This window comes from Lontra canadensis, unplaced genomic scaffold, assembly GCF_010015895.1.
Source record: "Lontra canadensis isolate GAN:19392208 unplaced genomic scaffold, GSC_riverotter_1.0 scaffold8, whole genome shotgun sequence".
NCBI lineage: Eukaryota > Metazoa > Chordata > Mammalia > Carnivora > Mustelidae > Lontra > Lontra canadensis.
In genome coordinates this window covers 23,705,815-23,777,903 of record NW_022631002.1, presented here as the reverse complement: position 1 = coordinate 23,777,903, position 72,089 = coordinate 23,705,815, and the positions used below count along the sequence as shown (strand labels likewise).

At 37.1% G+C, this 72,089-nt stretch overlaps 1 pseudogene; it reads right to left on the bottom strand.

Moving 5' to 3' along the window:
* Window positions 1–21,014: 21,014 nt before the first annotated feature.
* LOC116865501 lies at window positions 21,015–24,619 on the bottom strand (annotated as a pseudogene).
* Window positions 24,620–72,089: the final 47,470 nt, after the last annotated feature.

Genomic DNA, 72,089 nt, shown 5'->3' with positions numbered 1-72,089 from the left:
TGACAATGATTTATAAAAAAAAATTTTCCCCGAAATTGACAGTTCACTGAATTGTCTTTGTAAAGCTGACTTTGACTTCAGTTCTGGAATGCCCAGAAAAGTAATAATGGGAAAACAAACACAGACAAATATATGTTTGCTAGATTGTACTACTCAGATATGTTTGCCTAAATGTGAGGTTAGAGATGGGTTGGTTTTTTGCTTTGAGATGCTAAAATAGGCTGTCTAGAATGACATCATCCCACCAGGAAACATCTTCAGAACTTTCGTGGTTCTAAACATATGTAGCATATCTGGGAACAGAGAACAAATAGATTTCTGGATTCCACAAATTGTATGCATACACACACATTCATACACACACATCTGCTTCTTGGCCTGGTTCAGGAATTTGTTTCCCGCATGCTCCATTCTCTGGCTTTCTAATGGTTCATTTTATGATATGATATTCTTTCACACATGAATGAATTGAAAAACATAAGTAGCAATCTGCCTGCTGTGAATTGACTTCTAACTCCCTTCTCCTTTCTTAATGTCCATGCATTCGAGCCTCCATAACCAAGTGCCAAGAAAGAGGTTTTCACTGCTTGGTATTTACACTCTATCTGCATTTCCACTCTACCCCACCCTCAAAGAAAACACTGGGACTTTGTTCAGAGTTCTGAAAGAATATTTGCATTGTAGATTCCCTTTTAACATTTGCAGTGAAAATAACGAGAGACAACTCATTCCCTAATGCTCCCATTACAGAGTATTGGTGTAAAATTAATTAGAAAAGAATTAATATTGTATATGCTCCATTTATAGACCCAAATATTTTCTTGGAATTGATTTGATGTCATGTTTGTTTGTTTTTTTTCCCCCAGAATATAGTCAGCATGATGCAAGTATTTATTGCATTTTCATTTGTTTGTATTAAGAAAATGGGATTTTTACTTTTGTGGTTGTAGATCTTGATGATTAACCCTATCAAAAAACCTGGACGTGGTATTTCTTTATAAAGAAATAAAACATGCATTTTTATCCATATAGGAAACCCTAGAGAGATAAATTAGACGTGGTCCCTGACCTCATAGAGGTTATAGTCTAATATAGAGGAAGGTCAATGAATATGTAATTGTAGGTAAGAATAATCAGAATATGCCACACAGCTGTGTAACTCACATTTGTACTCTAGTCTGTGGCGGCATTGAGGACTTCTAGGGAAAATGACCTTAAGACTTGACAGAGGAATAGGCTCTCCCTAACTTCCCTAAAAGAAAGGATAGGCTATGCAGATCAGGCAATTGTAATTGTTAGCCCTGTAGGCAAGCCTGTGACCTAGTAACACCTTGACTAAGTGTGTTAAGGAGTGGTTATTTGTAAAAGAATAGACCATGTGTTTTTTATGGTTTCCCTAATCCAGTGGAATGAGAAGGCTGAAACAGGCTAGGGTTGGGATGGAAAATCTACAGTGTGGCTTTTCTCTTTTCTTTATTTTTTTTTCCCATTAGACATAATGGTAAGAGTGAGTTACAATATTTCATTATTCATGAGAATGATGAAATAAATTTATTGTAAGAATGTAAGAGGGTAAGGTAAGTCAGGAAACGTATTGCTTCCCCGTTACATGTACTGGTCAGTGATTTCAGTTAAATACATGCCAAATTATGGAAACAGCCTAAGTGTTCATCATTTGATGAATGGATAGAGATGTGGGGGGGGGTGTGCGTGTGTGTATGAATATATCATACACACACACACACACACACACACACATATATTTAATGAATATTACTCAGCCATAACAAGAATGAAATAGGGCCATTTGAAACATGGATCGGCTAGTGAGTATTATGCTGAGTGAAATAAGCCAGTCAGAGAAAGACAAATACCATGTGATTTCACTCATATATGGAATTTAAGAAACAAAACAAATGAGCAAAGGGAAGGAGGGGAAGAGAGAGAGAGACAACCAAGAAACAGACTCATAATTATAGAGAATACACTGGTGGTTACTAGAAAGGAGGTGGATGAAGAATGAGAGAAACAGGTGCTGAGCACAGGATGATGTAAGGAAGTGTTGAATCACTATACTGAAACTTAATATACTATATGTTACCTGGAATTTAAACAAAAACTTAAAAAAATAAACACTTAGACATTTTTTTTTCCAAGTAAAAAAATGTGCAGTGAAATTCCGTATTCCAGAATTTGGGGCAGGTCAAAAGGATCATAGAAATGGATATGGCGGGAGTGAGGGAGAGGACTAGTCAGGAGGAGAGTACAGCAGGTATTGCCTTATAGGTATTAAAGAAATTTCATTGGCTCATTTGTTGACTGTTAACCTCCTTAACTGCTCTTCACCAAATTCCATGACTGCTCTCCTCAGGGTGGGAAAAGGTTTGTTCAGACATCTAGATGATGCTCTTACTAGTCTCTAAATAGCCTTGGAGAATGGACAAGATGATAAACTTGGAGATAAAGGATTATCTCAGTATTCAAAAAAGAAGGACAGGTCAATTTCATGAAGAATAAATCAGTGAGGTTAGGGGCGCCTGGGTGGCTCAGTGGGTTAAGCCGCTGCCTTCGGCTCAGGTCATGATCTCGGAGTCCTGGGATCGAGCCCCGCATCCATCGGGCTCTCTGCTCAGCAGGGAACCTGCTTCCTCCTCTCTCTCTGCCTGCCTCTCTGCCTGCTTGTGATCTCTCTGTCAAATAAATAAATAAAATCTTAAAAAAAAAAAATCAGTGAGGTTACTGAATACTGAATTTGTATAATTTGTATCAATATCCATTAACAGGGCATTTAAAGAACGGCTGACAAAAATTAGGACTCTTTCATTCCAGGTAACTAATTTCCAACATGTCCAGGTTTAAGCCAGAAGAAAATGAAAAGACTACTGTATCTGAGATGAAACTGGAAAAAACTCACAGAATCAAAACATGAGCTAAAGAAACTGGAGTCCTAGAAACAGATATTAAGTGAGTATCTCAAAGATTTTAGTCTTCTATTTCTCTTTATTGTTTCTCTCTTGCTCACTTCGTTCTGGAGACATTCTGCTCTCTCCTTATGCCATAAAAGATGGCTACTGTCAGCTCTAGAGTTCCACTCTCCTGGTTAAATAATCCCAGTAAAAGAGAAAACCTTTTTTCTTCAATCATGTAAATACCAGGGAAACGGTAGGAGTTGTAGGGAAATGGGATACAACAGGTGGGTCAGGTAGATTTCAAAAGTTCAGAGGTTGGACTCAAAAGCATTTAGGGAGAATGCTTTCCAGGAGGAAAAAAAAAAAAAAAAACCTACAAAAGTGCAGAGCATTATAATAGACAATATAAGCCACTTGGAAATCAATGATTTTTTTTTTTTCCTTTAAGGAGATAAGCATGTCTCAGCACTGTGTAAGGGTGAGTGTGCAATTCTTCCTGTAGAGGGAGCTCAAGTTATCCTCTGACTTCCCCTCTGCTATGTCAAGACACTTAGATGAGACTTGTGACATTGCAGAGAATCCAAATGTAAAGGTTAGGTTAGATGGAAATTATATCCAAGTAGGACAACAGACAGGAGGAAACTAGAGATTAACACACACACACACACACACACACACACACACACACAATTAAATTAAAATTTAAAAAGGAAATTTTAATAGATTATCTAAAACTAAAGAAAGTATCTAAAGAAAGTATCTAAAGAAAGTATCTAAAAAATACTTTATGTAAAACGAGCTTGAGGCTTGGAACATTTGTGTCTCAAACATTGAAATTATAGTCACCGTATTACATAAATTGAATATGTGATTCTGTCATCTATAATTTATTTTTTTTAAAGATTTTAGTTATTTATTTGACAGAGAGAAAGAGAGATCACAAGTAGGCAGAGAGGCAGACAGAAAGAGAGAGGAAGCAGGCTCCCTGCTGAGCAGAGGGACTCATGCAGGGTTCGATCCCAGGACCCTGAGATCATGACCTGAGCAGAAGGCAGAGGCTTAACCCACCGAGTCACCCAGGCACCCCTATCTATAATTTATTTTGTTATTAACATGAATAGTATGAAAATAAAACCAACGAAAACACTAAGAACAATTTTAATTATAGTGTTGTAAAAATACCGAATAAAACACCAGAAAATTTAATACAATTGTCAAAATATTAACCCTACATAGTTAAGGAAGATGAATGCAGAAATATAGGACTATTTTAGTATTAATTTATTATCTATTAGAGCAAATAAATATTTCATTAATAAATAAGATAATATGAATAATATAATGGGATCTATAAAGTCAATTTCCCTTCCTCACAAATAGTAATTTCTTCCCCTAGATTTCATTTATAAAAGTATAAAGAGGGTTAATCTTAACCCAATAGCCAAAATCACACTTGGGTTAATAAAATATTTCCTGGATTTTTTTTTTAATTAATTATTTTTTTTTTGGACAGAGATCACAAATAGGCAGAGAAGCAGGCAGAGAGAGAGAGGAAGGGAAGCAGGCTCCCCACCAAGCAGAGAGCCCGAAGTGGGGCTCAATTCCAGGACCCTGAGATCAGGACCTGAGTCAAAGGCAGAGGCTTTAACCCACTGAGCCACCCAGGTGCCCCTGGAATTTTAATGTTTGGGGACAAATAGGTTTCCTTTGATAAACGGACCTCTTTGTCTTGGGAAGGCTGTAGGCATATGCACACAATATATTGAAACTAGGATATTTCAGGGGGCTTGCAAACCCCAGAAATTAAATGTAATATTTGAGGTGCTCCTGCATTCAAGAAGCATTACTTTTAAAATAGAGAACAAAAGCCACAATGATTGGGTATCAGTCATCTTCAGTAGTATTTTAGAAATTCTGACTATTTCAACAAGATGTAAAATTCATTCATGCATTCAATCATTTGCCTGTTGAGTTGTCTATTTAATCATTTTGAATTTTGTTTTTGTATAGGAATTAGGTTACATACTAGAAAATACAGGTGATAATACTCAAAAAATAATTAGAGGTGACATTCTTCAAAGGAATCTTTAATCATTTTCATATAAATTTTGGATCAGTAAATTAATCAGGGATAAGTTCAATTTAAAAAAAAATTTCCTATTTTTCTGCCTAATTAGTTTACAATGCATGAAAAATATCCAGAATATCAATGACATGAATTATTTAAGAATAATCCTGACAAAAACTGACTAGCAGAATATGTATTAAAACAACGCATAAAGAAATAGAAAAAAAAAACTTGAATCTATCTGAAGGGAATAATGCAGCATCATCAACATACATACACACACAATACATATATTTATACATATAAATACAAACATACATATGTAATATGTGTATTTATGCATTAATTTGTGAAAACATCAAAATCTCAATCTTTGGAAAGCTTTGGAAACCAAAATATTGCAAAAAACATAGAGCCTTTCAAACAGAAATATTGAGTATAGTCTGACTAAGAAGACTAAAGATTATTTTCCTATCAGCTGTAAGAAGATACTACAAATCCAAATTCAGGGACGCCTGGGTGACTCAGTCAGTTAAGTGTTCACCTTCTGCTCGGGTCATGATTCCAGGGAATTAGGATTGAGCCCCCTGTCTGGCTCCTTGCTCAGCAGGGAGCCTGTTTCTCCCTCTACCTGTTGATCCCCCTGCTTATGCTCTATCTCTCTTTCTGACAAATAAATAAAATCTTTAAAAAAAAAAAAAGTGAAAATTACTTTAAAAAATGTGGACATCATACATGAAACCAAACTGATCAGTAGGACAAAACAAATAGAACTTCAGCCTACTTGGAGGAGACCTATCATAAACAGTGAGAATATTGATAGATAATCCAACAAATGTTCCTTAAAAATTCTACAACTTAGGGATGAGTTAGGCATCAAGATATATTACTCCTTAATATTATGTATCAATAATGCTTTAACTGATAAAAAAAAAGGTTTATATATGAAAAAGATGACATCTATGAAAACAAGTACTGATAAGCATACCCACATTTGGGGACAATAATAATAATTGATAATAGTTATGATGAAATTCTTAAATATATTTGGATAGAAAGTTAAATGTTAGAAAAATGTCACATTAACAGGAAACCACAGAAATGTAAAAATGCAAAAATAATGACAAAGAAATAATGCCCTAATTTGAAGCACTATAAAATTTAATAAAAATTTTGCCAGTAGTAAAATAAAAAAAGGATATTAATGGAATAATTTCTAAATGGGTAATGCAAATGATCCATAAACTTGTGAAATATGTAATAAACTTTATACTGATGCAAATGAAAACAACAATATGCCATTTCTTACTTAACTAGCACCTGAAAAATGACTGGAGATTTTATAGCAAAACAGCCTCACTAACATCGTGCTGGTAGAAATGTGAATTGATTTCATCCCTCTAGAAATCTCTTTGGTAATGTAAATCAGAAAAACTAAAATATTCTAAAATTTGACCCAGTACATTCTTGTTTAGTAATGTCAGAGAAATGATCATAGAGGTGAATAAATGTTTGATTTTAATAACAGATATAGAGTTTAAAAGTTGAAATAACATACATGTCTAAGAGAGAAATTGGCAAATAAATTATAAGAAGCCTTATAACAATATTTTGAAACAATTAAAAATCTCCCCCTGAAGCATTTAAAATAACAAGTCAATATGAGGCAGCTGGCTGGCTCAGGTGGTAGAGTATGCATCTCCTTATCTTGAGGTTGTGAGTTCAAGCCCCATGTTGGACATAGAGATTATGTTAAAAAAAAAATTAAGCCACAGGGAGTTTAAAAAATAAGAAAATGAAAAACAGGTCAATGCAAAAGTTACATATGCATACATATATATGGGTGTGTACATATATACACAAAGGATATGTATATGTACAGAAAATATATTATTGTTTATAGTACACATTTATCAGAATGTCATCAATGGCTATGTGTGGATTTTTTGAGTATAGATTTTTCTTCTCTACTTTTTACTTTTTTGTTGTGATTTTGTTACTTTTCGCATTGGTTTTAAATTTGAGACCTATTACTCTCTGAGTGTCTAGCATTTCCATAACAGAGTTTTACTGTCTCTATGGGTACTTGGAAACCAAAATCACATACAAATATTTGTTTAGCGTGTATTCTCTTCCTGACACAACAGCACACACATTCCACTAGAAGAGGAACTTTAAAAAAAAAATAACTTTTTTGTCCAGTCATCTTCCTCCTTCCTCTACCTATTTCAGTGAGTTTTATTGGTTTGCATGACTTTGTATGATAGGATATGGAATTTATAACACAGGTGAATGATGGGAAAGAGAAGGAGAGAGAAGGGTAGAGAAGCAGGAAGAGATAGAAGGATATAGAAAACATTAAGGTCTCCATAGGCTGGAAATTCAAGGAGAATGTTGTATGTTGAGTAATTGTTTAAGCAAGAGAGAAGCTTGAGCGCTGCTGGATAGAGAGATAATTTGAGTATAAACAGAAGTGTATGATAAAGTGCTGCTTTGGGATATGAACAGGATCACCTTTAATATTCCTTAGGAGATGGAGGGAATATTTGGAACCTTTCTATTATTACTTTTATTTGCTAGACTCTATTTTTAACACAAGATCATGTTGTTTAAATATTAAGACAAACGTGAAACTGAGATTTCTTAGGGTTACAAATATTTATCTGAGGGAAATTTCTATATAGATTTAATTAGATTTTCAAAAAAAAAGTCCATGCTTTTAGTTGAGAAGGACATGCATGCATATTGTATTTGCAAATATATTTATGACTAGAGGGAAAATACTATACAGAATAATTTTCAAGAGACGTTCCTTCAGTGGTGGTCACCTCATCTATCTTTTTTGTTTTAGGGTTTTGTTAGGAATGCAGTAGAATCTCTGTACTTTCCCTTCAACTGCATCCTAAGATCTTCTATAATAATTGAATCAGGATCCTAGCCAAAAGAAAAAATGATGATATATCCAAAAGCAATAGATTTTAATGTTAGGACTTTCACAAAAGTGTCACTAGGATTGTAAAAAATGAACAAAATACAGTAGATTGCCCTGGGTTTAGAAATAACAGGGAGTGGTACCATTCCTAGGTCTCAGGTATAAGGAGACCTGGAAGGTGCTATAACTTTAGCAGAGGGATCTCTCCAAAAGGATCACATACATACTTCCAAACCTAGATCCAGCAAGAAGGGAGCCAAGAATATAAAGACCATGATCTCTGTCTCTTCCTGCCCTCTCATCTCCAGCCAGCTTTTCCCAATGGATGTACCCAATGGGACTCCAGAAAGCAAGGAGGCCTCCTTGGAACAATCCATGTATGTCAGGCCTGGAGCACAAGCTGATCTCAAGAAACAATGAATATGCAGAACATTTGAAACTATTACCTACCAGATAATTCATAATCTCCATATATGAAGTTCACTTCACAACATGCACACAAAATATGCAAGTATAGCAATACCCTGACTGCTGGTGCGCCTGGGTGGCTCAGTGGGTTAAGCGTCTGCCTTCCACTCAAGTCATGATTTCAGGGTCCTGGAATTGGGCTCCCTGCTCAGTGGGGAGTCTCCTTCTTCCTCCCCCTTTACTCCTTCCCCTGCTTGTGCTCTCTGTCTCTCCAATAAATAGAATCTTAAAAAAAAGGAAGGAGAAGGAAAGACCTGACTACAAAGATAATGATGGGGCCTTGTGTCTGTATATGTGCTGTCTGAAGCGAGCACAAGGGCCTTGTGTCTGTAAATAATTATCAGTTTCTCCTTTTATAATCTGAAGTACTAGAGGCATTGGCACCTAATCTGAAAAGGAACACTTGAGCTCTGGGGAATTAAAGAACAATCTCTGTCTTTTTCACTCTTTTTATTTCAATTTAATTCATGTTTACCATCTTCCCAAAGTGCTACATTCAATCAAAAGTTGTGTTTTTGGAGTAACCTTCAAATTTATTCAAATTCCCTTGTCCACTATTACCCAAAATGTAGTGACTATTTAACTCCCTGAGCTTCTACCAAAAAAAAAAAAAAAAAAATCTCCTCTTTATAAAGAAGAATATTGGGGCACCTGGGTGGCTCAGTGGGTTAAGCCTCTGCCTTCGGCTCAGGTCACGATCTGAGGGTCCTGGGATGGAGCCCCACATCGGGCTTTCCACTCAGCGGGGAGCCTGCTTCCTCCTCTCTCTGCCTGCCTCTGTGCCTACATGTGATCTGTCTGTCAAATTAAAAAAAAAAAAAAGAATATTGATTCCAATTTCAAAAATTATTTTTGAAGATTATATAAAACAATGTCTTAAGGACCCTTGTTGCTATACCAAACCACATGATACTAATAAAACATTAGTTTGAGTCTCAACCCTAAGCTCTAGGAAACTTTCCTCCTTCCCTAAAGTAGTGGATTGATTCCTCCATTTGAGAGAGACTAAAAATATTCTCTGGTTGTCACAGCACTATTGATTTAATCAAAAAAAGCCTTTCATGAATGAACACTTTGAGTTTAAACGGAGAATGTTTGCAGACTAGTGCGTCTAGGTGTATGAGCATAAGCAAGTCTGTGCATGGTCAAGGGCCCGGTTGGTATTGAGGGAAAGAAACAAAGCAGCAGGGATATAAAGCTTTCACCATGCTTAATAAAGTTGAATGACTAGAACAAAGAAGATTGACGGCTAAGTGGATAAAACTCTGAACTTTGACCACTGGGACTGTAATTCAAGTTCAGCCTGATGCCTGATTGCCATGCCTGGGACTTCCGTTGAGGCAATATCTACGCCACCCATGAAGGAAGCTGGAGTGGGCTGCCTGTGGATAAAAAGGACACATTTATTTTCTTAGCCGAGGGCATAAAATTTGAAATTTTGTAAAACAAAACAACAAAAATTAAAAATAAATTCTCATGGATTGAGTCTGTGAATTTGGAGCATATTTCTGACAGAGGCCTTCATCGCCAACCAGTGCACGGTTGACTTTACATCTGCCTTGACAATTTTTCTGTCAGTTAAATTAGAGATATTTAGGGTATATGCAAATATAGTTGCTTTCAATTCACTAGAAGCACTCTTGTGTGCCTAGAGGGACCTTCCAAAATGACTGTTTATGATACACCACTCCAAGCTTAAAAACTTTTCAAATGTTGAGTTGTGATCGGCTATGAAACTCATGAATGTTAGTAACTCAAAAGATATCTCTGTAAAAACTGTGTGGCATTCTTCCCCTCCCACACCCTCCCCAGGTTGCTGGATTATCATAGTGCAACATAATACCATATGATGATAATTGTCTCCCCAATCTTCCACAAGTAAAAAAGAAATCAGAGGTAAATTCCATTTAGTTGAAAGCCTATCTGTCTGTGCAGGGTTAGGGACATTGAATGATAGGCCCCTTGTGAAACACCTCATATAACAGAGAAACAGCAAATAACAGTGGCCTCTGATATCCTTTCCACCGCTCACCACACCCATGTGTCCTGCAATGACACGTGAGCCTTTGCTATCTATCCTTTATTTTCTTTAACACAAAATAAGGATGATAGTTTCTGTTGCACACTGAGACTAAGGAATTTGATTGAATGGATGTCAAGTACCTAGTATACTGTCTTGCCTGTAGTAGTATTCAATATATTTAAAAAAAAAATTCTCAATATGCCATAAAGCTGACTCTTTAAATAAAATATGAGTCAGTTAATGAGCTATTGGTATAAATATATACAGACATTGCTCCAAGTTACACTGATCTGAGAATACTTGATTCTGAAAGTGTTGCTTGTCATCAACAATTTATTTAAGGAGCCATTAATTCCTATTAAAATTAATCTAAAACTGATTCCTGGAAAAAAATAAGTCCAGCATCATTGTGGTGATATTGATGGTATGCATTCATATTTACATACTATAGATAACTGGAAATTTTGTCACTACATTAACATTTTTTAAAAATTCCTGAAGTAGCCAGGCCCTTAGTAGCAGCTATGATATCAGCCCCTTCCAATTGTTCAGAAAGCAGCGCTAATTGAAACCTTTCAGATCATCTGTGAGTTGTGTCAAATGCCATCTCCTACACGGCTGCATCTGGGAGGGGCACTGATTTTGTGTATCATAATAATTTCAACATAGAAAACACACTTAATGCAAAATGTTGATCATGATATCATACAGATCACTGTTCTGTACTAAAAGCAGAACAGTGAAAGCATGTCTTTCAATAGACTACAGCAGGTTCTGACATTGTATTAAGTATTCTTCCCAAAATAGGGTTGTGTGCATATTAAAACATATTTTATAAGAAAAATCTTTTAAAAAAGAGGATTATAGGGGTGCCTTGTGGCTCGTCGGTTAAGCATCTGCCCTTGGCTCAGGTCATGATCCCAGAGTCCCACAGCGGGCTCCCTGCTCAGCAAGGGGTCTCCTTCTCTCTCTGACCCACCCCCATCTTGTGTTCTCTCTCACTCTCTCAAATAAATAAAATCTTTTTAAAAAGGATTATAAAATAAATCATGAGACTACTGTGTAGCATGATGATAGTTAGTACTCTGTATTATATGTTTGAAAGTTGCTAAGAGAGTAGAACTTTAAAGTTCTCATCACAAGAAAATAATTTTTTTTTGTCGCTGTCTGTGGTGGTAGACGTTAACTAGATTTAACTGTGGTGATCATTTCAGGATGTATCCAAATACTGTATCATGATGTTGTATACCTGAAATAAAATGTTATGTGTTAGTTATAACCCAATTAAAAAAAAAATTAGAGGAGAGGAGAGACAAGAGTGTGGTCTTGTGCCTGAAAAGTCATCTGGACCAAAATATAATATAATGTAGTACAATAGAGATAATATGATACATTATGCAATGTAATGTCTTTGTATTTCCTTGATATCTGAAATAGATCAATGTAATGCATCAGTGGTTTCCAAACTCTATTTCTCCTTTTGAGGAGAAAAACCATCTTTATAAGACTGTATGTGAAAGGTCACGTCCCTACTTTCTATTTTCCCCACCCCATTTCTCAAGGGTCTTTACAGTATAGCTGGGCCTTGGTGGACGAACTGACTTTGAATCAAAGCTAAGCCACGCTAAACTAAAATAACACAAAGCATTAGATTAGGGGATGACAGTTACCTATATACTGCTAAATAACGTGCTAATAAAATATTGGCTCTATTGCTTTGATAATATTGCCACAGACTTACCCGAAGTTTTTTGTATCCTTCTGAATAGGAGGAGGATCTAATGGACTTTTCCCCTATGAAAGGGGAAAGAACAAAAGTTACGTGGAGGGGTGTTTCTTTCACCGTAGGTTGGTCTCAGGCCCTCCACCTTGAAGGCCCAGGAGCTCCATTTTTACTTTATCCGTGATACAATATAGATCACTCCCAGGAGTGCTGATTTCAGTAGCAGGGCCCAAGAAAGCCTATATGCACATGAAAACGGGAAAGCAAATGATTGTTTAAGTATCTGGAGAAGGGACTTTCACATTTGCCCTAATAGAGATATAATCAAGTTAGACAGGAGCCAGATTCTCGGAACTTGGCTTGAAGAGGTTTGTGATGTGAGGTGAGTGGGCACCCATGTCAGGGACCTTTAATGTGATGCTTCTGTCCCCATGATGGAGTTTTAACTCCTGGCCAGCCAAACTTGTCCTTTCCCCTCTCTCCCCAGGACAGTGTTTGAATGGGTGGTATCCACTTGCTCTTCTATACTGATTTGTTTTTTTTTCCCCCAAGATTACAGCAATCCTAGTTGACTAGTGCATTTGTTGATTGGACCTTGGAGATCTGTTTGGGAGTGTTTTCTTATTTAGGTATTTAGTAAGTGCCTGATCTCTCTGATGTAAGCACTGGGGTCATAGTGAACCAATGCCAAATCAGGCCAGATCTCTTTCTTTGAGGAGTATCATGGAAAACCATGGATTTAGTGAGACTTACCTAGCTACTAATCCTTAGTCCTCATGAATTAGCTCTGTGATTTTGAGTAATTTGTCAAATAGCTCTGAGTCAATTCTTTCAAGTGTTTTTACCTCACATAAGGATCATGGATACAAAGTGCCTAGAACCAAGTAGGTGTTTGAACTACACTTATATTTCCTTTGTTCTTTCCCTCTTGCCCTTATGACACTTAAATGAGAACTGGGAAGATAAACTTACATACGTATTTTGAGAATTACACGTTTTTCTCGCAAAGAAGTCCATCAAGAAACATGAACAATATTACCTCTCAAAAGTCAAAGGACACACCAGTGATTATTTTCTCTCTCCTTAAACCTTTGCCATATTACAACGACTAATGGATTTCCAGGTCACCAATGTTTTTGGTGCCGATATTTTCCTTTTTATCATAGGTCCTTCTGTTCCTATGTAAGTTTTGTCTGTTCTCTAAATTGTTTCATCGTTCTTTCCCTGAGATAAATATGCCCCCGTTTCACTCTTCTCCAGTGAAGTTTTAAAAGCTACTCCTTATATTCTGCCTGCCAGAAAATTAAAGTTAAATATTAGCAGAGTGCCTCATTTATTCATTAAGCTTAAAATCAGTGACTTCATGGATGAGCCAGTCTTTAATTACAATGATAACTTCCAGTATTTACGATTCACTGCGGATGCGTGTTTTGTTCAATCGGTAACCAATGTTTCTTCTAATTCACCGCTGACAGCGAGGAGAGAAAGCAGAAATTTCCTTTGGCTTTATTAAAATGCTGATGAGGAGGAAGAACGGGAAAAATCAAGAGTGCTTCAACCTTTGCGTGGAAATCCAAGTGACAATGGAAGGTTTTATCTGTTAACTATTATCTCTTAAATTGGGGGAAGACCTAGGAGAGCTGTGTGGTTTGACTCCCCAATAACTACCAGGTATAATAGCAGGCATTTTACCCAAGGAAAAGGCACTGACATTTGCTAAGTGTCTGCTAGATACTAGAAAACGGGCTCCTTTTTATATGCACATTTCATTGATTCCACTAATCCTCAGAACCTAAAACCTTTTTTTGCAAATGAAGGAATAGTTTTCAAAGGTTTGCAGATGTAGCAAGTATGTAGAAGAGTCAGGGATTAAACAGGTCTGAACAACTCCCTATATTTTACTCTTTCAAAAATACCAAGTTAGTAAGACCAGGAAAATAAAACTCCTGTTAACAACGAGGGGATCTTGGAAATGACACTTCTTAGAGTTATTATATTATTAACCTATTTTTCAAATGCAGTCTCTATATTGATCGAATGTAAGTTCAAATATTTTAGAGGTTTTTACAAGGAGGTAAAAATATCAAACACATTAAGAACCATCCCAAGTATTTTTGTTTTCATTCCAAAATTTCTCAGCGAACTTGTTTTGCTTTTATTAAACCTAAGGTAAATTGCAGAGCAATCACTATCAACATTATTTAAATCTCTTAATAGGCAAAGACTAAAGTTTCTAAGTTGTGTTGTATCACTATGGGTGAAATGAAGAGCTTCATTTTGTCAGAATGGTTATTGTCCGTTCTCCGAACTGATTTCATAACTGCTAATACTAACCCTCTTACCTTATCCCACTGCTTTAGAGAATGGCTTGAGGCCTTCCCAAATCTCATCCTGGTTTTGTTTGTTTGTTTTCAAATCTCTCCTTTCTCACCTGAGCTCATAGTTCTCTGTTGTTTTTATCTGGTGACCATTCTCACTATATACATTAGACTTGACATTATTTTAAGTATCAGAATTACTTGTCCTGATAGGTTCTAAGCATATGGAGGGAAATGACCAAATTTTATTATTTTTTTCTATCACTTAAAATACCCATGAACAGGCAGGTACCAGAAGAGATACATGACACGGTCAAGAACTATGAAAGAGACTTAAGACCAAATTTATAGGTTTGTGATCAAATCCATTTATGTCACTTACTTGCAATGTGAACTCAGGTGAATTAATTAACTGCCATCTATAACATCGAAACCCAAAAAAGCCTTATAGGTTGTTTCAGGAAAGTTTATAAGGCTGTCTTTTCTTTCCTTTTTTTTTTTTTTTTTCTGAAGAATAGCCAGGGTTATTGGGAACCTACCACTAGTGTACACTAAACAAGTTGCTTATTCTCGTTAAGGTTCAGTTTTCTCATTCACAAAATGAAGATGAAAATAATTGCTATCTCACAGGGCTATAATGGATATTGATATAATGGATATATAATGGATATAACTCAATTTTTCAGCAAAACGTTTCCCTAAAGTGTTCAACTCTTCAACAATTTCACCACATGCCCCAGAATGACAAATGGTATCACCTCCTCTTCACCTCTGTCCCACTTCCTCAATACCTGCGTGCACTACTGGCCCTGGCAGAAATCTAGAACTCTAAGTAGAAGAGAATAGGACAGGTGAGTCCACTAGAAAGAGCAAATAGGGTGGAGGATGGAGGGCCAGAGAGTTGAATCAATGTCCTTATATTGTTCAATGATAAGAAATATTCGTGGGAAATCATCTTTCCAAACAGGCAACAAATAATAAAAGGAATATTATGACTCCTTTGAAATGCAGCAAAAGAAGCCATGGTTAAAATTTTAACAACTGAGCGTCATTAGCCAAACAGACCCGGACAGCTCCGTAGTCACCGGGAGACACCTAACAAGGGCTTGATTTGTGAGACACCCTTAAGAGTTCCTCTGCATTTCCCTTGGACATCCCATTTTGTTTGTCTACTGTGAACCCTAAAATGTCATTCCCTATTCTCTCTGCTAGTCACATATGTTTAAAAAGTATAGCTAACGTTTTCCTTTATTAGTGATCAGAGGAGAGAGATTCTCTTCTGCATCTCGCTGTATTGATCTCTTTAAAAAGAGGGACATTGCTGAGGAAAATGAATCAATTGATCCCTGTAAGCTTTCAAAATGAAGACTTTCTTCCTTAGGTTTTGCCATTTTCTCCCAAATCTCAAATGATAAAACAGCAGATGGTTCTCATTGTCCCCACTCTAAATAAGAATAGAGAATTACGGATCATGCCATACATAATTTATAACATTTAAGAGAAAGGCAACCTGATAGAAATACATTTTAATGAACACCTACCAAACGCTAGGCTTTATGGTATTTAATTTACATGCAATTCTCTTGTAATTCTCACAAAGGTGTAATGGGGTAGGAAATATTAACCTTCTTTTGCAATCAAGGAAACGAAGGTCAGAAGGTTGAAAGTAAATGAAAATAAAAAAATCCCTCATGGAACAATACATGTAGGAGAGGTGCTTGAGAGAGAAATGGAATGGGAAATGTATTCCTTTTATTTACTTTCTAGCAGGGAAAAATATTATTATTACTAATAGTTCATGTTATATTCATACTTCAAATTTATTTTGAGTCTTATTTTCATTTTATTTCATTTTTAATATGAATTGAATAATAGAACTTTTAGTTACAATTTTCTTATTGAATTACTTCAGTCTTCCCCCTCCCCCTGCTGCTGAAGCATATTCCAAATTTTACAGAGCAGTTGGCTAAGGAAACCACATTCTTGTGATAGAGAAGGGCACTTTATATAGAACTGGCCAAGACTAAATCCCCTTTTACATGTATAAACATGTGCGTTGACTCATAAAGGAATGTATGTTATTTAAGATATTTTTATTAACGGACAGCCCTCTTAGGTAGTAGCAGAAACAACAAAGCTAATACTTTTGAAAACCCTGCAGAAAATGACCACAGTAGAGATTTGGTGTGGAGAAAAAAAAAAAAGGTGTGTAAAACTGACTTCACTGAATTTTCAGTGTTCTCCCCTATAAGGAAAAGAAATATATTTATTCATTTATATATTTATTTGTCTCAAATGAACTCACCATGAAGCACAAATATTTCTCTAACCAGAGGTTTCATATGTGAGCTGGGTTTTTTGGTTTGTTTTTTGTTTTTTTTGTTTTTTTACCACCACTAAATCTGTTTTCTCTTCCCAGTGAATCTAACCAACTTCTCTAATTTCAGCACCTTTGGAGAGGAAATCAGTCTTTCTGGCTGGAGCCATCAGATTGGCCAAGCTGTGTGTCTAGTGATGCAGGGAGAATGAGGATAGGGAACCCAGAATATATTTTCTCTCTGTTCAATGCTGAAAGAAGTTTGATAGGAGGGTGGGTGTCTGTGTGTCAGAGGGGCCTCCCGCCATTGTTTACTTGGAGGTAATGTCGCTGAAATTTTGTGAGGGCCATAACTAAAAACAAGAGTGAGATTACATACACATTTTTATTGCATATCTATCCACAACACAACCATATCCTTTAAAAGTAAGGAATTGAGAACCTGTTTTCATGTATTTAAAAAAAAGTTTTGAATAGACATTTTGCAAGAGAATACTGATTGAAAAGCACGTATGGAAATAATCTACCTCGCAGCAATCAAATAAATACAAATTCAGCTTCAGTGTTAGAGAAAATGAGGAAATGTAAAAGTCAGAATATTTAATATGAGAATGCTTACAGTTTTACCTTGATGGTGAGGCAAAAATTGAGGTAAATATATCAGAAAATGTCACAAAATACATCAAACTTTTAGATATGTCCATAACCCTTAACACTTAATCTTATTGCTAGCAATAAATCCCGAGAATTTGACAAAAAATCAAAATCAGCTAAAAGTTAAAATATTCACATTAATATACACATTGTATAGCCTCCTTGATATTTTTGAACACTTGGAAATGGCATATATGATTGAAAGAAGAGAACAAAGAAATTATGGCATGCTTTATATGAAGAAATAGTATGTAAGAATTAACTTTGCCTTTGCAAAATATTTTAATATCATGGAAACATGTTTGCTTTTTATTATATAAAAAGATACATATTTAAAACATGCAGTGCTTCATATCATCTCAAAATTATGCACAGTTTAGAATATAAAGCATGAGAGAAGTACAGATTTCCCCACTATTTACAAGTAGAGTTTTCCTACGAAACCTTTTGTAAGCTAAAATGGCATAAAGCAAAAAATGCAATTACCATTTTGTAAAAGTGAAAATTTTCTTCAGATTTCTTTTGGTTAGTGAAAATAGGTAGTTCTAATGTAGGTTTTTCATAAAAGTGAGGTGGTATAAAGCAAATGAAGGATAATAATAGCAGGAAATAGCAGGGAAACCTGTATACCGAAAATGTTATAAAATTATTAGTGACTGCATCCAACATGATAGGTACTCTTTTTTTCCCCTATTTTTCTATTTTCTGTATCCCAAATATTTTCTCATGAGCACATATCAATTTTTAAAATGAATAAAAATAAATCTCATCAAAATTATTTTTAACATGAACCTTAGCATTTGGAAGGTTTTTTGGGTATGATCTATCATTTTATTAAAATCTCAATCTAATCACTGCCACCTTCCTTCCCCCCACCCCCCCAGTATTAAAAGATGTCATCTGAATCACATGGATTACTCCTCCACAAAACTAGATTACATCCCTAATTCATTATTATTTTAGAAAACTTACCTTTCATCCGCCTACAACATGGGCCATCATTCATATCGAACTTAATTAGAAAACAGTTTGGATGTTGGAGGAATTCCTAATTTAAATCAATTAAAGGGAAAGTTGTCAAGTTCATTTTGGATTTGCTTTTCTCTACTCTCACAGCAGGACTGAAGAGATCTGTCTTCCCCAATCTCCTTGTCTTCTTCCAGGATTATGTCATAGTGTTCAGTGTGTGAATCTCGGAACTCATGGTGGCAATTAGCATCTGAGACTCCTGCCACAGCTAGATGGAGCCTGGGTGACAAACGAAGTCATCCCAGGATCTCACGGTGGAAATTCTTTGATGGGTGCTTTCGTTCACAAATGACATATCTCTGGTTGGTGGGGCAAGGCAACACCGAACTCTAGCCCTATTTCTGTTCTTTGTTGAGAGCTCTTCTTCCTTCCCTCCCCATGCCCTAAATCGTATTGTGTCACGGTTAATCTAGTTATCAAATGGAAAAAGCATGTCAGATAGCGACTATTTAAGGAGCACATTCCTTTCACTGAGTAGATCATTACAGGTCCTTTACTTCTGCATTGCTAAAATAAGATTCTGTGCCTTATCTGTCACCTGCCCATATCCTTGCTGCCTTAAAATATGTGCTCCCTCTCCACCCAGCTCAGATAGAACTATTTTCTGTGTACTAATTTCAGTCATTTTCATGCCTGTTAAAATCATTATCTGCCAAGGAAAGGGGACAAGATATATTCTATATAGTGATGATATATATATTCTAAAACTGGAGCATATGATCATGATCATTTATATATCTGCCTTCTCTCTCAGGCCCATAAGAACAGGGACTAAGTTTTAATGATCTTTAGTATCCTAGAATATAGATTACTCTCAGTTTATTACTTTGAGTGAATTAATGAAAAAATAACAGCTGTCTTATCAAAAGCAATAGAAGATTTCAAAATGATGGAATTTCTGGAATCTTTTAATGATTTGAGAAAATAATCCAGGATATTTTAAAGGCAACATAGCTTTTAATTCTAGATTTATAGTCTGTTAAAGAAAAGAAATTTCTAGACAAGAGACTAGAAAATCCAGACTAAATTACGGTTATGCATTTAGGATATTTAATGGAAAATCCTGGACTACAGATTAGAATACTCTTCCAAGTTTCCACCTCTATAGTCAAAGTAGATGTAAGGGGTGCCTGGGTGGCTCAGTGGGGTGAGCTGTTGCCTTCTGCTTGGGTCATGATCTCAAGGTTCTGGGATCAGGCCCCACATCAGGCTCTCTGCTCAGCAGGAGCCTGGTTCTCTCTCTCATGCTCCCTCTGTCCTCTCCCTCTCTGGTGCTCTCAAATAAATAAATAAAATCTTTTTAAAAAAGTAGATGTAAAAGTTAAAACAATTACCCAAGGAATTAAGGTGATTATATATTCTTTTTCTCCTTACGTAACTTATGTGTAGCCTTGTCTTCTGTCAGATTGTAAACTCCGTTAAGTTAGAAATCTCACTCTTCTTTGAGGTTTTTTTTTTAAGATTTTATTTATTTATTTGACAGAGAGATTACAAGTAGGCAGAGAGGCAGGCAGAGAGAGAAGGGGAAGTAGGCTCCCTGCTGAGCAGAGAGCCCGATGCCGGGCTTGATTCCAGGACTCTGAGATCATGACCTGAGGCGGAGTCAGAGGCTTAACCTACTAAGCCACCCAGGTGCCCCCTCTTCTTTGAGTTTTGAGAACTGCCTCTCCTGAGCTGGTCTTAGTAGAACTCATTTGGTTGATTATTGTCAGTTAGCTCCTGTAGAAGGAGCAGGCTCCAGAGACAGAAGGCATTTTCCTTCTCGGTGACTTTTTCAGGTGTCTCAGTACCCGTTTACCAGAAAGGCTGGTCCAATGTGGAAGAGCCCAGGATGGAGAGGGTGTCCTGCTGAAACTGGAGGGTTCTAAGGCATACTATTAGCCTTTTTAAAACTTTACTTGCTTTAAAATCATCTTGGACACTTTTTTTTTTTTTTAAGATTTTACTTTTTTATTTGACAGAGATCTACAAGTAGGCAGAGAGGCAGGGAGAGAGAGAGGAAGGGAAGCAGGCTCCCTGCTGAGCAGAGAGCCCGATGCGGGACTCGAACCCAGGACCCTGAGATCATGACCTGAGCCGAAGGCAGAGGCTTAACCCACTGAGCCACCCAGGCACCCCCATCTTGGACACTTTTTAAAGGAAGATTTCTAGGCTTGCCCCAGATACTCTGATTCATTGTTCCTGAAGTATAGCCCAGAAATACACATTTTATTTTATGGTTTTTTTTTTTTTTTTTTTGGTATTGAGATATACCTGACATGCACCATTATATTAGCTTCAGGTGTACAGGATGATAATTGGTATTTGTATATATTGCAAAATGGCCACAATAAGTCTAGGTATCATATATCATATATGTTTTATATCTGGGAGAATACTGAGATTTTGCTACATAAATAGCTACAGAAGGCTGGGATGACTGAAGGGAGCAGCTGTTGTTTCCCTCTGCACAGGTCTTAGGAATTCATGGTCAGGGGAATTGGGAGGGGGACTGTGGTCATGACCAAAGGGAGAGAGGTTCCCTTGTATGCTATCTGATGTGAGAAAAAAGGAGAGAGAAAGAGAAAGAGAGACTAACAGCTGTTGACTGTCAGCTAGGCAGCTCCAGCAGGCAGGGTGTCCAGGGTCAGCAGGACCAAGCTCTCACTACTCAGCATCCTCCCCTCCTCCCTTCAAACCTGTACTCGGCAGATGTCCCACAAAGGACATTATCCACGCAGGCACTTTTGTACCACTGTGTGGTCACTTCCAACAGGTATCTGGCAGTTTCAGCTTCTCTGTTTTCATTCATGTCCATCTGCTTTCCCCGTACCTTCTTGAACTCATTCTCACTCATGAACACAAGGGGCCACTACTCATTGGGTGGCTGAATGGAGATGTGGAACTGTTGGGTTTGGATTCACAGCTGGAAGTTGAGCACTAGGTTGAGTCACAGAAATTAATGCCCATGAAGCAGTGGCAGATTCTCTGGGTGCTAGGGACTCAATTTCAGCATGCTAATGCCAGCAGACAGTTTAAGGGTGACCACATGCAGGCCCTTGATGGGGATATGGGAGTTCTTGGAGCAGTGGGTATGCACAGATACCATGTGGGGCCCACCAGGACAAATGCAGGCTGCGGAAGGTCTAGTCCACAGCCAGCCCCTCACCAGCTACAAGGTGCAGCTGCTCCTGCCTTCCAACCCCTGACCGTGGATTCAGCAGCAAGGGCATCAGGGAAGAGTCTGTGACTGTCACACCTCCCATGGCAGCAGCCAGGCAGGTGAACATAGCCGTGGTGGGAGACACAAGGTGGACAGTAGGAGGGGGAAGTTCTCTGGATCAAACAAAGATATTTCTTTGGCTGCAGGAGTCCATGATCCACTGGGAGGTTTTTCTTCTTCTCCTCCTCCTCCTGCTTCTTTTCCTCCTTCTCAGGAGCCAGATTCCTCCTGCCCTTCCTTGGGATCAAATATCTCAAACTCTCATGAGCTACAGCTGGAATCTCTGCCCTCATCCAAAGACAAGCCTTCTCCTTGTCCTTCTGGCACCTTCTACATCTTCCTCTTTTCCTCTTCGTCCTCATTGTATTCACTCTCCCTCCTTCTCCCTTTCTCTTCACCCTCATCGTGGTCTTCATTATTAGACTCGCTGCTGGAGTCTTTGGCTGCTCTAGCTGCTGCCTTCTCACTGAGTGACTCACTCTTGGACTCTGAGAGTCTATCTGTGGACTCTGTGGGGCCTGACTCCTCCTCGTCTCCTTCCTCTTCTCCCAGTTTGAGCACTTGGTCCATTTAGGTACCTCCACATTGCACGCAGATGTGTCTGGAGCTTCCTCTGGCTGGTGTGGGAGCTCTAGGTAGCCTGTGGCCTTGGCATTTAATGGATGGGATAATGAGTCCAGCTGGAAGTGGTCTGGTCTTTGAAGGATGACTCCAAGCCTGGGGCTGGTTTGGGTGCCAGGAAGAGCTTCTTGGCTTGGTGGCTGAGGGCTCCACCCTACTCTGAAGAGAGGATAAACTGCCAGGTGACAGGTCACAGATATCACAGTTCTGCTGGGACTTGGACAGATTTAGCATATACTGGGTCAACAGTTTGGTCTGCTTGGGTTTGGTCAGGTAGAGCTTGGCTGCCAGGTTGATAACCTGGAGTATGTGGATGTCTTGCTCTGCTGTGAGGGACTTGGCCGTTTTTCCCAGGACATCAGGTGAATATTGGAGACATGCTCACTGTATTCCCCAATGAGCCACAGGATGCTGGCTCAGGTCAGGAGTGCCTAGGTGTTAATGTGAGCTTTGCCAACTTCTGACATCCTCAGGCTGTGCTGGCTGCATTTGCAGCAGCTTCTTAATGATGACCACTGACTCTGTGATGAATAGCTCATCACATTAAAATAGTGGCCGCACCAGGCCATTAAGGCAGGTGTTACAGACTCGTCCTATGTTAGTTGATCAGCATCCAGTGGCCTGGATCATGATGCCGTAAAGTCCTTGTCCATGCTGTGAATATAGGTCTGGAACTTCTATAGGACAGTAAAGATTCTAGTTTCATTAACTAGGATGTTCAGCCCTTCCAGCTTTAGGGTTCTGATCTGGGTGGAGTTGATTGACCTGATCCAGAAGCTCTTCAGGTAGGATTGAAATCCACTGGATGCTCGATGGGCATGGTGGCCGTGTACTGCCCCTCATTGTAGAGAGGACAGGGCCAGGAGTATGAGGAACTTGGGCTGGGGCTAAGGGTGATAGGTATGGGGAAGAGAGGTCTACTAAGTAGAATGGCATAGAAGACAAGTTGGAGGAGGACAACAGTAGGAAGAGGTCAGGACTGGGGTCAGTGTATGGGGAGGTGGGCCAGGAGAGAGAGAGAGGCTGGGTGATGTGCCCAGCATGCTGGAGAAGTCTTTTTTTTTTTTTTTTTTTCTTTTCAGCGCAAAAGATTTTATTGAACAGTTTGCATTCTGGACAAATAGAAACTCCTGCCTCAGAGAAAGCTTTTTTGAGTCAAAAGTCCTGGAAATTGCTACAGAGAGCAATGGGCAAGTCTGGACTGGAACAAGCTGAGGGAGCCAGGAAGGCTCACGTTTTAGGAATCATCACATGAAGTGCTGACCAAGGACACAACGAGGCCATTTTTTTTTTTTCAAAGTGACAAGAATATGAATCCGGTCATTCTCCAGAACATTTTGGAAAACATTCTGTGGGCCTTTCCTAGATGATCCAGTGAACCAGAAAAATGGGAAGACCTGTGCTAATTACACATTTATAGTTTCTACACTTCGATTTAAAATACTAAGCAAACTATGTTCTCCTGGAAGAACATATAGAAATTATTACCTACTTTTAAACATTTTTTATTTATTTAATTAATTTATTTTAAAGATTTATTTGAGAGAGAGGGAGAGAGAGCATGCATACCTGGGCAAGCACTTGCGTGCACCAGCTTGGCGGGGGGGGGGGCTTGAGGAGTGGGTGGTGTAAGTAGGGACAGAAGGAGAGGAGAGGCTCTTCAACTAGATTTTCCCCATTTTGCACAGACCCAGGGGCTGTGCTTGATCTCCCTAACCTGAGATCAGGGACTGAGCCAGAACGGAGAGTCAGACACTTAAGGGACTGAGTCACTCAGGCACCCCTGCTTATGATTATTACAAATATTTAAGCCTTTTCTTCAGTCTGTTCAGACTTAAGAATGTAACTAGTTTTGTTTTGTTTTTGTTTTTAAGATTTAATTTATTTGACAGAGAGAGATCACAAGCAGGCAGAGGGGCAGGCAGAGAGAGGGGTGGGGTGTAGCAGGCTCCCTGAGCAGAGAGCATGATGTGGGCCTCCATCCCAGGACCCCAGACCAGAGCCGAAGGCAGAGGCCCAACCCACTGAACCATCCTGGGACCCCAAGAGTGTAACTAGTTTTAAGAATAGTCTATGAAGTCTCAAAACTTTAGTCCACTGAGAGGAGGTTTTCCTTTGCAGTGTATTTTATGCCTAACAGTCAACCTATCAGCTAATGAGCATCTTAGGGAGGAAGGAATTGCCCGTATGTAGATGATGGATGGCACCTGGCAGGGGTAGGGGCCCAGAGTTATAAAGGTGGTGGCGGCCGCTAGAGCCCGGCAGGAGGAGAGCGTGGAGTTGCTGCCCTTCCACCAGCATCCCCCAAATGGGTGTTAAATTACAGGCCTCCTCTCCTCCCGCGGAAGCTTTCATATTAGCAAATAAGCGTCTTTCACAACAGTCTGGACGCCTGGGGACCTGCCGCCACTGCGCCGAGCCCTGGGGCAGGTGAGTCCGCGGTTCTCAGATTGTTACGTAGCCTTGTGGGTCTTGTGGCCTGGACCCATCCTGGTTTTCAAAGTCAAGTGTTTTGGGGGCTCTTCCCCCAGCAGCCGGTCTTAAAAGTTGGGGCAACGGGTGTGGGGTTCCAGCCCTTTGCATTCAGCGGGAAGTTGCAGGTTCTGAGTTCAGTTCTGACTGTAGGTGGTTTTGGACGCGGGTGGGGATGGGGTGGGCCGTCTGCGGTGAGATTGTGCCTCAGGCTTTTGTACTTGCTTTTGTGTGGACCTTCTTTCACGGAGGAGTTTCAGATGCAGATTTGGTTTGTCTGTGGTATGAAGTGAGTTTAGGTTCTTTTTACGTTGCCGTCTTGAACCCAGTCAAGTTCTAGAGGCGGGAAGCCCTCGATCAAGGTGCCAGCATGGCTGGGTGAGGGCCCTACACATTTTAAGTAAGTGTTAACTCTTCTTTTATATATGGATGGTAATGTGGAGAACAAAGGCGAAAGAAATAAAACAAGTTTCCTTACAGTTTAGAGCCCATTGACAAATACTTGAGACAGGCAGAGTGACCATCCTTAAGGAGCTCCATTATCTCCATGTTAATACTTTGCTGGAGGAAAAGGCAGCCTTAGCTTGGCATTAGCCCGACCTCTAGGATCCTGTGTTGTCTTTAATATATGACCTTTGGAAGGTTCCTTTATTTCTACCCCGCCCCCCAAGATATATGTTAGTAATTATTCTCCAAACATGTGGTCTGCTGATAGCATCTAAAGGGTCTCATGACTGAGGTTTTTGTAGACAGTAGTAAATGACCTTATCCTAATAATAGCTAGCCCCTCAAGGTCCTGGAAACCTTTCCTCCAAATTCCCTTAGAGACTTAGGCTCTCATAACTCCCTCCCAACTTGAAAATCTATAATCAGTCACTCCTCACAACTCCACTGCAGCTTCTCTGCCCATGGGGCCTGTCCCTGTGCTTTAATGAAACCACCTGTTTAGGACACCTGTGTTGTTCAGTTGGTTAAGCTTCTGACTCTTGGTTTTGGCTAAGGTAATGATCTCAGGGTCATGAGATGGAGCTCTGTGCATAGAGTCTGCTAACGACTTTCCCTTTCCCCTCTGCGCCTCCCCTCTCTCTCAAGTAAATAAATAAAGTCTTAAAAAACACAAAAAACAAAAACACAAAACCCTTTTTTTTTTTTAAGATTTTATTTATTTGACAAACAGATCACAAGTAGGCAGTAGAAGCAGACAGCGAGAAGGAAGCAGGCTCCCCGCTGAGCAGAGAGCCGGATGTGGGGCTCAATCCCAGGACCCTGGGATCATGACCTGAGCTGAAGGCAGAGGCTTTAACCCATTGAGCCACCCAGGCGCCCCCACAAAACACTTTTTTTTTTTTAACCAAGGATGTCTTAAGAATTCTTTTTTTTTTTTTTTTTAAGATTTTATTTATTTGACAGACATCACAAGTAGGCAGAGAGGCAGGCAGAGAGAAAGGGGGAAGCAGGCTCCCTGCTAAGCAGAGAGTCCGATGTGGGGCTCCATCCCAGGACCCTGGGATCATGACCTGAGCCGAAGGCAGAGGCTTAACCCACTGAGCCACCCAGGAGCCCTGTCTCAAGAATTCTTTCTTGAACTTTTACTCCCAGACCCCAACATTTTCACATCATAATGTTTGTATTCTACCCCTCTGATGCTAATTTACTAATTTACTAATATATCTATCTATCCATATATCTGTAAATAATTCTGGAATATCCTTTCTTCTCCTTCTGCCTCCAGTGTATACCTCAGATCTTTTTCCTTCCTCTCTGGAGTAATATAGAGAAAGCAGGGTGTGATCTTGTTCAGGCAATCTTGGAAAACAGCAAAATGGGACTATTAATGAGATGGTTTAGTTCTAGCTCCAGAGAACTTTCCTTGAAATTTTTTCCTGTCATCAGATTGACATCTGACTCCATCACCATAACAATTTATGTCCCATTAAAAACATTCAGGCATTACCTGAAGAAGCAAATGGGCTTTTCGTCAGCATCTCATCTCAAGCTATGTTTTCTTGTTTGTTTTGGCATGAATTAATGCTCCAACACTGAGCTATGTAAGCGTCTAGAGGCAGGGAGCATCTCACCATCTTGGTACTGGAATGATCAAGAACACACATAACAATTGGGGAAGAGTTAACAAACAAAAACCAATTATGTTCATAATATAGTGACCATGTGTTTACTTGTATTTGTAAATGCATAAGGACATCCCCACCCCACCCCCCAGCCCTAGAAAACATACCCTGAACTTTCCTGTGCTTTCCTCAGGGAAGGGAGGTAGGATTTGGGAATTGTCCTCTGGCCCTCATTATTTTAATAGTTTTCTGTTAGTGTCATTATTTCAAAATTTATTTTAAGTTGCTTTCATTTTGTTTTACAATTGTCACATGTTCCAGTATATCCTGAATATAATTTTAAAGTTGGCAATGATAATATGTTTAAAAATAGTTTACATTTATGTATACTAATAACAGTGGGGGATTTATAACAAGAAATGTCCCCAGCCCGAAAACTTTTTTTTTTTTTTTTTTTAAATAGGTTATAGGAAGATGACTGGTTATAGTGAGAGATTATCTGCCCATTATAATGTTTATGAGGCAGGATTTATTCCAGTTAAAATGAAGCATTTAAGCCTCTTTCACAAATTTATCTATAGAAATTTCCTGGGAGCATATTTTTTTTTTTTAAGATTTTATTTATTCATTTGACAGAAAGAGAGGGATCACAAGTAGGCCGAGCAGCAGGCAGAAAGAGGAGAGAAGCAGGCTCCCTGCATCCCAGGACCCTGAGATCATGACCTGAGCCAAAGGCAGGGGCTTAATCCACTGAGCCACTCAGGTGCCCCTTTGGGAGCATTTTGGAAGAGGCTTCCTCCCCGACAATATTCACCTGGAAGGAGGTGAGGTAACTCTAGTCTGAAGTACAGCATCTCTGAAAAGATCCGGAGTTATGAACAGATATGTGGATAGATGGATGTATTAATGAGTTGTTATGAAACCATCTTGAGAGATGTTAGGCTACATATATACATGCATATATTCGTACAAACATGACATAGCATGGTATCGACTTCTTTTCATAGTAGGGCACTCCTTATTGCCTGAGATCTACCTGGGGAATGGCAAGTGCCACCAGAGGAGTAGAATACAAACCTCTCTCTCTGCAGCATGACAGAGAGAGAGCGAGAGAGAGGAGTTGCTGAGCCATGGCACTTGGGTTCAAGCCTTAGGTCTAAACCTTGGCTGCACATTACAATTGCCTTGGGAGCTTTCAAAAACAACATAGCAATGCCCTCCCCCGCCCCCCGCCACCCTGATTCTGATTTAATGCTCTAGAATGGGGCTTTGGCAGTATTACCTTTAAAAGCTCCCCAGTTGATTCTAATGTGCAAGTAGGGTTGAAAATCACTAGATTAGAAAAAGAGAATATATCGTAGTGGGTGACAAAGTGTGTTAGTTGAGCAAACACGATAGTGATCAATTGATAAACCTTGCAAAGGAAGAATACTGTGATCAATTAGAAGACCAGGCATAAGTCATGCTAGTAACTAGGATTCTGAAGCCTGAAAGAAGCCAAGTTGTAGGACACACCAGGACAGCACAGCACTTGAGGACACATTAAAAAGGAGAAGACAGACCAGACCAGCACGGAGATAATGTATTCATTGTGCAATCTGGACACCACTTTCTCAACTACATTGGCTCACCGTTCTTCTCAGTTTCCTAGCAAGAAAGAATTAGATAATGGTTTTGGAACTTGGCTATATACCCCCATGTGGTCTGTTATCTATATTTACTGTCAGATTAACATGGAGTAAAATGGTTCTCATTACATATCTGGGCATATTGGATCTCTGTAAATCTTTTCTGTTCTAGTCTGGGCAGGTTACTTTGTAATAAAAACTGTCCTGAATTCTGGTTGGTATGGTTCAATACACATTTACTGGTCACCTAATAGGAGTTGAGTATAGAGCATCTATTAAATAAAATAATAAAAATTCCTGCAGTCGAAGAGGTTGTATTGTAAGTGAGGGCAGATCAGTTCAGCAGGGAAGGCACTTCTTTTTGAGGTATTTTTACCTAGTGATGAGTACTACGAATTAAATGAAGCAGAGTCATGCGTTAGAGCCCTTGGGGTGGGAATGATTCCGGGGTCTCTAGATAGGTTGGTGAGGGAAAATACGTGAAATGAAACCTGAGTGACTCTAACAAAAATCTGGGACAAAGGATGTTTCAGAGAGTACAGCAGATATAAAAGCTCCAGACAGAAATGGAGTTATTAACATCAGCTGGGTCAGAGGATTCACCTGAAAAGGAGTTTGGTGGCCAAATAAGTGCTCATCCCCCAATCCTCTTCTGATACACGAAACAGGTTCAGCGCAGTTCCTGAGAACTTCGTGTTTTGCTTAATCAGGAACTGCCCAGATTCAGATGTCCTACCTAACTCCTTCCCCTAGGCGGAACACACACACATATACATAAAGTCTCATGTTCATGTATTTATTGCACACGGCCTCACAATGCTCAGTGGGATGCCCAGTTGGTAATTACACCTGTGAATCATTGATCTGGATGATTCTGTCTTTGTTATCGAAAGCATGGCCCTAGGACTATCTCAAGGAAGTATTGGCTTTCTGTAATTCTGTGTTTCAAATACATTGCCCACATGCTCTGCCCTGGCTTCTTTGGGTCTCTCTGTTCCCTCCCTGTCCTGTGCACTGTTTTGTTCATTGGGGGAAATGAGACTGGGGATTTTACCCCTTGCATATATCAGGTTGTCTGTGTGCACGTCATAATCGTCCTGGTCCTCTTGTTGACCCAAATCTCTAAAGGCATGAAGGTTTTAGAAGTCTATGCTACTATGAACAAAATAAGCAGATAAATAAATAAAGGATTTGCTAGGCTCCAGAAGCGAACACACTATTCGTAACTTGGATGATTTTCCATGTTATTAAATATGGGGCAAGTACCTTTTTACATTTTGATTTTTCATGTTTTTAATATAGCTTACTTCATGTCATCTGATGAGCTTGATACTTTAATACTCTTTGTTCTTTGTGTGTTTTTAACTTTAATCCTTCTTGAAATCATCCTGGAGACAAGTTTGAGGCTTTTGGATTACTGTTTTTTTTTTATTGTTGTTACCTTTAATTGTAATGTTCAAATTTTGAGAACATGTTTACTGTGTAATAACCAAATAACTCAAATCATATTTTTGGCCTAAAAGGTTTGAATTTTTAAAGGAGCATGTTGAGGATTATCAAGGTCTATGATTATTTTATCTGGAAAAGTTGAGTACTGCCATGCTGGTATGAACTATTATGGTTAAGTTAACCATATTGTTAATTGAATCTGTTAAAAACAAACAAGCCTTAAGTATGGGCTCTGTGCTCAGTGCTGAGTCTCCTTGTTCCTCTCCCCTCTGTCAGTCTTTCTGTCTCTCTCAAATAAATAAATAAAATCTTAAAAAAAAAAAAAAGGCCTTAAAACACAGAGTGTAGAAATGTGTTTTGTTGATGGTGATTTTATAGTAAAAAACAACTAAAGAAAATATAAATTTTCCTTTCCTTTATCTATGATAGAGTTGTCTTGTGGCAACCACCTGTAATAAATTTTAAACTTGAAAATCCTTAGCTTCTTGGTTCAGACAACAGCATGTCTTCACCTTCTGCCATTTCATATTAAAATATATCCAGGGTGAAAACCAGGTAATTTCTTTTCCTGAGGTAATAAAGATCACTTTATTCTTCTTAAGGCTTTCATTTATTTTTTTATTCTTTGAAGATAATTTTCTAAGTTATGTTTAGTAGCTGTCTGTAAGTAAATCCCAGAACCTGTATTTATTAAAACTTCTATCAGCAGTCATTCTAAATTATTTTAATTCTACTATTTATTGTTAGTCTAATACTTAGATTATACTTAGCAATTTTTGTAGATTTAAGAAAATAATCCATATTTAATTCTGACCATAAAATGTTACTAGAATTTTTTGTAAGGTGAGATGGTGATAGTCAGCATATGAAACTTGAATATAAGGAGTTTACATTTTGAACTTGCAGTAGTTTTTGGCACATATTTGGCACTCAATAAGTGGGATGGTTGGAAGGAAGGAAACTGAGTTCTGTTACTTTCTGATAGCGTTTTTTTAAATTTTTTTCCAAAATAGGTGTACCTGAAGTTTATTATATGCCCTAAATAATAAGGCTCTATTGTCCAAAGTTTTTGTCATATTTTACTGGAATAGCCATCTTTGCAATATATGTGGTAGCTGATATAAAGAACAAGAGAGACTAAAAAAATTTTTTCTATCTTATTTCTGTAGCTGGTTCTTAAGAGAGTAGTAGTTAGTTTTATTTTCTTGTTGAGAAGTAATAAACATCTCTGTCAGTTATGGGGGGAAGGGAGTGGACACATATCTGGGAGTTTCACACATAAGTAGTTATTTCTAGATTCAAAAATTCCCAAATAGATCAAGTTCAGTACTAATGTTGAACACATAGCTGCATTTTAAGAGTCAATTGAGTTATTTGTTTATCAAAATCATATGCTTTTTTCCCCTTGTATTTCAAAACTGACTATGCCTATCATGAAAACAGAATTTTCATAAAGATTGTAAAATATATAGACAAAGTCTAAGCAAATGAAAAATCAAATTGTGTTTCTAAATCAATAAAAGCAATAACAAGAAAAATTCCAAATATATATAAAGTTTTGTTTCATGCTTTCAATCAAGTGGTCTGTGCAGTTTAATGAGCCTTTCATATTATTGAACTAGCTTACCAATTTAGAACAAAGTGGAATATAGACTGGGTCTACAGAACAATATCCATGTGTATGATTGGTTAAAAAAAATGCATTATACATCAGGAAAGTAGGAAATCTAGGGATAAAATAAAAGAAGAGCTTTCCCTTCTTCCCTAATTACTTCTGCCCACTTTTTGCATCAGTATGAATTCATGGAGTCATAATTGATTTAATGGATTATAATATAATTTATTTAGATGCCCAAATTTTTTCAGAATGGGAGTCCCATCAATATGCTTTTGTGTCCTTTTGAGAAGTCTTCATCATTTCTCATTGAACATCTTTAAGTTTAACTTAAGTAATATTATATAACTTCCTGTATACTTCTGTTCCCCCCTGCTGGCCTTGGTAACATTGTTGTCATACATGTAAATTCTAAATATGTTATAGGTCTTACAAAACAGTTATTATTTTTTACTGTACACATTTGATTCCTTTTATAGGTATTAAAAAGAAGGAAAAAATAAAAAGAGGAAAATATGTTATAATTACCACATATTTAGAATTTTTGGTGCCCTTAATTGCTTTCTGTAGATATGTATTTCCATCTGCTATAATTTTCCTTCTGTATGAAGAACTCCTTTAGCATTTTTTGCGTCATAGGCTTGCTGGTGTTGAATTCTTTTAGCTTCATATATCTGAGAAAGTCTTTATTTCATCGTTTTGGAGGCATATTTTTCTATGTTAATTCTAGGTTGACCGTTTTCTTTAGTAGAATTGTTATTCTGTTCTGGTTTGCATTGTTTCCAATGAGAAGTCTAACATTCTTCATTCTTTTGTTTAAAATCTACTACTTTTGGGGCACCTGGGGGGCTCAGCGGGTTAAGCTTCTGCCTTCAGCTCAGGTCATGATCTCAGGGTCCTGGGATCGAGCCCCACTTTGGGCTCTCTGCTCAGTGGGGAGCCTGCTCCTCCCTGTCTCTCTGCCTGTCTCTCTGCCTACTACTGTCAATAAATAAATAAAACCTTTAAAAAAAAAAGTTAAAAAAAATCTACTACTTTTCTGTAGCTACTTCCAAGACTTTCCCTTTGTCATAGTAACTGAACAATTGGCTTAAGATATGCTATTGCATTGTTTTGTTTCCTGTACTTGGAATTTATCAAGCTTATTGGTTCTTGTGGTTTTTATTGGTTCTTGTGGGCTTATAGTTTTCATTAAATTTGGAAGAACAGCAGCCATTATTTCCTGAAATATGTGTTTTTTGTTTGTTTGTTTTTTTGTTTTTAAGATTTTATTTATTTATTTGACAGAGATCACAAGTAGACGGGAGAATTTTCAGAATACCTCGAAAAAGTGAATCACAGTAAAGTGAGTCAAATAAAATTTTTGGTTCCCAATGCATATAAAGTTGTGTTGATACTATACTATAGTCTGTTAAGTGTGCAATAGCATTGTGTCTTAAAGTGTACATATTAATTTAAAAATTAAGTTAAAATGCTTTAATGCAAAATACTTAATAAAATTGTAAATATAAAATAATATAAATAAATATAATATAAATGTAACCATTCCAGGAAGTCATAATCACAGATCACAAATCACCATAGCAAATGTAGTGATGAAAAAGTTTAAAATATTGTGAGAATTACCAAAATGTGACACACAGACTTGAAGTGAATGAACACTGTTGGTAAAATGGTGCCAACAGGTTTACTCGATGGAACATTGCCCCAAACCTTCGATTTGTAAAAAATGCACTTATTTATGAAGTGTGATAAAGGAGGTATGCATGTATCTGATTGTTTCTTGGTCTCTTTCCATTGCTTTTTTTTTTTTTTTTTTTTCCCTTTAAGGATCAGATCTTCCTGATTCTTTGTTTAACTGGCAGTTTTTAATGAAGTATCCTATGCTATGATCTTTAAATTTGTTGTTACTGGATACTTCTGTATATCTTTAAATATTCTTGAATTTTATGCTAGAAAACAGTTAAATTACCTGGAAAGATACTCTTTTGAGTTTGCTTTTAGGTTATATGATAAGTATCCTTAGATTAGACTAACCTACATCTGATTTTGCCCTCCTACTGAGATACTATGGAGTTTTCTAAGTATTCTGATTTCCTGTGAATTGTGAGGATTTAACTTTCTGGTTGCATGATTCTTTTTCTGCTCTCAAGTAGTCTTGCCTAAATGTATGTTTATCATTGATGAGGCAAAGATTTAGAGAAATGATCCAACATTCCCATTGCTTTTCTTCTGTGTAAAATTACTTCTCTCCAGTACTGTGATCTGCAAACCTTTCCTATCGTGGCCTCCTGCTTTTAATTACCTCCTATTTACTCCATTGGTGAGGAAGGGATTTTCACCTTAGACCTTTGAGGGTAACCAAACCTGTGTCACCCAACACTGGACAGAGGAGACTGACCATAGTCACATGTGACTATGTGACTATATTCACATGTGACTATATTCACAGTGTGGAGGAGGGGATGGAGCACACCACACAGGGCCTTACAGAGGTGGCTCCTGGGAGCAGTGAACAACCAGAGGCTATGGGAGGCAGGCTTTGTAGTACTGAGAGGGTCTGGTAACCCCCCAGTTCCTATGAAAAAAATATAATTGGTTTGTTGGATAATTCCAGGAGCTGTCAGTGGAACCCACTATTACACTGCAAGCCTGAAGGTGGTTTGGCTAGAAGATCTCATCCATGAGTGCAGAAGTGGGAGTGGCTATACTATTGAGAACCTCTCAGTTTCACCAGATATAAAGGCAGTACATAATATTGGATCTTAATTTTAGGCCTCACACCATATACCTGACTCTGATCTCCATGTTCTCAACTTAGTGGCATTGGTGGGCTCTGACTGGGTCCTTCTCAGTACTGCATCTGAAATCGCTCACTAGGCCATAACCTGGGGATAATCCTAGAGTTCACCTCTTTCATATATCACTGTCCTGTGCCACCTTATGTGCATGGCTGGAAAAAAGTGCTTCATTGACTTTGTTCATTGTTTTTATTTTTAGTAAATGATAAATCTGTCCCGTTTCTCCTTCTTGGCCTTAGCTTCTATTTTAAAGAACTTTGGCATGGCACACTTGATAAATTGAAATTTAATGGAAAGTTTATCATTATTAAGCAAATGTGAAGTATTTGATCAGCAAGAGGAGGGTTTCACCACTATTACTTTTACAAGGTTTCCTATCCTTCCAGAACCCTAGAAAAAGTGTTATTGTAGTATGATTAGAGGAAGCAAGGCATAAAAGGGTGAAGAGAAAAGGGGGGGGAAAGAGTATATTACATACCAGTAAACAGTGTTCTTATTAGCATTCCCCTTTCATTTGTAGACTTGAATCTGAAGGCTCACAATTTTGAAAATGAGACAAGTAAGCAGTTGATTTTTTTTTTTTAAATTTCAGAGGGAGAGAGGGAGAGGTGGGGTGAAGGAGAGAGGGAAAGGGAGGAAGAGGGAGGGAAAAGAAGGGAGAGGGAGAGGGGAGCCCAATGTGGGGCTCAATCCCAGGACTCATGACTTGAACTGAAGGCAGACACTTAACCGATTAAGCACCCAGGTGCCTCTAAGCAGTTGATTTTGAATACGTATTTAAACTCTTCCAACACCATGCTCCTGCCAAAAACCAATTTTTTTTTTTAAAGTGGGAATAATATGGACATCAGTGATTCCCCCCCCCCCCGAAAGACATGCTGTAAAACCTACACAGGTACTTTATACAAGGTTTGGCACACAATAGGTGCTCAATTAATATCATTTCCACTTAAGCCAGTTTGATTACTTCTGAAGGAGTTTCATGTTTCAGAGTTTCCCTCTCTCTCTCTCTCTCTCTCTTTTTTTTTTTTTTTTTTTTTTTTTTTTTTTTACAAACTAAACTTACTTTACCAACTATCTGGTTTTGATTTTGTTTTGGCCGTTTTCCTTTTCCATTTCCTCACTCTGGGAGGCTATAAACCATGCTGTGTCCATAAGTAAATAAAAAAGTCTTCAGCTTCCCCAACAAAGAGTATTTTTGGCAAACTCACTGCACTTAACACAAAGTGTCAGAATTTCAAAGCCTCCCTAAGGAGTCTGGCAAACATATCTAAGGGAAGGTAACGGAGTGATTATGAGTCCTTTTCAAGGCAGTAAGGCCACTCTCCAGAAAGAAAGGCAGTGTAAAGAGTCACTTGCTTATCCTACAAGACCTGTAGCAGCAGCAGAAAATACGTGCAGGCAAAGAATAAGATACTTTGGCTCAAACAGGGGAGTTCACTTGAAAGCCATGAATTACTTTTAAAACCTTACTCTAGTAAGTATATAGGAAAACTGTAATTCTTTTGATTATGTTCAATCCATATGATAGTCAATTGTGTTAACAAGTTTGTATTGAGCAAATTAAATTGTTTTCAATATACTGTGCTTTAATATTTGGACATAAAGATGCTGTGAACTGCATAGATAAGGTCTTGTTAGTGTTAACATGCCAACTTCTCAATTACTAATTCCATAACCATAGCCAATTATCTAGGATCTCTGCACCTCACTTTGCATCTCTTGTTAATAATGGACATTTCGTAGGATTTTTTCTGAGTGTCACATAAACCAACACAAGTAGAAGATCAGCCAGGATCCAAAATTCATAAAAGGTCCCCAGTGAATGATTGCTCTGCTCTTGTTACTACGACTGTGAGTAAATCATGAACTATTACTACGTTTATCATTACATGTTTGTTTTCAAACAATGGACATTTTTAGATTCTTCCATTGCTTGCCAAAAGCAGAGCTCCAAAATCAAGACAGGAAACAGAAATGAAATATTATAGGCACAATGATGGAAACTAAAAAAAAATCTATCATTTATGAAACCATGACATTTAAAATATAAAGAATTATTGCTCATATTAAAAAAGAGAAAAATAAGGAGCATAAAATAGCACTCAACCACTATAACAACTTTTTGCCTTGTGTATTCACTCATTCATTCATGAAATACTTATTAAACCCCTGTGATGTTTGAGCCATTATTCTCGGCATTGTGGATAAAGAAATTAATAAAACATATGAATTTGGGCTCTCATGGAAATTGCAAGTTCTTAATGGGAAAAAGAGAATAAATCTCATGCTGTGTCCTTTCCTACCTTATCCTTTTCCTCAGAGGGTGATATCTATCTATCTATCTATGGAAAAATAAGAATGAGAAGAGGAATAAGGAGTGTGTGTATGGATAGAAAGGACTGTGATTTTTTTATTTATTTTATTTTTTTTAAGATTTTTATTTATTTATTTGACAGAGACCACAAGTAGACAGAGGCAGGCAGAGAGATAGGAGGAAGCAGGCCCCCCACTGAGTAGAAAGCCCAACGTGGGGCTCGATCCCAGGACCCTGGGATCATGACCTGAAATGAAGGCAGAGGCTTTAACCCACTGAGCCACCTAGGCGCCCCAGGACTGTGATTTTAGATAGGATGGCAAGAGAAAAGCTGAATGAGAGATTGCGAACAAAGACGTAAAGAAGATGTAATTTTGACCTTCCTGGCTGGATGAGGAGAGTATGGAAGGCAGAAGAAGCAACAAGCAGTGCATAATCCTGCATGGGACCATCTAGTATGGATAGAACATAGAAGAGATGAGTGTAGTTAAGTGAGCAAGGCTCCGTCCTGTGATTTGAAGGTAGAGAGTTAATGAAAGGAGAGTAAGTATTCAGAAGACTGGTGATCTTACAGATTATTCTCAGGGCATTGACTTTTTCTTTTAAAGAGTTGGAAGAATCATTCCAATTCTGTGCTGGGAAGAGATTAAGAGAGGAGTAGGGAGGGGCTCCTGGGTGGCTCTGTCGTTAAGTCTGTTGATTTTGGCTCAGGTCAGGATCTCAGGGTTGTGAGTTGGACCCCACATTGGGCTCTCTGCTCATTGGGTAGCCTGATTGAGACTCTCTCCTTCCCCCCACCTCCACATCACTCTTACATGCTCTCTCTCAGATAGATAAATAAATAAATAAGTCTTTAAAAAGGAGAAGTAGAGAGAAGATTTAGGAATTGGGGAGCGATTGGGTTCCTGATACATTATGATGTGATTAAATATGGGGTATAAAAGAAGGCAGGAAATCATGAGTAACTCAAGGGCTTTGGGTTGAACAACTGGGGGATGGAATTTCCAGGTAGAGAAAAAGACAATGCAGGTGGAAATTAGAAATAGTAAGATCAAGAATTTGGTTTGGGGGATATTAATTTTTAGGGAATTATCAGACATTTGAGCCTTGGTGTCATGAGAGTATTTGGATACAAGCCTGGAATCCAGGGTGAAGATCCCAGCTAGAGATATACAATGAGGGTCACCGGGATATGGAATTTTTTTCCCATGTTTTTTCACTCCTTGCCTGTAGACATTTTGAATTTATATATCCTGTTTCTCAGCATTACATTAACATTTAAAAAAATATATTGCCTCACAGCGACATGTAGTATTATTTTAAGGACAATGGAAGGTATGTGCCAGATCTAGAGGTAAATGGTTAATTTCACCAGGTATCATTTTGACAGCTTTGAGCTTGGATATGCTCTTTTAGATTTGTGATCTTCAGTTCCTCACTTGCAAATAAGAAACAATAATACCTATTTTATATGATTTTTGTGAGGGGCATGTTTTATACCATTCTTTGAAATTTTAGTTTTTAATTATTAAGTGATATAGGATGTACAATATACTTAGTGCTTCATATTCATTACCTACTTTAATCCTCACTAAAAATATAGAGGTAGGTGGAATTATCCCAGTAGGAGTGCAGAGCCTCAGGAAGATTGAATAATGTACTCATGTTAACCTAGCTAGCAAGTAGCAGAATCAAACCTATCTGTTAACGGTTTTTGTTTTGCATTTGTTGTTTCTACATGGATTTTACATAATACAATCTAAAGTCCTAGGAATAGAATAAGCACACAATAATTCCTCACTATTTTCATTATTATGCATGTGAGAAGCTTAGTTATCAGTATTAGAGTAGTATCTAATTTTCTATGAGGATCAAACAAAATTTCACTTGAATGAATAATGTATGTATAACAGTTCTGGTAGCAAAATTCTTTCAAATGCAGTATATTAATTAAGCAATATTTATAAATATATATCGGTACGTGAATTTCAGTTGTTCACCCTATAAATTAGTACAGTGTACTCAACATCATACTCAATGAATTGCTTTAAGATGAATGCAGAGTGGATCCATGGCATCTGTCTTATTTACTCAATGTGTCTGCGTCTCCAGTGTTCTATGGAAGACCCACTGGGACTCTTTACTGTTCCCTTCCAGTACCTTCCATTGTGAAGACTCTATCCCAGATATCTAGATGTAATCTAGATATGTTTATGTCCTGAGTGAAACCAGCCTATTAACTTCCAAATGCAGTTGAAAAGGTATGGATGGCGAAATTTTCTTTGAATTATCTGTATTACAGCCAAGCCCAGTTTAAATAACTCTTGATTCTGTGGATAAGTAGTGTCTGTTGCTAGTGTGCTTTTTTATATAATTATTATTTATCACATATGTTTTAGTTTACTTATACAGTGTTTATTATATCATACATGTCATAACATACATTAATATATTTAGTATATAAATGCCCGAAGATCTGTGCCATAGTGGTCAAGCGTGTGCAAGAGCACAAGTGTTTTGCATGAGTTGTGCATTCAGTGTCCCATTCAGGTGAATCTGATTTGTTTGGGTAATTTCTCATAAAATTTAGCATTCTCATTTGTGAAATGGAAAGGGGACACTCTTTTCTCAGGGTTTATCATGCGCTTTGCAAGATTATAAATAACGTCATTAGTGACCTCTATGACAATAATTTTAAAGCCTAATATTTATTGGGCACATACCAACTAAGTAGGTGCTCCAAATGTTTATGTGAACTAGTGAAAATAATTGTTATAATGCCCTCAAAGGCAAGCATTATAATTATATTCCTTTTGTAGAGAGATTAGAAACTGTGGTACAGAGAGGCTAAATATCCTGCCCAAAGAGGCATAGTTGGCATTTGCCTCCTTGCTACAAAAGCAAGATAAGTTGTCGAGAGCAATCATGTCCAATAAAATTTTCTTCAGTGCATGAAATTCTGTATATCTACTCTGTCTTGGGTGATCAACTAGCCACACGTGGATGTTGAGTATTTGAAATGTGATGAGAGGGATAAAGGGACAGAATTTTTAGTTTAATTTTAATTACAGTTTAAATTAAGTAGCCATATGTAGCCAGTGGCTAACATATTGTCCAGTGACGCTGTGGAGTAAAAATCTATTACACTGTGAGACCCTCCAGGGCTTTTAGTGTGTCTCATTTGGCTTTGTGTCAGGGGCCAGTACTGACTTGGAACACAGAGGCGCACAGTGAATGCTTGCTGCAGTGAGAAGAGATTTATTTATGGGTTCTACTCTCAGCTTGTGGGTCTAGTTTCTGGTTTGTGGACATCCCGTTATAGCTCTACTCCTCCATACCTCCGCTGTCTTTTTACAGTCTTGCTTAGTGAGCCTTTCCTTGGCTTCATTTCAAGCTCCTTAGCTAGGTTTAAACACCAAAAGGGTCACCATTTGCCAGGGAGGAAATAAAAACGCCAGCTGAGAGCGTGTTTTGGAGTACGGCTGATCTGTTTGATACCCAGTCTTACAACTTCTGAGCTGACTATCCTTTCTTAGAGAAATCATGTACATCTCAGTTTTCTGTTCTATCAGGTGTATATAATAAATGTTCTCTTTGCGTGAAGTTGTTGGGAAAGTAAATGGAGGTAGTTCTTGAAACCCTTTGCAGAATACCTGGCAGGTAGATTTCAATCAACAGATACCTATTTTTATTATTATTTTTCTAAATTTTTCCTATTTTTGCCTTTCCTTCAAACCTCCAACAGATCACAAAGGTAAAATTTCAGGAGAATGTTTTATGGAAAACATTTTGAAACATTTAGACTATCTACAGGATGCTGATTTACATCTTTTAGTTAAACAATCATTTCTTGAGCTACAATAACTTGCCAAATCCTTGAGGTGGAACAAAGAGTATATATAAGGATAAGTAAGACACATCTACTGCCTCCAAGGAGTTCACAGTGTGGTGGGAAAGATAGCCAACAAAATGATTACAGAGTAATGTGAGCGTTATAGAGGAAGTAAGTATGAGGCCGTGATCATCATTACTGGATAGGTGGGAATTGTCATGGAAATCTTCACGGAAGACGTTCTGTATCACTGAATTCTAAAGAATGCTTAGCATTTGTTGGATGCATATGAAATATGAACTTCATTGATCAGTCTATCCTTTGCTGTTAGGAACTTAATGAATAAATTATGAAAAGTAGTTCTTCCTCCTTCATCATCCTCTCTTCTTCTTCCCCCTCCTCATTCTTCTCCTTCTTCTGATTCTGCTGCTGCTGCTTTTGTTTTCTTTGTGTAGGTTGATTTTTCAAAAAAAAAAAAAAAATCTAGGAAGTGAAAGTCAATCTTGTATCTAGATCATGCTTTCCCTACAGAGTGTTAAAATGGGTAATAGGAAGAAAGACAGTAATTAGTATGTGATTATCCTGGAGGTCTCATACTACAGCAGATGCCATATGAAAGGTTTAATTTTTTTAAGGTTTTATTTATTTGACACAGAGATCACAAGTAGGCAGAGAAGCAGGCAGAGAGAGTGGGGGAAGCAGGCTCCCCGCCGAGCAATGCAGGGCTAGAGCCCAACGTGGAGCTCCATCCCAGGACCCTAGGATCATAACCTGAGCCAAAAGCAGAGGCTTAACCCACTGAACCACCCAGGTGCCCCTAAAGGTTTAAAAAATCCAGATAAGAGGAATATCTCAAACAAATACAATTCTTTTAAGTATTAAAAAAAGTATATCAAATAATTGCCACAGTTGGTAAGTTGATGATCAGCATATTTGGAGGTGAGCATGGGGTGCATTGAAGAGCAGCTCGAGCCTCCATACTGTAATTAAGTATGAGTCCCAGACAATCTACACAGCCTTGTCCTGCCAAGACTCCTCATATAACTATGCACAACCCGTGCCACCGACAGAGTGCATTGCACAAGAAATTACACATTTTAAATTAGATGCCGGAAAGAGGGTTTCTAACTACATAGTGAAGGCAGCTGTGCTATTTGGCCATCTCTGTTTTCTATGGTTTAGCTCACTATATTAAAAGTCTGTGAAATATTTTAGATCTGTTACCAGTGCACTAGGGCATGGTGATTGAGAGTTCCTGAGATAGTTTTTGTTCAGATCCTATCTCTGATCATTCCTACCAAGCTATTTAAGCTGTATATGTCTCAGTTTTCTCAGCTATAAATTAAGATTAATAATAGTATCTTCCTTGTAACATTGCTCTAATAATTAAGTGAGGCACTGTATAAAGTGATTAGCCAGGGGCTACCCTAATTTGTGGCCAATGAAAGTTAGATACTGCCTCTTCTATTATTCTGTTGGTGTGGACTGTGTCTTCTTGGTATACTGTGTTCTTCTAACTCCTGAAACTTTTTTTTTAAAGATTTTATTTATTTATTTGACAGGCAGAGATCACAAGTAGGCAGAGAGGCAGGCAGAGAGAGGGAGGAGGAAGCAGGCTCCCTGCTGAGCAGAGGGTCCCATATGGGTCTCAATCCCAGGACTCTGGGATCATAACCTGAGCCAAAGGCAGAGGCTTTCACTCACTGAGCCACCCAGGGGCCCCAAACTCATAAAGCTTTTAAAAAATGGTTGTTCAGGGACACCTGGGTGGCTCAGTCAGTTAAGTCTCTGACTCTCGATTTTGACTCAGGACATGATCTCAGAGTAGTGAGTAGGAACACGGCTTCAGGCTGTGCATGGGTATGGATCCTACTTAAGATTCTCTCTCTCCTCCTTCCTCTGCCCCTCCCCCAGTGCTCTCCTTTGTCTTTGTCTGTCTCTATATAGCTAAAAACATCATTGTTTTGTGAAGCAATGAGTAAATGAGAGCCTGGTATTTATATGGATTTTGGAATCATGCCAATAAATCATTTTTTCTCTGATTCCAGCATTGTAATATTAACATTATACTCGATAATTTGAATGAGTGATGCATTTAATAATAAAATTATATTATTAAATGTCTGTAATACTCCATATTGGGGACAAAAGATGGTGTGTGGATTACTTTTACGAATTATTTTAATGTTCCCATTGATATTCATCGCTTACTCATTTTGTTATTGGTAAATAATCATTTGCAGAAATATGTTTGCCAGTTCCAAAACTTATGTGTACACACACACACACACACACACACACACACAACTTCATAGGTGGTCATTGTGTAGTGTTGAAGTTGGGATTTAAGCAAATGAAAACTACTTTTTCACAGGAATAGGCATTAAGAAACACTCTCCAGTTACCCTGACAGCAATGACATAAAATTTTTCTCCTGCATTTCGTCACAAAGGACAGAAGAGTGTCAGAGTGGAGTGAGAAATAAGAAACCAGTAGAATGTGGCTTTCCAATTGGATAACACACACTTTCCCTATTATTTGTAATGAAGAGTGTACCGTGCAGATCTGAATTCCAGAGAAGTTTTATAAAATGAAAATAAAAAGAAACACAGCATTTCCTTTAATGAATACACTGGGTAGTATAAGAACGGAAATAGATCATTTCAGATGCCTTAATTAAAGTGTTAGTAAAATCAGTTACTGCATTGGAATTGGTCAGGAATATTTTGCAGTATTTGAATTGTTTTTGTGTGCATATTTGTTCATTATAACCCAGCACATGATTCCCACAAATGTGTGGAAGTGATAAGGTTTACCAGAATTCCTGGTGTGTTTGCGTGCATTTTCATTTCTCTGCTCTCTGGAAGAGGGCATTTCCCCTTAAACTCACCTACTTTTTTTGCTGCATGCTTACTCTTTACCTCTTGGAGGATAATTCCCTTTGTTAGCTTTATCGTTTGAACGGGGCCATTCTACCCTTTTTCCTTCAGTACTTTCTACCACAGATAAGAGGGAGGCTGTGACCCTCTCAATTTTGTCCTCTTTGCAGATTTTCTTCAGGTGAGGCAGAGGCTGAACTAGCCTGTTTGTATATTTTACTGCCGCAGAATAAGTATCAGCTTTATTATTCAGAAAACACATCTTCATTTTCCGAGGCTCTCATTTTTTGCATAATTTGGGAAGGTTTGTTTTAACTGACCCTTTTCCAGCCCCAACTCCCCAGCTCTCATTGTTTTCTTAAAGAACTTTTGTGTCTATGGGACTTCTTTTCTCACTCAGATTAATGTCTCCTTTCTTCAGCATTATCCCCGAGTAGAGAGACTGGTAGTACAAGGATGTCTCTGAAGGTCTTATGTTAAAATGCAAGATGCAGTAGGAGGGGGGAAAAAAAAGATGGAGAGAGAGCGTTGTCAGTAATAAGGTTTTATCTTAATGTCGTCAAGTGACTTTTGGAGTTATCGCTGGCACATTTGTGAGTATTTGCCTCAACGACGGAGTCTGCTTTACAAAATCATTTTGTGCCAGAAAAGACTACTTAAAATTGTGCTCATGGTGCTGTCTCCAGGCGGGAATGTGTTATTAGCGGCGGTGATAAGGAAGGCTGCAGACATGTCATGACATTGGTTACCCTCAGGATAAGAGTAGATCAAGGCGTTCTGAGGAAAGGGCAGAAGGGGTGAATTACTCCTCGTCACTGCCAGACTTTGTGGCTACCAGCAAAGGAACATTTTAAGCTGCTTCCAACTCAGGAAATTGGGGAAATTGCAGCTCCTGCACTGATCACTGCTTCCCTCCATCTGCCCTCTTCCGAGCTGTCCTTTACGGGGACTTCACTCAGGTCCACGGTCATGGCAGAGTTTTCCCTGCAAGTAATTGAAGAATGACTTCATCTGAGTGTACAGGGGTCTCAGGGTCATATGTGGTGAGCTGAAGTACTGGTAACACTGTTTCTACACATCTCTGCACACACACTCAAAAACGCACACATGTTGTTTTGAGAATACTGGCTGTGGAATCAGTGCTTGAGACTAGGAGGTGTGTGGACAGGTGAGGTGGCCGGGGGATTTTCCACTGATCAGAAAAGTTTACAACCCAACCAGATAACACTGACTTGAAGTGAAAAGACTTAGGTACTCACAAATTTGAAACAAATTGATACCTATTAATCAATTTCTCCCATCTCTGAAGTAAAGCCCATGAAATGACTACAAAATTTTTGTGTTGCATTGTGTATAATTGTGTCATTCGCTTCTATTCTGGGATGTTGTTAATACAAAACAGGGAGCTATTAAAAAATGGGAAAGACTGAATTCTAGCAATATGCTTATTTTAGACCGAAATCTAAGCATTATTAGATATGAAACTTGCAAATCTTTAGTTATATTCCCTTTTATTCAAAGATCAAAATGTCCTTTATACACCACAGAAGAAAATGCTGGGTACATTTGAATTCAGTAGATATCACTGACTCTTTTTTCAAGTGTTCTGACTTTGGCAGAAGCCAAGAAGCAGTTTGCAAAGCACTTTTCCTTAATATTTAAATTCCCTTTGAGGTTTAAGAGAAATTTAATCCACATGTTTCTAATTCATTTGCACTCAACTCATAAAAAAATGTTCTTCAATTTGATCTCATTGTGGTCCAGGGGCATTAAAAAGCTTTCAAATGAGCCTTCCTCCTTGAATTGAAATCCAGATGTTGTGTTTTGTCAGCTCTAAGCAAATTCAAAACTCAGAAAAGTCTTGGTCATAAACGAGAAGGCACAGATGGTTTTGGATCTTACGGAGGAAAAAGAATCCACAGATAATAGAAACTCTTAAAATATAGGGAACTATCATTTTTAAGGATTTCATTCAACTGGTGAGTAACAGTATGCTCATTTAAAGATGGCAGTCTCTGCAGCTACGGGAAATCAAATGATCTGAGGCCAAACTGAGTGAGAATATAGCCAGGAATAGACTCTCAGAGACCTTCTTTTTACTAATCACGAGTAGTGATTAAAATAAATAAATAGTAGGAGGGTGAAAAGGATGGAACCAAATGCGAAAGCCATATGGTAACACCATCAGGGATAGAAAAAAAATAAGGTTATTTTTCACATTTCAAATACTCCCTCACATTAGCCACAGAGAAGATGGGCGGGGGAGAGAGGACTGAATACTGTACAATAAAGGCAACAACAGTCACATTCTAAATAATCAGATTCCTGGCATTTCCCAGAGAGTTCGGTTTTTCAGCATTCAAAGTTTCAATCTCAATTTACCGTATCTGGAGGCAAAATGGGATTCCGTCCCTCTTAAATATGAATTCTATTTGAGAAGTGCTAAAGTCTTTTTTCTGTATCTTTTAAACCCGTGTGCTGATCTGCACATACATAGACAGGTCACTGACTGCTAACCAGTCATCTTTTTCACCTTAACACCTAGATCATTACCTTTTCTGCCTTAATTACAAATTTCTTCATGACCAGGATGAATTTACCAATGCACTATGCATTTTTTTTTGCTGGAAACGTCCACCTGAGAACTTCATCATGGTTTTGAAAATCTTATATTTGGAAGATACTTTTAAGATTGATTGCTCAATTGATTTGAGAAAGAAAGAACATGCATCATGTGGAGGGGAGGCACAGAGGGAGAGAGTCTTAAGCAGACTTTGCACTGAACTTGGGGCCCCAAAAGATGATCCATCTCAGGACCCTGAGATCATGACCCTGAGATCAGGACCTGAGCTGAAACCAAGAGCCGAACACTTAACCGATTCAACCATCCAGGAGCCCCACTTTAATATAACTCTTTGGCTAAACATTTTCTTTCTTCCCCCCCTTCCTCCCTCCCTCCCTTCTTTCCTTTTTATTCTTTTTTTAACAAAATGGAAGGTTTTTTTTTCCTTTAAATTCAGTTAGCCAAGGTATTTTACAGATGTAGTAAAAAGAAGGGGTGCCTGCACCCCAGTGTTCATAGCTGCAATGTCCGCAAGAGCCAAACTGGAAGGAGCCAAGATATCCTTCAACAGATGAATGGCTAAAGAAGATGAGGTTCATATGCACAATGGAATATTACTCAGCCATCAGAAAGGATGAATAACTAAACATTTCTCAATACTTTGTTTTGTAGGATGTGGATCTTCGTTCTAAGATTAGAAATTGTTTTAGAGTCAGCCCAATTTAGGTTCAAATTCTAGCTCTGGCCTTATTAGCTGGTTTATTTAGGTACTTTACATTGCTTCTCTTCTATTTTCTTCCCTCTGAAATTTTGATAAAATAGCTACATTCAGGAAGTTTTTGGTGAGGACTGAGATGTGCAATATTTATTTATTCCTTTTCTGTTCACTTTTCTCTCCCCAGTACTATGAGTCACACTATATAGGTATAGCTCATCCTTGATAATCTGATGAAAACAAAGAGAACTTGGTGGGAGTTTGTTCTTGAATTCTTTAAGCCCTCTACTTTTGTTTTAAACGTGTACTTTGTAAGAGAGTGCTATGCAATTCCTCTTGCATGTAAGTGTTTTCTAAACATTGGTTCCTGGTCTGAATTGAGCATCCTTCAGATCTAAGTCCCAAACTCTTCTTTCTCTCTTTCTTTCTGATAGACTAGAGGGTCTCTGTGACGGTCTAGCAATCATTCATCCAAATGTATAGCAGCATCCCAAGTTCCACGTTGAACCCTCCCCTCCCCACCCCTTACCCCCACCCCCCACTTTCCTCTTCATTCCACCTAAGTCAAATGTGGTAGACATCAGGCCAGACCCAGCAGGGCACTGGATTAGTGTCAGACAAGAGATCCAAGAACGATAATCAGGACTACTGGATTTCAGCTGTAACACCTTTGAGTAAAAGAATCTGGAGCCTTCTTTGGGTCTTGTTGAGAAGATAGCTTTGATATCTGGAGTTGCTTGTAGCCTCTGCCATTATGAGGGGGAAAGCTTATCTGTAAATGGAGCCCCATATAAGAGAAGAGAACAAAAATATCTGAGTTCTGATGGCATTGGTTATATGCCTGGAATCAGCCATACCTGAAGCCTTTCCATGGCATAAGAAAACACATTTTTTCCTTCACACCAGCCACTTTGATTATAAGTGTTTTATTTTATACTAAGATGAAAAGAACACACAGATAAACAATTTTTACAATGCATAATAAGATGCTTTTCATAAAAACAATGACTAATGGCAGTTAATTTTCTTCTTTTTCTTACTGTTATTACTATGATTATTACTTGTGGCTGAAAAATAACATAAAAAACAGTTTTCTCATCTTACACAGACTTTAAATGATTTATTTTTTTTATTTTGTTAAAAGTTTTCAGTCCCAACCTCAAGACCTCGTGGTGCTTGCAGACATAGGCAACTACTTTGTTCAAAGAAAAAAGTCATTCCTCTCCTTAGCTATGCCCAGCAGGTCTATTAAACTCCTGTGATTTCTCAGCCATTCACAGTTACTGCATGATGCTTACAACTGTGTTTCAACAGATCCTTCACACTTTTTATATCTTTTTTTATTCTCTTTCTGCAGACAGGCTTACTATTTAATACCTGCTCGGGTAGCCTGATACTATTGATTCTAAATGAGTTCCACTGCCTAGGGCGGTTGACTATCCGATAGTGGCCTTTTCTTTTGAGAATGGATCCTAATTTTTACCTCAACTTATATTAGTAATGTTGACCCAGGAGCCAGAAAAAGGTCTATAGATGATAATTTTGTTAAGAAATTAGAAAAAGAAAGAAACGGATGTTAAAGAAAAATAATAAATGGTGTAGATAAACAGAAAGGATAATGGAAAGGGACCCTAAGCACCTTGGGAGAAGGAGACACATTTGAATTGCTTTCCTTTGTACCCCAGGTGCTAGCGTTGTGACGGGCATTATCTTAAATTCTCATCTCCATTTGGTTAAGGGCTGGGATACTACTGAGAGCCAGGTCCTCAGCAAAAGACATGGTAGGAGTAGGTTTTGATGTTTATCCTTGTTTGATGAGTTTCTACATGCAGTTTTTTAAGCATTTACATAGGGAGGGTTTTGGAAAAGTTTATTGGGGCAAAGGCAGTTTCCCTGCAGCTCTAATGTCCTAAATAGATAATACAGTTGCCTGATTTTGTTCTTCTTGCAAATATCTAAACATCTTTTTTGTGAAACTGGGAGATCAGGAAGGAGAACTCAACTATTTGTGGAGTTGGTTCAGTGGCTGGGGGGGAAATGCAGAAAGCACCGCTGCAGACTATTGGTTAGATGCGGAAGATAGTAGTGAAAAAACACAATTGGTTTCTTTGAGTTGAATGCCCTGTTGTGATGGCCAGTACCTCCCTGAACCAATCTGCCGTGATGGCCAGTACCTCCCTGAACCAATCTGCCGGTCACAGTGACATTCACAAATAGCACCCAGGGCTGTATTTTTGGCACTTTCTCCGTGCCCACTAAGTTTTATTGCTGCATGTTGCCATGCGATTCTTAAACTGCTCAAGAAGATCACCAGGTCTTAGCACAACATAAACTTTACCTAATGTTTCTCTGAAATGGTGATAAGTGACTTCTACCTGACCTTTCCTGCCCATTCTGTCCATATTTTTGAAGTGCAGAGGTAGCAACTGCATGGTGGAATTTGTATTAGAGTAATGTCTTGTAGTCACTCTATATCATATACAGTATTATAATTATTTATATAAAATAAATATAAATCATAGAGTATAATTAATATAACATATAATCAATTTTCCAGAGATACTCTGCCCCCCTGCCATTGATAAAACTAGCGGGTTTAGTTGGATAATCAGTGGTTCTCTGAAGAGATGAAATTTGGTGGCTCAGGCAGACAATGCAGGGACCCTTTAAAGCAGTTTTGCTGGAATGGAATATACCACACATAGACCCTGCAAAGTTCAAATATCTAAACTTCCAATTGAATTGTTCATTTCAAACCCCCTGTTCTTTCTCATTGATGCCACTAAACAACTGTTTTCTTAAAAAAAAAAAAAAAGATTTTATTATTTGATACAGCATATAAGCAGGGGTAAAGGCAAGGAGAGGGAAAAGCAGACTCCCCATCAAGCAGGGAGCCTGATGCAGGACTCAGTCCCAGGACCCTGGGATCATGACCTGAGCCGAAGGCAGATGCTTAATGACTGAGACACCCAGGCGCCCTGGAATTGCTTTTAAACTAAGACTTAACCATGAGTCTAGGATGGTGTTCTGTTGTGAAATAAGGGACTATATGGTTAACTTCTTTAAAAATAAGTTTTAGCAACAAACTCGTTACCAGAAGTTTATTGCTGTTATCTCTTTATATTTTGAGTGTTTTCTGAGTCTTAATAATCTTAATAACTTAAAGGAGTTGATAGCAATCCTAAGATGCATAACTCCAGATAGCAAAAGTCATTCTATCATTTAAGAGAGAAAACATTTCATTTCTCCAGAATATCTAACTTAACAGTATAGCTTTTCTATGATCTGGTTTGTTTTACCTTTAAAATTCTAAACAATCACTTTGCTAAATTTTTTAATGATGCTAATTTGAGCATTACAAATGTCTTATAGTCATTTTATGTCAAGTTCCCATGTAGTCATCACTGCTATGTCTCTTTTGTAGCTGTGCTTTTTTGCTTTTGTGGAATAACATATTTCTTATTATTTAGGAGGATTGCAGAGATGAGCGAGTTCCTATCTCATATGACTTGTTTGGTAACAACTCTGTTAAATCACATTCATTCCAGTCTTTGATGTAGAGACTGTCATTCATTTATTCTCTGTTCACATGTATTGAAAATTTGCTCGGTGAAAGGTACTGTTTATGGAGCTGGATAGAAAGGCAATAGGAGGGTAGGCATGACTAAGACCTTTTTGGGGGTGGCAAACGTTGGAAGTGCATCATTACATTACGGAGTAGTATGGTTATAGGGTGGTATATAAGAAGTACATGGTAAGGAGAAGAGAGCTCACTCTGTTGTTAGAAGGTTGTGGTTTCATGATGCCTTTGCAGGGGATAGAATATTAATTTCATCTCTTAATGTCGTTCATCTTGGAGGGTTTCTGTAATGTTTTTGGTTGTCAGTATGATTTTTAGGCTTCTCCGAGTTTACTCAAAGAATATTTATTCTACAAACTTATCCATTTAGAAAATGCACATGTGTTCCAAACAACCCGTCCTCTCCATCTCCACCGCCATTACACAGTTCCAGTAAGTGTCTTTTTTGGTTCTTCTGCCTCTATTCTTGCCAACTTTGGTGCATTCTTAATCCACATAAAGAGAGGAATTCTAAGTCAATCTGTTGTCCTCCTGCTACTGACTTTCTAGAGGTTCAGTTTAATGACCTATATGGTTCACCAAGATCTTGCCTCCTCTTGGTCAGAACCACAGGGCCCAGTACCTCAGGGTCCTCTGACAAGAGGTGACTTCCTTCTACTTTGCTTGGCTCATTCCTTATTCTTCAGAGTCTCAGATTAAATATTAATTCATCAGAGTACCCTTACCTAATACTTAGCTGTGTTATCTCATAGTGTCCTGCACTTACCCAGTATAATCTGCTTCATTATTTGTAATTTGCATGATTGTTATCTATTTTCTTAGATCATCACCTGAAAAGGGTTGGAGACTTTGCCCTTACAGTAGTGCCTGACAGGTATGGAACATTCAAGAAAGCTATTTTCTGGATGAATTAATGTCATAACCCATTTGCATTCAGGCTAAATATTTCATCAATATGTTTGTAGTGTATATCGACCATTTATACTTGGAGTTTAACTTCCTAAGGATTGTGGGGGGCGGTGGAAATAAAGGTCTTAGGCACAGAGTTAATTGGAGAGCATGTTATTTATTGGAATAGTCTTACTTGTCTATTCTGTGCAGCTTGAACCTAAATTCAATATGTTCAAACTGTAGGCTATGTTTACTACTAAAATCAAACTACATTCAGCTTTCGATAACCTGTCTCTGAACATTGCTATAGGCTGCACTCTATCAGAGGAGTGGGCAACAAGCTGTGAGCCTAAACTTTTATCATCATATCTATAAGTCAAGATAACAGCCTAGACTTCCTCCTGTGGACCTCACACTGCCTTTAGAAAAATAGAAACGTGAAATATTTAGATTGGAAAAAAAGGAAATATGAAAACAATTACTTGGCATTGATAGAAGACCACTGACTATCCCATTTCCTTAAAAAGACCTGGACTACAGAGAATTGTCCAAAATGCTAAAAAGCACAATTGCAGATACCTGGAAAAACATAACCAACATTTTAATATCCTAGTGTGTGATGCCAATTCCAATGTAAGATAAGTTCCCTCACAATCTTTTTTTTTCAATTGAAGTTACATGAACATTTTTCAGTTTCTAGTGTACATTATAATGATCTGATACTAGTATATATTGTCAAACGACCACCACAGTAAGTCTAGTTAATATTTGTTCCCATACATAGTTATAATTTTTTTTCTTGTGATGGGGACTTTTAAGGTCTATTTTCTTCGCAATGTTCAGTTTTGCAATATAGAATTGATCACTATATATAAAGTCTTATTTATATGTTTATTTTTATTCAGTTTTTCTTGAACATAAAACTAATTATAAGCCACTTAAAAGCTATTTCCATCTTGCTCATCTTTTTTTTTTAAGTTTACAATAAACAAATCCACTGCCAGAATAAAGTAGTCTTTATTTTAGATTTGGAAAAATGAAAATAAATTAAATGGACACATACCAAGTTCCATATCAAATACGGGAAATGCTTACCTTTTTTTGAGTATTGTTGACATACAACCTTACTTAGTTTCAGGTGTGCAACTTAGCAGTTTGACAAATTTAAGTATTATGCTGTGTTCATTACAAGTATAGCTACCATATGTCCCTTTGCATTGCTATTACAGTATCATTGACGGTATTCCTTATGCTCTGGTTTTCATTCTTGTGACGTACTCATTTCATATCTGGAAGCCTGTCTCTCCTTCTCCCCTTCACTTGTTTTTTCCCAATCCGCATCTGCATCCCCTTTGGCAGTCATCAGTTTGTTCTCTGTAGTCATAGTCCTCATTCTGCTTTTTGTTTGTTTACTCATTTTTTAAGTGGAATCATATGGTATTTGTCTTTCTTAGTCTGACTTATTTCACTTAGCATATACCCTTTAGGAGCATCCATCTTAAATGACACAAGCTCATCCTTTTTATGGCTATATAATATTCCATTATGTGTGTATATACCACATTTTCTTTATCCACTCATCTGTTGATTAGATACTTAGATTGCTTGCATGTTTTGGCTCTTGTAAATAATACTGCAGTAAACCTAGGGATGCATGTATCTTTTTTAGTTAGTATTATTTTCTCTGGGTAAATACCCAATAGCGGAATTAATGGATCATCTGTTATTTCTATTTTCAATTTTTTGAGAAATCTCCATACTGTTTTCTGTAGTGGCTGTACATTTGAGAACCCCACCAACAGTGCACAGGAATTCCATTTTTTCAACATCTTCATCATCTCTTGTTGTTTGTCTTCTTAATTGTAGTCATTGTAAGAGGTGTGAGAGGATACCTCATTGTGTTTTTGATTTGCATTTCCCTGATAATGATGTTGAACATCTTTTTGTACTCTCTGTTGGTCATCTGTATGTCTTTTTGGGGGAAAAAAAATATCTACTCAGGTCCTCTGCCCATTTTTTACTTGGAGTGTTCGTTATTTTGGTGTTGAGTTACGTGAATTCTTGATATATTTTGAATATTAATCTCTTGCTGAATATATCATTTGAAAATATCTTCTCCCATTCAGTAGGTTGTCTTTTTGTTTTGTTGGTGGTTTCCCTTGTTGTGCAAAAGCTTTTTATTTTGACACAGTCCTGTGCTTGCTTTGGCAACACATATATATATTTTGACACAGTCCCAGTAGTTTATTGTTGCTTTTGTTTTCTTTGCCTTAGGAGACATAGCTAGAAAAATGTTGCTGTGGCTGATGTCAGAGAACTTACTGCCTGTGTTCTCATCTAGGGCTTTGATGGTTTTAGGTCACACATTTAGGTCTTTAATTGGTTTTGAGTTTATTTTTGTGTATGGTGTTGGAAAGTGTCCCAATTTCATTTTTTTACATGTAGCTCTCCAGTTTTCTCAGCACAATTTATTGAAAAGACTGTCTTTTCCCTATTGTATATTTTTGCTTCCTTTTCATAGATTAATTAACCATACAATTGTGAGTTTATTTCTGGGTTTTCTATTCTATTCTATTAATTATGTGTCTCTGTTCATCAGTACTATACTGTTTTGATTACTACAGCTTTGTATTATGTCTTGAAATCTGGAATTATGATACCTGCAGATTTGGTCTTCTTTCTCAGGATTGCTTTGGCTATTTGAGGTCTTCTTTAATTCCATATAAATGTTAGTATTAATTGTTCTAGTTTGGCAAAAAATGCTGTTGGTATTTTGATATGGATTGTGTTGAATCTGCACATGACTTTGGATAATATGGACATTTTGACAGTGTTCATTCTTCCAGTCCATAGAGCTGAAATACCTTTACATTTGTTTCATCTTCAGTTTCTTTAATCACTGTTTTATAGTTTTCAGAGTATAGGTCTTTCATCTCTCTGGTTAAGTTTATTCCTAGGTATTTTGTTCTTTTTGGTGCATTTAGGATTGGTGGTGGTGGTCTAATTTCTCTTTCTGTGACTTCATTGTCAATGTGCAGAAATTCTACCAATTTCTGGGTATTAATTGTATATCCTGCCACTTCAGTGAATTTGTTATTCTAATAGTTTTTGGTGTAATCTTAAGGACTTCCTCTGTGTAGTATCATGTTGTCCACAAATAGTGATAGTTTAAATTTTTTACCAATATTAATGTCTCATTTCTTTATCTTGTCTGATTGCTATGGTTAGGACTTCTAGTATTAATTTCAATAAAGTGATGAGAGTGGACATATTTGTCTTTTCCTGATCTTAGAGGGAAAGATCAGCTTTTCATGATTGAGGATGATATTAACTATATTTTTTATATATGAACTTCATTATATTGAGGTATGTTCCATCTAATGCATTTTATTGAGAATTTTTTCATCATGACTGGGTGTTGAATCTTGTCAAATGTTTTTCCTGCAATTGACATGATTGTATGATTTTTATCTTTCATTTTGTTGTTGTGGTGTATGCTGTTGATTAATTTATAAATATTGAATCATCCCAGGAATAAATACCACCTGATAATGGTGAATGATCTTTTTAATGTATTTTTTGTATGTTGTTTGCTAATATTTTGTTGAAGATTTTTGCATATGTATTCATCAGAGATATTAGCCTGTATCTTTTGTTTTTGTTTTTGTTTTGTTTTGTGGTGTCTTTTTCTGGTGTTCTTATCAGGGTAATCCTGCTCTCATAGAATGTATTTAGAAACTTTTCTTTCTTTTCTCACTTTTGGAATAGCTTGAAGAGAATAGGTATTAACTTGGGGTGCCTGGGTGGCTCAATGGGTTAAGCCTCTGCCTTTGGCTCAGGTCATGATCTCAAGATCCTGGGATTGAGCCCCGAATTGGGCTCTCTGCTCAGCAGGGAGCCTGCTTCCCCCCCTCTCTCTGCCTGCCTCTCTGCTTACTTGTGATCTCTCCCTGTGTCAAATAAATAAATAAAATTAAAAAAAGAATAGGTATTAACTCTTATTTAAATGTCTGGTAGACTTCACTTACGAATCCATCTGGTTCTGGACTTTTATTTTTTTTTTGATAGTTTTTTTGATTATTGATTCAATTTTGTTTCTTGTAATTGGTCAATTCAGGTTTTCTGTTTCTTTCTAGTTCAGTTTTGGAAGAGTGTATGTTTCTAGGCATTTGGCCATTTCTTCTAGGTTCCCAGTTTGTTGGCATGTATTTTTTCATAGTATTCTCTTATAATTTTTGTGTGTGTGTGTGTTTCTGTGACATCAGTGTTATTTCTCCTCTCTCATTCTTTGATTTTATTTATTGGAATTCTTTTTCTTTTTCTTGATGAGTCAGGCTAAAGGTTTGTTAATTTTATTTATCTTTCCAAAGAATGAGTTTCTGGTTTCATTGACTTTTTCCTTTTTTTTTTTTTTTTTTTCTTTTAGTCTCTATGTCATCTCTTTCTGTTCTGCTCTTTATTATTTCTTTTTCTGCTCACCTTCGGCTTTAGAACATATGTATCTTGAAATCTAAGGGCCAAGAATTCTAGATATTCTTTTTTTACAATAGTCCTAAAGATAGTTTAAAATTACCTTGCTTATGGGTAGTAGGTAAAACATATATACACTTACTGTAGTGTATGTTATATTTAATAGGTAAACATTAAAAATAAAGGTATATGTTTCTAATAATTATTTTTTAAAAGAAATGGCTTTTAGTAGCAGAGAAAATATTTTTAATTAAATTCAATAACACAGTGAGAGAAGGCTAGACTTACCTTGACTATAAAATGAAAATTAGAACTATATTTCATACTTCCAACCTTTGTGTACATTAATATAATTTAAATGTTGTTTAAATGTGGCTTACTAGCTCTTCATTTTAATACTAGAATGTTGGAAAGTAGACTTAACGATGGCATACTTAGCTTCTACATAATAACAATGTTTCCAGTTATATTGTTTTCTTTTTTTCTGAAGTATTTAAAATACTTCTATGTATTCTGTTTTATTTCCTCCTCTCTGCATTTTGTGAGGTCAAATACAAAAATAAAACTTTGTTAGAATCCAGGGAATTGACTTTTGATTTTATTTTCTTTCCACCTTCTGATTGGCTGTATTTTGGTGAGTAAATCATTCGTTAAATCAGCCAGTGCCTTAATTTCTCCACCTATGAAATGGAGAGTTACCTTTGCTATTACTTCCTTTTTGTTTGATCAAATGAAGTATGAAATTAAATATCTGAGTCTACAGAAAATGATGTGGCATAAATTCAGGTATTCGAATCTATATTTTCTAGTTGACGAACTGGTTTAGTTCCTACCCTAGTTATTAAAAGAGATTCAACCTTGATACCTTGAATCTTTGATGACAAGAATCAGAAATTCCTTTTCTTAATCCTAGATGGTGCTCACCAAAGAAAAAAATATAATGCTCTCCTAAAGTATGGCTTGAAAAAATTAAATTTTGACTCATTTGACAGTTAAAAAATGAGTCCTTCGGTGGAGCATGGAACTAAAATGTAAGAGGTAGAGAGGAAAATAAATTCTGTTCAGCAACAAATCTGTGTCAAGCATTTTATTGCCAGATAAAAAATAGGATACCCATTTAAATTTGAACCTCAGATAAAAAGATCATTTTTGGTATATCTCATGCAATATTGGAGACATACTAAAAGAAATGCTGTTTATCTGAAATTCAAATTTCACTAGGAGCTTTGTGTTTTTATTTGCCAAATCTGGTGATTGTATCCCCATGGGAATTGTGCAAGGTAGGCTAATACTCCCCTATCTTACAGTTGGAAAAAATAAGGTTCAGAGAACTTTGATTACATTCCTTGGATCACACAGCCAGCAAGTGGCAAGGAGGGAGATTAAACCCAGTCCTGCTTCCCCCAATTCTAGTACTCCTTCCAATGTGACCTGCTGCTCATAAAACACACTAACACATTTGACTGCAGAATCACTAACAGTGTCTCCACCAACACATACATTTCTCCCTGGCTAAATAGATCAAGACAAACAGAAAAATTTTATTTTATTCTACCTCTTCCCCAGGCAAAATCCCTCCACTCTCCAAGTTTTGTTAGACGAGAAAAGAGCACTCTCATTTAGTCCCAGCACATAAGACAACTACAGCCACATTCCCTCGAGGTAAGAAACCCAAAGTACATTCAGAGAACTGAGGGACATATTTACAGTCTCCCAAGATCCTATTCTTGCTTCTTTGCCACTATTTATCATTTTTGTGGTGAGACATATTTGGGGAAGCACTGCGGTAATTCCCTCAAAGTAGCAGTTCCAGGACTCCATACAGCCATAGGTGGTCATGCGTGGTCTGTAGATTCTGAAGGATGGAAGAAAAACTGAGTTTATTCGCAGTTAAAGTGATGAAAGTGGCAGCTATTAAAGCTATTAGTTACTATTTTCTGTTCTGAAAGAAAAGGAGAGAGGATATTAACACTGAGGGCAAAGGAAGATGTATTGCTGAGCTTCAAGCTTAGGGATCCTTGCCCTGAAGCCTGTGCTGCTGCTCCCACACGGTTTGGCAGGGGCACATAGTGAATAGTGTTCTATTTTTAATTTTAAACTTTTAAGCAGAAGGCCATCAGGAATAATCTGCTCAGTAAACAGTTGGTCTGGAGTCTTAGCATTTCTCTTCGTTCAGCAAACAATATCACAAATGTTAAATGTTAGGGAAGAACCAATGGCATGTGTGTTTTATCAAATGAGTCTTTTGCCAAGAACATCTCTGGATTTTTTTTTTTTTTCTGATGCAGTTTAGGAAAGAAATGATAAACATAGCTGGAAGGCAGTGAATATAGGTATAAGGCATGGACTTTCTAGCTGGATAGACACAAGTTCCTGATAGGTTCAAGCACCAGCTCCATAATTGACCTGCTATGTGACCTTGAGCACATTACTTAAATTTACTACATCTATTTCCTCTGAGAATTAAATTAATAGCAATACCTACTTGGTGCTAACATTGCAAAGATAAAGAGATGGAGTATGTGAAATGCAAAGCAGTACCATGGACATATTAGATACCCCCAATGCTTATCAATTCGCCTTTACTTTCATCTGTTTTTTTCTAATTTTGAAAATACAGTTGATTGGGAGAGAAGAGAATGGTGTTAAGGAAAATCAAGTTGTAGATTCAAAGGCACCATATGCTTTTATTTGAAACTATATTATGTGTTAATAATTCTCTTGTCATATAGACATGTTATAGATCCAAAGGCGACAGTATTATTACTTTTCGAATTCCTATAAACCATCATGGATGGGTTCAGTGGGAGGGAGCTGCAAGGGCCATATTGTACTTCAATATCAGAAACTCTCAGATATTGTCACTTAATGTCTTTGGAATTAAGTGATCCATGGGATAATGAATTTTCTTCCCAGAGATACTGAACTAGTATCAAAATAACTACACATTGGGAACTCAGTGGAAAAGATTCGTTTTCGGGGAAAAGAGGTAGATCAGATGGCTTTTAGGCCAAGATTATTTTCCAACTTCCAGATTCTGCATTTCTCAGTGTACATTCTATAACTGGTCTATTGAGCCTGATTTAATTAATCCACACATTTGTTCACTCCTAAAAATACATTTATTGTGTCTCCACTATGTGTTCAGGATTGATGGAAGCACGTGATTAACTAACACTATGTGGAAATCCTAGAGAAAAACATATTGAAATGTAGTGAGGAGAGGAAAAAAAAAATTGTCAACCAATAGTTCCTTGTTACTGTACATTGAGCAATACATTTTATCCCATTACATTTTATTTGTGTCACTTCCATTCTGCTCTCGGTATGAATAGACGAGGCTAATATTGTTTCCGGTGAAGGCCTGACAGCTATTCTTTTGATTTGTTTGGCATTACATTTGAGCTGCACTCACGTGGCCCCGACTGCTAAAGGATGGCTTGGCTGAAAAGAACAGGCAATATGCCCTAGGGAGAAAGGGCAGGGTTTTAGAAAACAGAGAAATCTGGAAACAGTATTTGTACATCTATGTACTGCTAAAGGCTCTGAAAATTCCCGCATAGTGGTTGAGGTAGCCAGAAGAGAAATGATCTTTTCTCTTATGACCGAGCCTGGAGCCTCAGAGGCTAATTTTAAAGAATACCAGCTTTGATGTCACATGATCCAATCCCTGCTTCTCAGCGGCCTTTTCCACAAAATGCAATCTAATTTTCTTTCCAGAAGATCTATTCTTGCCCAATTTATGTTAGTGAATGGATGGGGTTGGGCCTTCTCTCTTGCCAGAGGTCTAGGCCATCTTGGGTGTTAACAAATATGGGTAGCTATCCCAGGCTGGATAAGGAGAGAGATTTTTGGGGACTTCTAGGGAAGCTTCTAACTTGATATTCCATAAATTATAAGAAGCCTTCCTAACAGTCAGTGCATTCCGCTCTGGAAGATGTGGGGTGTAGAGGGGAGGTCTGAATATCAGCAACTACTTGCTATCACAAGACAGCCATCCTGAGGAAGAAGTCTTTAAATAGAGGAAGTGACAGTTAAGGTAGTTTTTGAAAAATAAGTCCGAGCTCATACCATGAAACTTTGTATCAAATCATCCCCAAGATTGACCTCCCAACATTTTAGTCTAATGAGGCAATAAATTTCATTTAAGTAAAATGTTTTAAATTGGATTATCTGCAATGGCCACGGTTGCCAAACTGTGGAAAGAACCAAGATGTCCTTCAACGGACGAATGGATAAGGAAGAGGTAGTCCATATACACTATGGAGTATTATGCCTCCATCAGAAAGGATGAATACCCAACTTTTGTAGCAACATGGACGGGACTGGAAGAGATTATGCTGAGTGAAATAAGTCAAGCAGAGAGAGTCAGTTATCATATGGTTTCACTTATTTGTGGAGCATAACAAATAGCATGGAGGACAAGGGGAGTTAGAGAGGAGAAGGGAGTTGGGGGAAATTGGAAGGGGAGGTGAACCATGGGAGACTATGGACTCTGGAAAAACAATCTGAGGGGTTTGAAGCGGCGGTTGGTGGGAAGTTGGGGGAACCAGGTGGTGGGTATTAGAGAGGGCACAGATTGCATGGAGCACTGAGTGTGGTGCAAAAACAATGAATACTATTATGCTGAAAATAAATAAATAAAAAATAAATTGGATTATCTGATAACTTCAAAGAGAAATATTCAAATGACAAATTCCTGTCCTAGCTATGTGACTATGGGCAAACTGCTTATCCTTACTGAGTTTTCTGAGTGTCTATTCTGAATTTCTTGCTAATCAGTTATGTGATTTTATTTCCTCTTCTATAAAATGAATATAATATTTTGGATATATCTTCTATATAATACATTGCACAAGATATTTAAGCACCTGGCACAGTCCCTTGAACTTCCTCAGTGCAATATAGTTATTATCATCAAGTTTCTGCATATGCATTCACATTTTCACACATACATGCTGAATTTCCAGTAGTGCACAATTCAGGCTATATATGGTAATGCTCAAAAATGATGATGATGATCTTATTTTCTTTTTCAGGGAAAGAAAAATATGTCAAAATAATGATAATACATAGTAATATGTAGAAAAGTACTTTTCTTTTTTTTAAGGGTCATGAGTAAAGTACACTGGGTGTCAGACTAGAGAGATGTTGTTTTTTAGTGGAAGGATCAGGGAACGCCTTATGGTAGTAGAGATAGAAAAATTGGATGCATTTACATAGGTAGATATTGGTAAGCAAAGGAATTGCATCATATCTTATCTGAGTCTTTTTTTTTTTTTTATAGTAGAGATGCCTATAGGGGGAAAGGGTGTATGGTAATGAAAGCAAAGAGTAAGAAAATTGACAAGAGATTGACATTTTTTTCTGGATTTTGAAGCTACCCTAGGTTTCTTGTGCTCAGAGACTGTAGCTTGTTTCGTCTTAGCTTGTGTGTGTAAGGTGATATATGAAGGTGCCAATATGTGTGGTGATTGGAGGAATTCCGAAAAATTACTTCTCAAATCTAGTGTACGTATGTGTGTGTATAAAGTTGTACTTATTATTTCTCATTTTCTTCTGCAGTCCCTTACCAAGCTCAGAGGAATAGAAAGTAAAAAGTTTATGCATGAATAAAAAACAAATGTAATAAGGAAACTGAGAATACTATTGGGTGCCTATAATATACTAGTCATTCTAGATGCTCACTCTCTGTTTCTTTCTCTAATCTTATTTTTGATTAATCCTCTGATATAATTATTGCTATCCATATTTTATGAATGGGAAGGGAGACTTAGTTTAAATTGTCTGGGTTTATTACAGCTAACTAGTGGGGTCAAAGAAAATGTACATAATTGGTGTACTTTAAGTTTCATAGAATTGAGGGTCATGGCATGGGAGAAACATTGATTGCTTAACCATTCTCTTTGAGAAAGATGGTTGCTCTAGAATCTTTATTATTGCTTGTTGTTGTTTATTTTCGTTTGGTTTTTGCCCACTCAGACCACAATCAACCTGTTACTGGTAATGTCCACAGTTGTCTTGTTCTACTACCATGAGCTAACTTTTCATATATCTCCCTTTCACTGTGTTACAAAGATAGGGGTACTTTATCTGTATTGAGAATCTGTTTTGTACTAAGGATTACCAAAAATAATTCAACTTTTCTCTTGACCTGAGTTTCAAATAGTGTGAGGTAGGTCCTCTTTCTTTAATATTTAAAAAAAAAACCCAGTACTAGGCTATTTATTTAGTTTCCTGGCCTCAAACATCTTGTCATAGGGAGACATAATCAAAATATGGGTCAATTTGAGTAAACATTTATGGTGGAAAGTAGTGTGCTTCAATGGAGAGAACTAAGAGAACATATGTAGAACCATTAAGATGCAAGTAAAAGAAAAACAATAACTCAAGGAAAAAAGCCAACTGATGACTTCATTTCATAAACTTGCAGTGACCGAACACAGACCATGTTAGTGAGCTAACATTTTATACTCCAGCTTGCCACTGCATAGTCATAAAATGGATGGCTCTGCTATATAACTCCAAGAACTATGCGTCATATAATGGCATCCGCCATAGGAAGGCTTGTATCTTGGCCAAAATGGGGGATCCTTTCAGAACCTCCTTTATCCCAACAGATACTCCTTCACCTCTTATTGGCCATTGTCGGATGGTGGCTCATCCTGGAGAAGGAAAAAGGGGATGGCTTTTGAGTAGCAACCAGTGATTTAAATCATAATAGTTTTTCTTCTTTTTCTTATATTATCAAAATTTAAAAAGGGAAGAATGGAGAGGATTGGTAAAACATATAGAACATATTCAGAGGACCATTATATTCTAAAGATGGAAGATATAGAATAGATACATATATTTAAACCCATCATTTTACAGAAGGAAAGAAAGACCCTGTCCAAGGTCCCATACATAATAAGACACATGCTAGCATATCTCGTCCTCTCTGGTGTGACATGGGCTGTCTTCTTCTTGGCAGCTAGCTACTATTTCCTTTCTTTGGATTGGTCTCCACAACTTTCATGGCCACTCACTTTTCACTGAGGTGCTTCCAACTAGTGTGATATTCTCTTTCCTAAACCAGTTTTACAGCCCATGAAATGGAGTATGTATTAGAGGAAAATGAATTCTCCCTAAAAATATTTGTTTGTATTTAAAACAAAAGTTATAATTAAACATAGAAAGAGGTATAACAATATCTATTCTTGTAAAAATCTTGATATTTGGGAATTCAGAACATTTAAAAAATAATACACAGAAATTAGAGATGAGGTTTTCTTTTAGATGTTCCTCAATCACATTTTCACATAGGCATGCTAGTTTGAATATAGTCTGTATCTTCCTGGTCAATTTTTAGTAACATATTAATTAGTATCATATTACTAACAATTTTAGAACATATTCATATATAGGTAGACTATATTGACTGCTAATTTATAAAAAATTATATCATTGTGTATTTTTAATTTTGCAACTTGAATTTTTACCTAACATTGTTTTTGAGATCTACTCATATTGGTGTGTCCTCCCTCCCTCCCTACCTCCTTTCCTTCCTTCCTTCTTTCTTTCCTTCCCTCCTTCCCTCCCTCCCTTCTTCCCTCCCTTCCTCTGGTGTACAGCATTCTGTCATATAAATATATTGGTTGTTGTTTGTATTATTTCTTGTATTTTTCAATTAAAAATGATATATATGGAGTATTATGCCTCCATCAGAAAGGATGAATACCCAACTTTTGTATCAACATGGATGGGACTGGAAGAGATTATGCTGAGTGAAATAAGTCAAGCAGAGTCAATTATCATATGGTTTGACTTACTTGTGGAGCATAAGGAATAACAGAGGACATTGGTTGATGGAGAGAAGAAGTGAGCTGGGGGAAATCAGAGGGGGAGACAAACCATGAGAGACTGTGGACTCTGAGAAACAAACTGAGGGTTTTGGAGGGGGCGGGGTGGGGGGTTGGGTGAGCCTGGTGATGGGTACTAAGGAGGGCATGAATTACATGGAGCACTGGGTGTGGTGCATAAACAATGAATTTTGGAACACTGAAAAAAAATAAAAGATATATATAGTTACTTATGGGCTTGTATGAAAGTTAACATACAGTGAGTGGCCTACAGTGAATTCTGAGTCAGAAAATGTATGCACATTCTCAATTGTACCAAATATTACTAAATTCATGTTTATTTTCCCACTTTCCAAAATTATGTCTAAAAATCTATCTGAATTAAACAATAATGATGATGATAGTGCTTTGTTTCTTGAATTGGATCTACTTAAGAAGGTCAAAATGATTCCACCACTTTCTTCATATCCTCTCATTAGAATCAATTACTGACTAGCTGGAACTGATCAATACGTGCTTAAAACTTCCTTTTTCCTGATCCTTAGTAAAAGCTCAGGTTAAAGGAAATGGATTTTTCATTTTCAAATGGTATAGCCAAAGTCTAACTCCCAGGTCTTCCTAATGTTAGGAAATCAGAGGATGAAGTAGAAATAAAGAATCAAATGGTTTTTAAAATGTCTGATAGATGGGTCAGATGTTTTCTTCTTCCTGCAAAAACCATCAATCGTTACTTTCTGTTTTTGAAACAAGGAATTTTACCATATGTCTGAGACGGTGTCTTAGGCACTTGCTTTAGAGTCTGCTGTAGCTGAATTCAGTAATGATATCCACTCAAAATCATTTCATGAATGCTTCTACTGTACCTGCAAATGCACCTGCCTGGGAATATAGATATGATTCTCTTCTGATAGACGTCATCATCATCTACGGAGGAGGCAAATGTGTAAGCAAATAATTGCAGTTGTTAATACATTTTAATAGAATATATAGAATTGAAAGAGCATTTCCAAGAAGAACAGAGAAGGACTATTGATAGGAGTGTGCTTTAGAAAGGATTTTGCCTTAAATTTTATATTTTGAAACTATTTCTAAGTCTTTAAGAAAATAAATTAACCAATTTTAAAAGGTGAAGATCTAAACAGGCAGTTGACCAAAGAAGATAGACAGCAAATAAACATATGAAAAGATGTTCAACATCATGTCATTAGGAAATTGCAAATTAAAACAGCATTAAGATATCACCAAACTCCTACTAGAATGGCTAACATCCTAATCTCTAACATCAAATGCTAGTGGGGATATGGAGAATAGGAGTTCTTATTAATTGCTGGTGGGAATAAAAAATGGTAAGCTGCCTTAGAAGACAATTAGGTAGTTTCTTACAAAGTTAAACACAGTCTTACCATTAATACCTAGCACCTAGATGTTTATCCAGATGAGTTGAAAACATGTCCATTCAAACATCTACACATAAATGTTTATAGCAGCCTTATTCATAATTGCCAAGACTTAGAAGTAACCATGATGTTCTTCAATAGGTGAATACATAAGTCAGTTATATCGTACAATGGAATATTACTCATTGGTAGAAAGAAATGAGCTATCAAGCCATAAAAAGACATGGAAGAACTTTAATGCCCTTTACTATAAAGCTATCTGAAAAGACTGCATACTGTATGATTTCAACTACAGAACAATCTGGAAAAGGCAAAACTATAGAGATAGTAAAAGTTAAGTTGTTCCCAGGAGAGAGGGTGGACAAAAGCATTTTTAGGACACTAAAATTATTCTATATAATAGTCTAATGGTGAAGACATGGTATTGTGCATTTATCAAAACCCATAGAACTGTACAACACAAGTGGGAATCCTAATATAAACCACTTTGGTTGATAATAATGTATCAGTATTGGTCTATGGATAGTAAACAATGTATTGCACTGATTCAGGATGTTAATAATAAGGGAAACTGTAAGCCAGGGCTAGGGGAGTGTATATGGAAACTCTACTTTCTGCTCATTGTTGTAAACCTAAATGTGCTCTGAAAAATATATTCTGTTAATCAAAAAAAAAAAAAAAAAAAAAGGATTGTATGTCTACTAAGAAAACAAGGAGGGGCGGTGGATCCCAATCAATGACATTATTTCCTGCTAACTTGGAGCAAGGAGTACATAGACATTAAAAGCCTAGAGAAGAATCTCAGAAGAGCCTGGTTAGGTGAATATTAACTCTATAGGAGATCTGTGATGTGGGTTTAAGCCCAAGTTAGGTTGTGGAGATGAGTAAAATCCAGCAAACTATAGGCAGAATGGAGGGAGGAGGCAGAATCTAAAATACATCGATTCTGAAACAAAAATGAACATGCAGAACCAATAAGAATTTATATTTCTGCTTCTGTCTCTCCTACTCCTTAGATAAAAACAACAACAACACACCTTGAGCTTATCTGTATTTTAAAACCTCAGGAATTTGTTACAAATTAAAATTTAAGCATTTATAAATTAAAGAGACTATAGTAATTATACAAAATGTTATTAGTAATTGAAATAATTATATCCTTTTATTGGAATAATTAAAACTTATTTTAGAAAGAAAACAATTAGTATATTCCTTTAAAAAAAAATCTTCCTTCTGACATAGTCATAGGTAAAAATAAAAAACCTGATTACATGGTTTCAGTGGTACATAAAAGGAATTATGGCATAAGTGGGTTAGAAAAGAGCATCAAAATTTCAGATTATTTTATATATATATATATATATATATATATATATATATATATATGCACATTTTAAGACATTTACCCTGATATCTTGAAATTGGGAAAACACAATATATTTTTGGAAGAGCAGTGAAATATATTTCAGAAGGGGTGTTGTGGTTTTAGAATTGCCATAAATGTTGATGAGTTTGGCTATAAAATGGCTAGAATGAGAAGGAATTCCGGAGGTGAATGATAAGTTTGGGACAGTGGGAAGGAAAATGATTATATTTCAGATTCTGATAAAATCAGGATCCAAAATTATCCTGGCAGTGTGCTTAATGAATTAGTCAGAAATCAGCAATAAAATTTAATAGGGCAAAACATATGTCTGTTAAAACAATTTGGTAATGTCAAGGTGGGAGAGAAAGGAATGAGGGAATGATGCAAATAATAAAAAATTTTAAGTTTCCAGCTGATGGAAATATCATCAGAATCCAGCACTGATGGGCTATTGGATCAGCCTAAAATTGATCCAGAACATAGTGTCCTAGAATATATTTGGCACAAATTTTTGGTATCTGAGAGGCTACCCTACTGTTGAGTTTGGATATGGTCATTAACAAGAACACAGACTTAATTTATCCAAAGATTATCATTTAAAGACTTCAGTATGAAAGTTTTTAAAACACAGTGGAAAGAAATAAGATTTTTTTCTATGATACAGTATCAAGGAGTACTTACTGTTTTAATGCCACCTTTAGTAAAAAGCAGCCTTCTAAATAAGAAGAAAGTAATAGGGTTCTATATAGGAAGCAGGACAGTTATGCATGAATTTGTTTACATACTGCCTCAAAGGTAGGAAAATCATGAAAAAGAAGCTGTGAGCCAAGTTTTACAGTTACCTTTTTATAGTAAAAATAATTTCATATTTTTGCATGAAGTGAGACCATTTGATCATGTGGTATAGACCGAAAGCTAAGAAAGAAACCAATTAAATTTAAAATTTGCTCATTGTTGAGATTTAATTTTGAAACCAACCACTAAGTCAAAATTAAACTTTGGAGGAATCCTGTTAAACTCTCTGCTTAAGGTTTTTAAGAGAAATAATAGTCTTTATAATTTTGAAATTATGAATCCATGTAATATACCTTGATTAAAAAAAATTGTGAAAAGATACTTAAAAATCAGTCCATTTTATAACATAAAAGAAGAGTTACTACCTGCATTAGTTTAGGTAAAAAAAAAATTCTCAGTAAAAAATTTTTTAAGTAGCTACTGTCATTTTACAGGAAAATAAGAGATCTTTTTAACTGATAATTCCAGTTTATTATCATTTGAACAGCCTTGCTATGAGCCAAAGGAAAATGCATGTCTTTTATTTCATAAATCCACAGTTGCCAACGCTATGTCCATACATTTAGATGGAATGCAATTTTATAAATCTTAATTTGTCTTGAATAATGGAAGCCTGTAACTTCAGCACAAAATATCTTTAGAAACTAAAAATGGATTGTGGCTTGTCTTTTTAATTTGTTCCTCAAAGTGTCATCTCCGTGTTTTGTTTACTGACATGGAAAACCAATTTGAAAATAAATGTTAGAGAATACTGTGGGATGTGAATAAGAGATAAAAGGCTTCTTGAATCCTAGATTCACCCAGGGGTGGAAATCTATAAAATGGCACAATTCCAGCGAAGGAAATGAAAGGCCAAGTAGCTGAGTACCATAAAACAGCTATAAAATCTGTGGTGCAAGATAAAAGGAGAGAGAAATTCAATAGTGGAATTTTACATATTGGTGATAAATAAAAATGAAAAACAACCAACGGAAGTGACTAACAAAGACTTACTTCAAATCCTCCAATATTGTTGAAGCTCCACTGGATGAAGACTGGTAAAATCCATAATGAGAAGCATTGAGGGAAACAAGACCATGCAGGTCTCGTTTACAGTCGGTTTGCAAGTCCAGCATTTCGTGTTTTAGACTAAGTTCTGCCCTTGTGAAACCCAGAAGACATTATGAAAAGTGAAGGAAGTTAGTTACAGTGGGATGAATGATTATGAATAATTCCTCTTTAATGAGGCATTGGAAATTGTTAAATGCATGGAAGTAGACAATGGACAATAGATGATTGGTGCTTTTTAGGGGAATTCAGGAAGATGGGTATAAATTTATACAAGATGAGTACATTTCAGAGATCTCCTGTATCTCATAGTGCCTGTATTGAGCAAGAAGGTACACTGAGCTTAAAAATTTGTTAAGACAGTAGATCTCATGTTCATTGTTCTTATGCGCCACCTCCCTGTTTAACAGAACAAACACAAGGAAACTTTTGAAGATGATAAATATATTTATTACTTGATTTTGGAGATGTTAACATGAGTGTGTGCATGTGTTATATCTCCAAACTCACCAAATTGTTTACATTAATTAGGTAGAGTTTATTGATGTATAACTGATATTTCTTGAAAATTAAGGGTGGGGGGACAAAGAATAGAACTAAGAAAGTAAAAATAAGTTGCCAAGAAGATAAAAAAGGAAAAATATATTAAATCAGCATAATACTTAGCAAATATATAATTTATATATTATATACTCCCTTTCTTCTTTTTCTTCCTTTTCCTTCTTCATGCGCCCCTTCTACTTCTCTCTCCTCATATTGAGAAAAAGAAAAAAAAAATCATAATTGCGAGCATCAACTTGTTTACAACATTTAGTAACTTAAAAAGAAAATCCGAAAAAAGATCTTTCGGAAAGTTTGCAGATAATCTAAAGCTAGTTTTTAAGTGACAAAGTTCATCTATGATCCTGCCAAGTATGATTCTTATAATATATTCAGTGCAAGAAAATAAATGACAAGTGACATAATGAATAGAGACACACTTATCCTTAGGAAGCACAAGGAGAAAGCAGATTTGTGAGGAGGCTGCTAATGACTGCAAGTCAGTTGCCTGCAAATCGAAATGGCCAAGGTCAGCAGTGAAATAACGTTCAATGTGTTAACCTAGAGACACTTCAAGTGGGAAAGAGTGAGGTTGAAGTGCATTTCTCCCTGGTGGACCCATCAAAAGGGACTGTTTTTAACAGATGACCTGAGTTCATCTACTGGCCAAAACCAGAATTTTACCAATGAAGCAATTAATCAAAGAACATTTTGTAGTTCACCCTAATTGGAGAAACTTTTTGTTAAACTCCCCTCTACCCCAAACCCCCTCCTCTGAAAGCATTGAGTACATGATGAATTTAAATTAGCCTTTATTAAACAACATTATGTCTGTGCTTTGGAGGCTTTCATTTTGCATAAAAGGCCAAAATTGACATATATTCCTTTTTTTTTAAAAAATGAGCTCTAAAGTCTGTTAACCTTAACTTCAATTTTAGTGTAATATTTTACAACATAAAACAAGACTCTAAGAAAATGTCATGCAGCTCTGAAATATGCACCCCCAGAATAAAATGACCCTTCTAGACTTTGGATGGCATTTTTAGGAAATGTTTAATTTGGTTTATGAGTCAGCTGAGTGGAAATGAAACTTCAAGGATTTTAGAGTTATTTCTCAACTTTCAAAATGTATTTTTTAATAATGATGCTTGTGAAACTAAACTTAATATTGGCTCAAATTTGAGCAACTAAAATCTTACACATCTTAGTGAGAATATTCTAATTTAAATTCTAACATTTACACCATTGTGTTAGACTCTTAATGTCTAAGAAGTCTATAAAGAAATGCATGCAGTTCTAGAATGAAAAATTCCAACCATTCTGCCTGATGTTTGAATAGTCTCTGCTGGAGCCCTAAATTGTAGTTGCCTACTCTCTGAATATCCCAGTGTCAGGAATGGCTCAGGCATCCTTTACTTTGTAAAGTAATACAAATTTACTGTTTAAAAAAAAAAAAAAAAAGTTGTTCCTTACCTCAGGATCTCTGTAATTCCTATGTAATGTAGTACTTAGGAGCACAATATTTGGATCAGCTTATATAGATTGAATCAGTGGTAGGCAGGTGCATGATTAACAACCTGATTTAAAGTTATGGGGAAGGGTTAGTTTGTAGCATTTGGAAACATTTGCAGTATAAATAGTTCTCTCATGTTTAGTTCAGGCTATCAACATGACCTTACTAAGCATAGAATTGGGAAGAGGTGTTCTACAGTCACTTCTTGAGAGCCATTAAGAGGTGTCTCCAGAAGCCACCCTCTAGCGCAGTAGGCCGCATCAGCCTCATAATCTGAAGAGGTGTCTCCAGGACATCACTTTTTAAATCTCAACTCTGCTAACCAGAAATTATGTCCTCGGGTATAATTTACTTAAATATTAATTGTTTCACTTTTCTCAAACACAAAGTGATCTAAAAAACCACCTGTATCATATATTGAGCATTAAATGATCTGATCGCCTGGCACAGAGTAACGGTACATAAGTGCTCATTATCGTCATTAGTGTTCTGTTCATTTGCTGGGGCCTAACACAATACTTTAGATCCTGCTTCTACTTCATGGTCATGCAAATATTTGAATCCAGATGTAATGCTTCCTCAAGATCATCCCTTCTGAAGTAAAAATCTTACTTAGTTTTTGGTAGTGTTCCTCAAGTATATTTTTATACGTTCTTTGCATTCCTCTAATTGGTCACTCAAAGCAGATTGTACATTACAGCCTTCCCCCACACCCCACTGCCTTAGATGCCAAAATTTTCATGATAATCCAGTTTCTTGCTTATCTTAATGGAAATTGGCAACCATCCCTTCGACTGCCCTTTTAAGATAGGATATGTACCCAATGTCTCCAACACTGTTTACTTCATCTGGCATGCTGGCCATGTCACTGATTGACTTTTTCTGTTTTGCTCTCAATAATAGATTTGAATTTTCATTCTCCCAACTTAGTAGTTGTTTGTCCTAATATGAGGCATCCTATATAAATACAGCCTTCCAGGTGTGATGTAAGGAGGTTGAAGTCAAGCAAGACCGTCATTGTCTTTGTGCTGGACAATGAATTTGTGGTGGCAGGACCTAAATTTACTCATATTTTACTTTTTTTTTTAATTTTTTTTTTTTTAAGATTTTATTTATTTATTTGACAGACAGAGATCACAAGCAGGCAGAGAGGCAGGCAGAGAGAGAGGAGGAAGCAGGCTCCCTGCCGAGCAGAGAGCCCGATGCGGGGCTCGATCCCAGGACCCTGGGATCATGACCTGAGCTGAAGGCAGAGGCTTTAATCCACTGAGCCACCCAGGTGCCCCAATATTTTACTTTTGAATCATCTGAAAAAAAGAAAATTTATCTCCTCCAAAATAATTCTTTTTTCCTGGACAATTATTTTTTTAATGGATTTTTTCCAATATTCCTCAAATTTAGTATAAGGTGGTTGAAAATAGAGAATGTTTTTTCTTAACCCAAATTTCAAAAACACAAACCCCAAAACTAACACAAGAAGAAATCTTAAAAGCTGTGTTTTTATTAAAGGGATTGTATTTGTAATCAAAAACCTTCCTAGGAAGAATAAAAGCCTGGATGGCTTCATGGGTGAATTCAGTCAGATATTTAAAGAAGAAATAATAGGAACCCTGCCCAGTTTTTCTTTAGAAAATGGAAAAGGGGACTTTCCCCAACTGTTTTTCATAAGAACAGCATAACAACCCAGGTACTAAAATTTGAGGTCATTACAAGAAAAAAAAAATGACAAACTAAAATCCTTCAGAAACATAAATAGACTCCTAAACAAATTATCAGTAAGTAAATCTAGGGATATATTAAAAATGAATTTATTGCAGGAATGGTTTACATTAGAAAAAAAAAACAAATAATGTGTGTCACAGAATTTCACAGGATAAAGAAGAAAAATCATATCATCTTAGTAGACACAGAAAAAGTTCAACATCCATTGATGATAACTTTTAGTGATTTGGTATAGAAAAAAAAATGTTCTCAGTTTGATAAAATGCTTTAGGAAAAACCTACAATTAGTGGTAAAATAAAACCACCTAACTGTCAGGGGAAGA